Source organism: Saccostrea echinata, unplaced genomic scaffold, assembly GCF_033153115.1.
Source record: "Saccostrea echinata isolate AGI-Se365-2 ecotype Australia unplaced genomic scaffold, CSIRO_AGI_Sech_v1 ptg000001l, whole genome shotgun sequence".
NCBI lineage: Eukaryota > Metazoa > Mollusca > Bivalvia > Ostreida > Ostreidae > Saccostrea > Saccostrea echinata.
This window is the reverse complement of record NW_026889750.1, coordinates 4,972,389-5,036,146: the sequence shown is the minus strand read 5'-3', so window position 1 is coordinate 5,036,146 and position 63,758 is coordinate 4,972,389. Positions and strand designations below refer to the sequence as shown.

Here is a 63,758-nt window from a genome sequence, read left to right as displayed (position 1 = left end):
GACAATCTGTACCAGACAACTTCCGTCACAAATATTCGGCTTCCAGAGAGCGAAGATTTACATAAACAAATTGAGATGTAATTTTAACACTGTTAAACATCGGTTGAAATCCAAAAAATTGTAAAATTTAAATCTTTATTTCATCCTAATAATAAAATAACAAAGAATATGAAAACTGATTTAAATACTCCATGCAATGTTGATATTGTGATATAAATTAAATTGTTGCTCTTTTATATCTATGTGGGATTCGTTTTTTTTTTAAATAACAAAACATTTAGCTTTTTTAAAATATATATAGTTAATTATTTTCGAATTAAGTCTGTGCTGTTTCCGTGATAATGTCTTTGAAAATTCAGTTTTGGTGCTTTTACTCCATACCAGTTTTTTTTTTTAAAATATACTTGTAAATAAATTGTAAAAGTAAATAATAAAGATATTGTTAAAGATCTATAATATAATGATAAAATACTGTAATAAAACACTGACCCCTTATGTTTTCATACTCTAAATCAATCCTCTATGGGAAAAATATGATTGCACAAGTAAATAATTTTAAACTTTGCAGGTAATCAGTAACTAGATCCTTTCTAGACGTACATAATCGTTTCAAACTTGTTCAACTATCTTTTATGTGAAGTTAAAAAATGTCGGTAAATACAGTAAAAGTGCTTTTTCTGCGTATTTATTTACGCTGTGTGTATACGCGGAAATTAGTCACAACATATTTAAAGACATACAATGACAATTAAATATAAATACTAAGTTACTATTATTGCAATACACTTCTATTTAACCAAGTCAGATACTTAATTAGGTCAAGGCTATTCTATGAAAGACTTTTACAATGTAACAAATTCTCAGTACAATAAATATCAAAGCTTAGAAATTGGATATTTCTGGAGTGAATGAGTTTTACAGTGATTTTTTTTAAATGTGTTTTTTGACATTTCAGTTAACAAAGAAACTGACCAAATTTTGTAATATACTCTTAAAGCTGAAGATTTAATATTTACAAATACATATATACCATACTTTAATAACTACATATAGTTACCTTTAATAAGCATAATTTATTATACATAGTATACAAGTAATTAGGGGGAAAGAAATGAAAGAACATTCTAAAATGTAGTTTATTTAAAAATCTTTCCGTAATCACTAAAAACCAATGCTTTCAGAGAAAGGCATGTAAAGGTTAAGTTTTAATATAAGGTTGGTAATCATGGTGTTTTTGAGAAGAACATCGCAATTGTTAAAAATATCACGGCTTTAGCCATCGCGATTTATAAAATATACTGCATATCATTTTTTTTTAAGAAGTGGCTCACTAGTCAGGTTCAAAGTCAATGTTTGAAAATCCTACTATTGAATGTGCTTTTTGACCTCTATTTTAGCAATAAATTGCATGTGTCTAGTTTCTCCCTAAAGCGACAGGATCTGTCTTATGTTACCAGTGCGGGTGCCGGGCAAAGTTGCTATCTATGAAAATCATTGTGTAAATTGTATACTTTAATTAGATGAAGTGAGATAACAAATTCAAAAGTATTTTAATACAGGTAAATTTAACTACATAGTCACTGTTGTGAAAGCCTTTCAAAGAAATATAAAACTTGTTATTTTCAGAAAAGAGCGATATATCTTCCCGTTCAACACAAATAGTGAATTTGAATCATGCGTTTTATGCACACGGAACTTGATTTATTTTGTTAATATAATGATAATTGTTTACCTTGTTTTCAGCATGATGTTTTTATACCCGCACTTTCTAAAGAAAGTTCGGGTATATTGTTGTAATCCTGGTCCGTCTGTCCGTTCGTCTGTCACACTTTCTTCTTCCTAAAACTCCTCTTTTATTTTAAGCAGTAAATCCCTTTACATTTAACGCAGTAGCCTAATCATCTTTTGGAAGATGATTGGTGGTGTCCTGTAGATGTACAATAAGGTTGCGGAATTTCATTTTCACCCTAGGGGTCAAATGGGCATCGAAAACGATTGTTGCTATTTTTAGTATGATCTGGTTCCCAGAACTCCCTTTACATTTTAAGCAGTATTTTGCCATTTTGTGATGCTAGCCTTGGTATCTGAGGCAATAGCTTCTAAAGACAAACTTCAAAGTACACTATACACAAGAAAGCTTGTGTTGATTTGAATACACTGACTCTGCCTTATATTAGTCCAGATTTGGTAAAATTGTCCTAAAGAGGAGAAAAAGAAATTAAGAAAAGTGTCCAATCAGACGGACACAAGACAAATTTCGAAGGAAAAAAAGCTCAGATAAACCTTACACACAGATTACATAAAAGTTTCCTTTCGATAACCATTGTCCGTCAAGGTAGCTCAGTCGGTAGAGCGCTCGTCCCGTGATCGTAAGGTCATGTGTTGGAATCACAGCCACAACTGACCCAAGTCAATAAAAAATAGGTAGCAACTGTTCCTTCGCCAAACGCTCGGCACCTTGAAGTGAAAGTTGCGGGTCTTTCGGATGTGGCCTTAAAAACCAAGGCCCTGTGTCACGGTAGGCATGGCGCGATCACTGCTCAATGGCTCTGAGTGTCGAGTAAAGGTCTGAATTTGAAGCTCTTCACCGGTATATGGTGACGTCTCTATTTGAGTGAAAAATTCTCGAACAGGACGTAAAACAACATAATGTACTATCAATAAATAAATCGATAATCATTATTTCCCAAGTTGACCTCAAGATAAAAGCTGTGACAAACAGACGACTTCAATTAATAGTTCATCCACAAAATTAATGTTGCTCCAATAATTTTAATATTGTATCATTTCTACATAATCAATTAGAAAAGCAATATTATCGCCATGCCAAGTTGGAAGCCAAACATTTCTTTTCTCCCAGAAATCCCTCATGGGGTGTGGGGAGTCGTTGCGCCATGGTTTAGGTGTATCATAGTGTAAATTATCGGGGAAGTACTTTGTTCCACCCACAGCCACATTCAACAGGAGCTGGAACTAGGAATTTAATATTCAAAATAAATTTTTAAAAAAATCTGTGGAATATAAAAGCTTCTTAACATGCATGGTTTCTTTTAGACGATCAATACATCGAGCAAATTGATGTGAAATTACTTATTAACTGCTTCATTGTTCAAGAGAATATCTTGATTTTGCTTATTTTCTTTTTAAAATGAAAAATGTGTTTGTTAGAGATGTTAGATCCTGTGATATGTTAAAAATAAAAAAAAATATTACTGGTTGGTCAAAAGGGGCATTCAGAGAATTTCCCCAGATGTTTGTTCCATTAAAGTGTCCAAACTTCCAGAAACCTTCAGGAGGTGTGTTCACATGTAGTATTTCTTGGTCATCAACCAAGCAACTGTATAAATATATTAAATTAAGCATTCAATTATAGATATAGTCTGATTATTCCCATATTATTTCACAAAAGTAACTTATTCAATACACTATATTCATAACAGGTTCTCCATATTCCTTGTTCATGTAGTATTTTGCTAATTTTGTTATATATACCATATTCTTATAGATACTTTATTAATATGGACAATGACGGTAGATTATTTCTTAAGAAAACTTGAATGTTGTTATGCTCAATACTTTCAATTGGTAATTAAATACTATTAAATCATGATATTTGTATTTTAAATAACTCAATAAAAAATCAACCAGATTTACGCATTTACGCACGAATTTATTTTATAATTTCTTTTTTATAGGAAGTGTATTGCAGCTGGTTAAATATTTACTTACATGACATGTTGTTCTGTCCACTCAAGAGAGAAAACGTGCCATTTATGCCAGTCGCCATGGGTTGACTGTCTAGATAAAAAAGCAAGAGGAAGAATTAGCAAATTATCTAGGATTAATTAATATATAGTTTTATTTTGAGTTACCTATTTGTTGTTCAATAAACCTAAGCTAGAGACATTTCACTTTCTGTTTCTCCAAATTTCTGTTGGTATCTCAAACACTGAAAAGTTCGAAACCAAAGGATACACAGTCATGTATGTTGAATCTCCAGTAATGAGTCTCAATTTTCATATTTAAATTTTCTGATTTTTCGAAATTTTAGTAGTCAAATGTAGATCAAAATAACGAGATTAGATTGTGTCTGAGATTTCCTTACAGAAATAGTCCTTTAAGATCAATTTATAGAATAGACTGATAAGACACATTGATAATGACCGAATAATATTTACAATGGTTTATGAGTTAGTCTTCCCGCACTATGACGAGGGTCGGGTCCCCAATTCAGTGTTGAAGCAATTTGATGAATTCCCCGGTTGATTCCGGTATCTGTATTCATTAGCCTGTTTCCTAAAATAATTATACAAAGGAGAATGATCTTCCTAGAAAAAAATCTTGCAAAGTTCTTTGAAAATACTGGCAACTTTTTCAAAATGCGTCATTAAAAGGGATTAGCTTATGAAAAAAAATTGAAATGTCACGTAATCTTAACCAAACCTCTGGCTTCCATGACGTCAATTTCTCCAGATCGAGGCCAGCTTCCGTACACACTATTTGTTGGCATCAACCAAATGGCTGGAAAATAAGATATTTGTATATACGTCTATTTTGGCTAATTATAATTATATATTGTTAATACTTATAATAATAAACAAATTACAGCGACACCCCAGAGGCGTCGTTTCAATGATACCGGTATCTCTTGAATTAAGTGAATATAATTGGTATCATGTTTGGTAGTAGAGTTTCTTATTGTTGAACTACTACATTGCAGTAAAATTAGTATTACCTGGCCAAAGCCAGTCACCTCTGGGTATTCTAGCTCGAACATTGACCCGTCCATATTTGATTGCGGCATGGGTGTAAATTAGACCGGACATGACGGGATTAAGTATTTCTTGTCCATTACCATAGGCTGCTTTGTGACAACCATGGTGCATTGCTTTTGTACAAGCACCCCACACCGCTAAAAAAGAAGTGGTTATATCAAATGGTGTAATAATAAACCATGTAAGCATGTTGAGTTCAGTGATATTAAAGATTCTTCTTCAATAACATACATGGCCGTAGGAACCGGGGGGGGGGCGTGCCCCCCCCCCCAATAATTTTTCCAAAATATATATTACTATAGGTAACATAGAGCTATGTGCTCTAATAATAACGTCTGATGACCTTTTTTTTTTTTTTTTTTTTTTTTTTTTTTTTTTTGCTTGTCAAGGAATTTTTGAAGTTGATAGTGCCCCCTCAACTAGAAAATGTATGGTTGTGCCCCCTCAAAGTGAAATTGCTTCCTAAGGGCCTGATATAGAAAAATTTTGAACGGCTAATAAGTTAATGTAAATTCGTAGTAAATTGCCGTGTTGTGTTCAGCAAAATAAGAAGAATCAACTGACGCTTTAGTTCAAACAACTTTCCGTTTCCGGCGCTTTCTACAAACTTGTGTATGAAATTATTTCTTTATAGCTCATGTTGTATTTAATCTCGAATTTTCCTTGAAAATGAAACATGAATATAAAAGATATAATACAAACTGAACACGTGCTATCAATTTCATGAAATTTGGTTACATCGACTTTTATAATTAGAAACTAATGCAAATACTAGTACAATAAAATATAATTTTTGTCTCCACAGGATAGTGTTAGTCTATGTCAATACTTAATCTTTACCACTGTATTTATTCTTCATTATTTCTATATAAAAATGTACTATCCTTGCACATATTTTGCTTGGTTAATGTATGAAATATCATTTTTAAATGAACTCTGAATTACTTACCATCTAAGCTGTGGACTCTGATAAAATTTATTGATAAAATAAAATTCATTGATATGGTGTTTTTTTCTTTTTAGGACTCTTTTTCAGAGTACCTTCAATCATTTAGATGTAAGATCCAAGCTAGAAGGAAATGGTGTAAGAACAACCTAACACATAATTGTAAATCTTATTCATTTTTTATCTCTAAAAGTGAATTATGACGATACATACTTGGGACATCCATCTGTCCATTGTACAAGTCAGATTCCGTAAAGGATGGGTGATCTACTGTTAATGTCTAAACAAGAAACACAGAAATACTTAGAATCCTTTATAATGGTCTACGAGAAACTTATACGTGAACGAAAAATTGATCTCAAACAAATTGCAGACTTACCGGTTTAATGTAAAGAAAGCCGTGAGCAGCATATATGTTGCTTTGTTCTGGGGTGTAAACTTGGAATTCTCCATTCTGAAAATTATTAAAATCTTTATTTCATATGTATTATAATCTATTATAACAACGATTGCAATTTTGATATAAAAAAAAGTGACAGTTATTTGATGTCATTAACTATGTGGGATTGATAGTAAATCAAAAAATCAGTACAGAATTTTTTTATGTCTCGTAAACAAGTGGCAAAAACACAACCCTATAGCTAGATGCTTCCATCATATAACTGAATAATTTATGAATCCCTTAACACTCACCCCTCCACCAGCAGCGGTAATTTCTATCTTGTAGTGGCTTTTATCAAAAGTGTTAAAATCGTCACGAAATACGGTGACCTTGCGAAGACTTCTTACAGGAGCGACAGCATTCTCAGGCAGCAAGTTCACTATGACAGACAAATAAATATTATACACACCGAGTAGTCTTATTTGGATGGATACTAAAATTTATATTAGTTTACGGAATAGGTTTTTAATGTAGTTTAAGACAAATTCTGAAAACTTAAATTAGTCACTATGACCTAAAATATACTCAATTTGATTGACCTCCAGATGAGGGTTGTATTTAGTTATTTAGACAATATGTTGAAGTCATTTTGATGATTGGAGAAAAATCACACTGGCTAACGCAATAGTCTGTAGTGACTACATTAATAGGCATCCTGAGTAGACAAGTGAGTTAATTTTGACTGTATTATTGTCATTATGATAGATTCCGATACTCAATGTGACTATAATTTCTAATCAAAATGACTTTCCATCATATATATTTCTAGGCATTTTGACGATATCAAATATCATGTATGTGCATCAAATCATTTTGATTATCACGCATCGATGGCCTTCAGCGACCAAATATAACAATTATACAACTAATGTTGGAATAATTTACTATATAAATTCTATTTTTTAAGCATGATTAACTTATTTCACTTTATTGTCTAAATATACACAAACAAATAAAACCAATTACAATATGGCGATCATCTTAATTGAAAACATAAGATATATACACTGTACAAATGTAAAAGAGATCATATACACATTCATGTGCACATGTATATATTTCCAAACAAATTAATCTTACTGTTTGTGAGAAATTCTTTATCAATTAAAGAAATAGTTCAGATAACCGTCTCTCGTTGCATCCTTTCAGTGGTTACTTTGTTTTCCTACCTCTGACGTAGAACTGAAAGTTTTCTTCACCAAAGATTGAAATCCTTTTTTTTAACAAGTCTTGCAATGTAGAATAGTCTTTATAATTTATATAGTTGCTAGACGGGATAGAAAATTAAAGTACATGGAATAAAAATTACATCATCTGAGTATGAATGAAAACAATGTTATCAATCTTTAAAGGTAATATAAAAATATGCAATGTTCAGAAAAAATAATAGGTATCATGATACTAATAGTTTTATACATTAAATACAATTAAAAGCAGCAAAAAAGGTTACATTGTTTCATGAATGAACTTTTGAGTTTGATTACTGTTCGTTATCACCATATTTCATATATCTTGGCAATATGACACACGGGGATGCCATCATCATCCATTTTGTTTTATCCTGGTTTGGCTGTTCTTTCAAGAAATGGGTTAACCACAAAATATTATGATTTTATCAAAATGCCTAAATGCCTAAATGAAATATTATGAACAAAATATACGTTAGTCAAAAGCAGATACATGCGTGAATAATACTTGGAGATGTAGAGAACTCTACTAGGCCTATGGTCCGTAGAGAGTTAGTATAAACATTAGAGATTCGTTATAATCTATTTTCTTTCATAAAAAAATAATGTTAAAAATTTTTATAAATATCATTTATGATAATGTGATTTTCCTCATGCCAGTTGTATATTCTTAAGAATGTGTCTTCTGCTTTGTTTGTCCACTGGAAGTTGAGAGTCCATCCATGCCATACTGTGAGTTACAAAAAAAGAAAAAAGAAATGCGTGGTAAGTTAACTCTGGATTGTGAGCAAAAACCGAATTGAATTGTTTTGCAAAGCTCTATTTGAACACAACCACACCACCCCTACCCACATAACAACGTAAAATAGAATACTTGAAGCACAATTACTGATGAATTTGTTAATGACACCATTTATCTGTAGAACATTTTTTTTTAAATAACTTTGTTTTAAAATCATGGAAACAACAAAACATTACCTACCACCAGTTCGTGTTTCGTTTGGGAGGAAAATGGCGATTGACGCTATTATTTTTTCCCTCCAAACAATGTGAAACAAGATAACCGCGCATACAGTCAAAGGTAACGAAAGCTTGGTAATGTTGAGGAAACAGATAGTCAAAATATGTTTTGACTACCTAAGCAAAAGAAAATGACTTCAATTTTGGTCAAAGTGACTAATTCATGTTTTCAGTGATATATATTTAAACATATTATTATGTACTTTTATAAATTAAAAAAGTTTTCTTTTGATGAGTAGGCACAGCAAATTGTAGTTTTTTTTTCATTTTAAATGATTCACTTATAATCAAATAATACCAGATTTCCATTTCAATTCTTTTAGGACATTCTTCCTTCTAAGGATGGTCTGGTAATGAATGATGTCCCCCACTTTAACGTTGGCTTCAGAATCAATATGCTCCCAAACTCCGTTGTCTTCATTATTAAAATTAAAAGAAAATACAAAGAATGAATTTCAGTATATTCTTATGTTATCATTTTCTCTTGAACAGTTAAGTATTAGAAATAGATAACAGATTCTGCATAAACAAAAATAAATTCCATCCATAACAAATGAATGTGAAAAAAATTACAATACCGTTTTTCGACTTTAGTTTATACGTCTTGTCCTTTTGTCCTGACTGTTTTGTGCGAATACTGACAAAGGAAATGTCCTCATCCCCTAGAATATTTTGTCATTTTTTTTCAAAAAACTTTTTCAATCATATCGTGTTTTTTTTTTTCAAAATTTTATTCCCCATATCAAACGCTTTAACGACAACATACATCATACAGATTCACAACTTGCTTCACAATGTCTTGCATTGAATATATATGACATAAAGAAGTTTTATTGAACACTGAACTATAGGTATAAAAAAAGCTTTTGAGAGCAAATAATACAATTTATTTTTCAAAAATCACGAAAATTACAGCTAACGATATATTCATGAAAGTAAAAAAGTGAAAAACAAGTTTAAATGAATAAAGTGTTATTATTATCAAATTTTAACCATTTTTTACAATAATGTCCCATAAAGTGAAGTAAAATTGTATTCATTGATAAGGAAAATGGCAAAAAAGAAAGAAAATTTGAATATAGAAAGGCTCCAATCAATTTCTTAATATTTCTTAATATTTTAGAAATATTTTAAAAATTGTATATAAGCGTTAAGAATTACCCAAATACTAGTAAGTCCAAAAATATATACCAAGCAATGCGTACATGTTTTCCTTCGTAAACATGTGCCCTTTTGATATAAACACTCAAGGATATAAGACTTACCACATTTCGAAATCAATTAATTTCAAAAAAGTAAAAAAAAAAATTGAATATCCTCTCTATAGATTGTTAGATAGACTTACCAGTAAATTTTAATTTCAGTTGGGATTCCTTCACAATTGAAATATCTATGTTAGCATGCTTTGCACCTGTGACAATGACAGTAAAAACTGCCAAACATATCAAGCTGAATAGTTTCATAATGTACGCCATAAGTCTATTCTACGTAAATTTATAGGAATTTTTATCTCTCTCTGTTAAATTTAAGGACTCACCTAGGTCAGTGTTAGAAACCTTAAAAAGTAGTCCAATATATCTAAGTGACTCTGAAGGAACCATAATCTTGACAGTCACGAGAGAAATGTGAATCATATTGTCCTTTCTGACATACATGTACATGAAAGTTGTCATGTTGAAGACTTTATTTAAGAGATGAAATATGTTAGAAAGTACAATATTATCATCAGAGGTATGCAGAGTATTTATTTGTCTAATTAGAGTGTTTCAAAAGACACACTTGTCGACAGCAACAGCACCATCTCGGATATTATTTTCAAATTGTATTTTATTTTCCATGTTGAATGTAAAGGAAGTTCAAGGTTTATTTAAAAACGGTTTTTGCAGGGTTGCAGGGAATGTCAAACACTATGGTTAAGATTATAAAGTCGTCCTTTAATCTATTAGGTCTTGTATTATTAGTGAACACACTGAATAACGATAATCTTTGTGTTACTGTTAAAATTAAAGACAGTATGTAGCCACCCTCCAAAAATCAAGGTCAAAATCATTTTTTTTTCAAAAGTTATATTGATTTCTTTCTTATTAGGAAAAAATAAAGAATTCCCGTATATTTTTTGTTAAACAATCAACATTTTTCACACTATTTTTTATTTGTTACTAGTATTTGATATGATTGTGTATAATTAGTCTCAATAATGACTAAAATGTATAAAAATGCCTTATCTCATTTTTTCTTCTTCTTGCTTTTCATGGCTCAACAGATATAAAAAGAAATTCTTTTATACCCTTTGAAAAGTAAACATATTTTAGGCGGACTGTATTTCAAATCGGACTTTAATTTACACTTCCATACTCTGTGCCGTTTTCTGGTTCTAACAGGTCGAGACCACTAGATTTAATTTTCCGACGTCAGCATAAATTTGCATGTTTAATTAGTTATCTGTTTATTGCTAGCGCTCTCGAGCGCTAGCAACTACGTTAGTCTTTATTTCTGGAATACGCATGCTCGACTTCACGGTCGGGCATTCTGGGAAAACTACTGTAGATAGACTGTGCGATAACAATTTCGTTTTGTCATACAAATATAGATATGATCAGAATTTACACTAGCCTTTCCTGTCTGATATGTGCGATATACATTTCTTACGTTAGAGACAGGCAATACCAGTCTAGATCCGTATTCTGATTATTTTTTTAATTTATTGTCTAATCTACACATAAAAGTACAAGAAAAACTTAGGTCATATAATGCCGAGATTCTAGACATCTAGCTTTCCTCACAGTTATACCACCTTCCTGGATAATTTCGGCAAGCTCGGAAAAAATCTTTTCAGAGTATGTCGGAAAGACATGTCAGTTTAGTTTTTATCATCTGAAAATACATATGATCTGAAGTTTCGTGTTTTGTTGTCTATCCTGCACGTAAATAAACAAAAAGTAACAGTTACTCGGGTCTTATAAAACGAAGACTGTTATTTCTAAAATTGTAATGAATACCTAGCTTTTCTAATCTACCTTCATTGATTTTTCCGGCAAGTTCGGAAAACCGCCGCTACCTCGGATATGTTTACCGAGCTTGCCGGAAAGTTCCGAGAAGATGCGATTGCTAAAAAACAGTACCACATTGGAATATTTTAAACTAGTGCTCATTGGTTCTACTGACCTTTTTTTCACCTCCAAATTGAAATTACAGTAGAATACAGAATGCTTAAAGCACAGTTAGGAGTTATGCCATTGCCGACGTGAAGCCCACTCTTAGATTCACCATTCTGAATTATGACCCCCCCCCCCCCGACTCAACCCCTCAGTGCTCCAATTAATGTGCCTTCTTATTAATAATTAATCGATTCAGCAAATTTAACAAATGGTTCAGGTATCTTCTGTATTTTATTATGCTACAGCGCTAGCTCACCAATCTTTTTAAAAGATAAGCTTGTACTTCCTCGACTGACCAATCAGTCAGTGAATGAGTTGCAATGCATTATGGGCTACCACGAGTTTCAGTACGAACACAATGTATAGAAAATTTTAATTTGTCCCCTGGAAGCTCCTTTTTGATTCGTTTTCGATATTTTTGAAATATTTATTTAAAATGATTTATAATCTATCTTTTCTATGCTCACATTTACCAAGTCTGATTTATGAAGCCTTGCATTAACTTGTGTAAATACCCGCGTAAACTATTGTTCAAAGAGACGTTGGTGCTATTGTGTTGAACAAACAGTGACTTAAGTGTTTATATTTCACGTGATACCCCTGGTTTTGGAAAGCAAAGAAGAAAAACATTGATGACAGAATATATAGCTTTGAGGTAGTTGATGGTAATATGGATTGCTTAGACTAAAACTTTTTCCTGTCAGTGGTATTCTGTTCAAGTACTCCAATGCCATTTCAATATCGTGCTCATCTGCGACCCAAATGCTTTATTTTTATAGGAGTTTTAGGTGTGAAGGAAAAATTTGGATGCTTTTTTGTTGACAAACATCCAAAGCCTGTTTTTCTCCTTTTGGGTGCATTATATCTATTAATGCATGTCGAATATAATATCTTTTATTTAAGATGTTTTTTGATTCGTTTATCAATGTACATGCATACGTTTAAGCACTTAGACAGTATTTGAAATAACTGGGTGAATTCAAAAATAATGACAGGCAAATCGAATTTTTTCTTAGAAAAAATACAACTTACCGTAACATATTTTTCAATTACATCATCAAACTTTTCATAAACATAAACATTTGAGTTAAAATTAGAATGCATAAAAAAGTTCCAAAATTTTTATTAGTAGAGCTTCATTTGAAAAAAAAAATAATATTACTACATCCTAAAAGACTTTCTAGAATACTTAATGAAATGAAATTTTAGTTTTCTATCGTTCAGACTTATGTTAGGGATACAAATGATTAGATCTAAACCTTAATTTAGTTTTTAATCTCGTGTGTATATGAAAAAAAAATCGATTATTGTTTGTTATTTTACATAAATCGTCTCAATTCTGATTTAAAAAGTTTTAATATGGGAGAAATATGATACAAGCAATTCTCCCTAAAATTACTTTTTTTGTCAATTTAGGCAATTTTTCAAATCTGAACCAAAAAAAAAAAAAGAAAGAAGAAATTTGATATATAAATACAAGTTTTCTTACAAAAAATACTAGATTTTGAAGAGATGATCCTATTTTACCTTTTCTTGTTGCACTTCTGACATCTGTTATGTTTTTGTTTTTGTTTTTGTTTTTTTTAAATTCAGCATTCTTTTCAAAATTATAACACACAATGACTCATTCAAAGTTTGTAGAGCAGTTGTCACTTTGATATTTTTATCATTTATACAGCAAGATGTTCATATTTTCTTGACTTCGAAATATGATAATTTGCTCATATAATATATATTAAAAATATATGTTTAGTAATAAAAACTATTCTGTGAATTGACTTTAAAGTGGCCAAAAATGTCTGTAATTTTTTGGTAGACATAATAATTTCAACTACAAACAGTATAAACAGTAAACAGTAATTTGTTAGTAAAGAGAGATGTAGTTCATTGATAATTATAAAACAGTTTGTTGCACTCTTGATTGCAGTAAAATATAACATTAAAAGCATAGAACACAAAAATTCATTAAGTTTTGTTGATATCAAGTTGTAACGAAATTGTGAAATATTTATTTTCCTGATACTTCCTGGTTTAAAATGCATAAAATTGTTTAAACATGGGTTTGTATCACATATTATTCCCTTTTGATGTCACAAAACTAGCTAAAGATACATGTATATTTCACTTAAAAGAGGAGTCTATTTTACAGGAAATTTTACTTCATTTTACGGAAACACTGTAAGCAATTAAGTTCAAACAGAAACATTCTATATTTTTTTTCTTTTCATCTATTCCTACGTATTTCTAAATATGTTTAGCTCAGATAATATTAAGCAGTATGCATACTTTCAGTGCAATAACGCAGACAAAAACTAGTAGTACAGACGAAATAAAAACAATGTAAAACACTAAATTGATTAAATTCTAAGGAATATATAATCGAAATTCATCGCAGCTTTTCGCAGGCGAGAATATCTGTATCGAGCAACACAGAGTGAATAATTCTTGTCCTCGAAGAAGGTCTGCTATACTAAGGTATAGTTCGGCTTGACAGTGGAATTTACGATTTGCTTTCTCTTAAGTGTCTTTTATAAGAAGAATGAAAGATAGATAATTGAAAGAAAATACACAAGACCCTATGAAAAATTAAAGTAGTCTTTGAAAAGACAAGAATTTAAAAGTGTATAACAGTGTGGCACCAGGTAGATTCGAACTAGATAAGTATCTTCGGTGTATATACTCAGCTGTTTTACCAGTTTAGCTGTTCTGGCTTTGAAAATGAAATGCATTAATGAAAAGTAGGCTTTTAAAAACAGGTTTCCTCATTTGTTTTTTTTTTTTTTTTTTTTTTTAGGTTTTTGTAAGTTTCGACCCTAGGGCAGGGGTGCCCTAAAAATTCCTCTCTTAAATTATCTTAAATTATTCCTTTCATCACAACCTGTCAAAATATCATAATTTTATTTAGGGGCAGGCCTGCTCTGAAGGACATCTAGGCCAAAATTCATGCAAAAATCTCTGCTGTAATGGACAAAATGCTGTTTTGGCCAACTTTGGGGGATAATTTTTAATTTGTAAATAATAAATTCTAGGTTCAAAATACAAATTTGAAATTTTAGACATATATACGGTAATTTAACAATTAATGAACATTACTTTTTTTTAAACGTGACTTTTTTCTGGGAAATTGTTCTCTCCTATAGGTCATTTTTTTTTCAAGTAGTGGATATACCCTAACAAAAAATACTATAGTTAACTATAGTTTACCATAGTTAACTTTAGTTTACTATAGTTAACTATAGTTTACTATAGTTAACTATAGTTTACTATAGTTAACTATAGTTTACTATAGTTTACTATAGTTAACTTTAGCATATCAAAGTGTCGAAGTTATCACTATAGTAAATCAAAGTTTTCAAAGTGATCACTATAGTGTCATAGTTATCACTATAGTAAATCAAAGTTTTCAAAGTTATCACTGTAGAAAATCAAAGTTTTCAAAATAGTAAATCAAAGTTTTCTTAGTAATCACTATACATGTAGTAAATCAAAGTTTTCTTAGTAATCACTATTATAATAGTAACTCAAAGTTTTCATAGTTATCACTATAGTGTCATAGTGATCACTATAGTAAATCAAAGTTTTCAAAGTTATCACTATAGTAAGTTAAAGTGTCAAAGTTATCACTATAGTTAACTATAGTTTTCATAGTGTCAAAGTTATCACTATAATTAACTATAGTAAACTATACTTAACTTAAGTATTTTTTGTTAGGGTACACCCTTTCAAGAAAAAAATTAAAGGTAAGATAAGAACACACCTGGATTGATAGTATTGAAAAAGAGACAAATTTCACTTATAAAACTGTCAATTATTTAGTTATAAATTATTCAAATAGATACCTATTGATCAAATAACACTTTTTATTAGAATGAATAGAGGTCATTTCAGCATTGAACTTGGACCTTTAAAAATGTGACCGTAGAAATAATACGTTTTATTGTAACGTATTATTCTGGTGTTAGGGCGGAGCTCTATTGATTATATAATGAAAAGCATTAATTCTTAAAAAAATCTTCTCTTCTGCTCCTGTGTATTATTTAAACAAACTAAGTGCATAATTATGATAAGCAAGGGTGCCTCTTCCAAAATTGTGAAATTCATGGCCCCAGGGTCGAGGGGTTCTGGTAAAAGAAGGGGGATCTATTGATTATATGGTGAAAAAGCTTAATTTCTTTGAGAATATTCTTTTCTGCTCATGGTTATGAAGCAAAGAAACTAAGTGAATCGTTATGATGAGCAAGAGTGTTTCTTCCAGAATTGTGAGTTTCATGGCCCCTGGGTCAAATGTTCTGGTATAAGAGTGCGACTCTATTGAAAATACTCGTATAGTGAAAATGCATTAATTCTATTAAATAATCCTGTCTGTTCCTTGATGTTGAGCAGATACACCAAGTCTATAGTTATAATGAGCAAGGATGCTTCTTACAAAAGTTTTAAAACTTGTGATCCCAGGGTCAAGGATTCTGGTATTTCTCAGGGGTAGGTGTATTGATAATATAGTGAAAATATGTTAATTCTATGAAAATCTTCAACTAAGTGCATAGTTATGATGATGAAGGTACCTCTTCCAAATTTGTGAATTCCAGGACCCTGGGTCATGGGTTTTGGTGTTAAGGTAGGACTGTGTTGAATCTGTAGTAAAAATTGCATTATTTCTTCAAAAATCTTCTCTGCTCCATGGCATATCGGAGGCAAACAGTGTCAAAGTTTTAATAAGAAAGGGTATTTATACCAGATTTATGAAGATCTGGACATTTGGTCAAGTGATTTGGTCCCGGCCAGGGCTCTATTATTTTGTATTCTACTAAGAGAAGTTATTCCCCTTTGCCATTCACTTTTGATAATCAATCACTTTAAATAATGTTAATAAAATATAAAATATAAATATGAAAAAAAATACTAGAGCAAAACTCGTTGCTGGAGCAACAAGCAGGTCTTCCGTCCAATTGTGCGAAGAAAATAAAGAACAGAAATGCAAATTAATATGTAAAAAAAGAACACAGTTCTGAAGAGCAATCGACTTAAAATGAGACGTTTGCAGGGACTTTTATCATTCAGATACAAGGAGGTATTTGTAAAAAGAACCCATTGGTAACTTCTTCCGGTTAGACCGGAAGTGACGTCGATCGACAGAAAATAAAGTCGGACGTCTCCAATGACTTTAACCATTCAATTTCCTGCCAATAGCTACAAAAATAAGCCTTTTCTGTCTACTTCCGGTTTGACCGGACGTGACGTCGATCGGCGAAAGCTGAGTTTGGACGCTTCCGATGACTCAAAACATGCAACAACATGTACAAAACTTCGAAAATATGCATTTTCTGACTACTTCCTGTTTTACCGGAAGTGACGTCAATAGACGACTTTTGATGATCTCACCAGCTGCCACTTGTTATTTTAAACAACTTGGCTTCAATAATGTATCACAAATTTTCCCTCGTTTTTGAGATTTTGAGAAAAAACTTTCGGCCCCTCTAGGTCCCTTATTTTAAGGGACAGCCCCTTTTTGTTGATATTGAATGAAAGATCGTCTAGTTTTGAACAAATTTTGTTTTACATGTTTTAACAAATTATTAACAGGTAAAAAGAAATTGTAGGAAAAGCGTTGAAAATTTTGAAATTTTCGATATGCCTTTTTTCGGACCATAGCGAGCGCCGACGTGCGGCATCTCCGGTAAAAATGAAATGCGTTACGCATATCCGCAGACAATGGTCTATCATACCTGAAAGTTTCAGGATTCTATCTTAAGCTATTCATGAGAAAATTTCCGGACAACCCGACCCTTCAAAAATTATCTCCGGACCGGAAGTGACGTCATGAAAACAGAAAAAAACGCGTAAGGTTCAAGTGATGATACATAAGTCCTGAAAGTTTCACGGAAATCCATCGAGCTGTTTTCGAGAAATCGCGTGCACAAAATCGGTAAGAAAAAAAACAATAATAAAAGTGAAAAAAGAAACCTAAGAATAACAAGAAGGTCTTCCGCTGAAGGCGGAAGACCTTGATAAAAATATAAAATATTTATAAAATAAATAATAAAATATTATCGAAAAGGTTAATAGAATAAGTAAATTATGCAAGAATTTTTATTGTATAATGCAAAAAGTACTTTTATAGCCTTAATGATCAGTTTGACGTATAAATAATAGATAAATAAAAATGAGACAAAAATAACTTACAGTGTATCTTATTAATTGTTCTTTAAAGACCAAGAGAGGTCAATGTGAGAGGTTATGATATGGAGTTAAAATTAGTACAGAAGCACTAATAGTTTGTTAATAGTCTGCATGGTGATAGAGATAAATAGTTGACAGATTAGAACTTAATTGATGAGTTGTTACTGTATACTAGACTAATTATTTCGTTGATCCTGATCATCCTATTTCTCTTTCTTTTTGGCAACAAATCTTCATCTATCAGTTTATTTTAAACTCTATGGATCCTCTGAATTGTTGTATTATACTCAGGTGACCGTTAAGGCCCTTGAGCCTCTTTTAAAATTTTTTTTGGCAACATTACATTTTTTTCTGTTGCACTCCTGACATGGTATATCATTTTTTCAGCAGCAGCCATTACCATAACTTGGTCAAACACAAATTATATATAAGACACAATGTATTAAAAGTTTCTGGAAATACAAAAAATATCGTTTCTACATTTGAAAAACTTGTTTATTGATAGATTATCTAACATGAAAATGTAATTGTAAGATGTATAAATGACAGAAAATCGCTAATTCTCATAAATGAAGAGCTGGAATTGAGGCCTTTGTTATCTTTGCACTACAATCATTTTAACTTAAAAGTATAGAAATCATATGTCCAGTAGCAAAAAAAAGTATGTATAGAAGTTGAAGAATATCCAATTTAAGACTTTTATTGTAACTGAGAGCTAAATTTGAAAATATACAGAGGCAAAAAGTACCGACGTTTTTGATTACAAAAATAGTCTAATAATTCAAACCGTTTTGTATCTGATGTAAATTTTAAAAATTCTACCCACGCGAGAGTAATTAAAGAGGTGATACTGCTCCAGGGATTTGTGATGGGTAGCAACAATTGTTTTGTTCATTGATTTTCTTTTTCTCTGAAACAAATTTAACGATTTTAATTTTGATGAACAAACACCATTCGGCAAACCTCGGCTGATTCCGTCACCTTCATCAAACCTCGGCTGTACGAGGAAACTTGATATGCGTCTCCGCTTAACATTTGTGATAAGGCTGCCTGTTTACCGCTTAGGGAAAACGTAACGCTTTGGAAACGATAATAAACATGCATCTGATATACGATGAAAATTTTCAAAAGCATACAGGTTACACTAAGAATAACACTTACCAAGAAAAATGCACTTAGTATCTTTACATAATCACATGTTTGTTAACGGATCGAATTCAGCACACTGTGCACGTGTAAATGTAGGGCGCAGCCATATTGCGTATAAAGTAGCTCCGGCTCAATGGAGGTTTACATGATACAGCCGAGGTTTGATGAGGTACGAATCGGCCGAGGTGTGCCGAGTGGAACAAACACATTGCAAGGTAACAATATAATTGTTCATTATGATAAGTGTAGTCAAAACTTAAAACTTAAAATATAATTGATTAAAATCTTAAAACAAACGTTAGTAATTTTTTTTGGCCAAGAATTTTATCCTATATAGCCGGAAAAAACTTAATTATATTAACTTACGTAACTATTAACTTCCAAAACTATAACCCCCCCCCTTCCAAAATAAAATAAAATAATTAACTCAATACCAGATTTTTGTAAGATGCTACCGTTTTATACTCAGTATCAGAAGACAAATTTAGGTCAACTCGGGCTTATGTCAACAACAACAAATCATGCTTTATCAGCAACTTCTGTTGCATTGCCTTACGACCTTGGGTATATCAAAATTGTAGTAAAATGTAACCATACCGGATTTGTTGATAATTCTTATTTTTCAAGTGCGCTGCTTTGTCCTTTAGAAAATTATATTGTTATTCCCTCGCAATGTACATGTGTTGGGGGGGGGGGGTGGAGGGAGTTACTGTGTGTGTCACGGAAGTTACGCAAGTAATAATCTATATCGGCATCGGTGTCTCATTTGCGAGGGGAATGCTCCGCTTTGAGATGTCTTTGTTGCTTTTTGTGATCGGCTTCGGCTGATCACTGTTAATTCCATATGACGCATCTAGCAGATTTAACTAACTGCACACACATTGTACGCATTATACAACTTTGTTTACTATGCACTGACAGCTTCATGTAAATCTTTAATTCATAACATGTTAAGTACTAACGATCATTATTTTGATGCATTTACCTTAAGATATATTAAACTTTATTCAGTTACATGGTTAATAAACGTGCATTTTCTTTACATGTGTAAGAATTTCATTCAAAGTACGCTTCCTTTAAGGATGAAAATTCGTTCGTTGATGTTTCGGAAAGCAACAAATCGAATTAGGAAAGCGTGACTTATCCGATTCTGTCCATTTATAGCATTGTTGACTTTCAGATATTATTGTTTATAATAATCCTTCCAATTTCAGTTTAGATGTATTTTACCGTTATGATGATTTAAAAAAGTGCTTGACACATCACATAGCCATAGCACATTTCCCCTATCTACGTACCCACGATGACGCTTTCTCAGAGCTAATTATTAATAATAGCATGTATCGATTGATTTTTGCAAACGGCTCATAATTCATTTGGAGCTCATAGAAAAATATTAATCTAAGTCAATTAAAATAAAAAGAAATGTCTACAAACATTTTTCAAGACACTTTATTATGCTAACTTTATGATCCCATCATGCCTATCATTCCTTTAAAAGAAATACTTGTTATTTTCTACTCAGGGATTTCAGTGAGCTATTGGCATCTGTATGATTAACAGATTATTACGGAAAATATCGCAGACTTTGTTTTACATGTACATGTACATGAAGTTTTGTAAAGGTTAAAATGTAAAATCTGGAAGTGTAGGTGTAAATTTAAAAAAAATCAATTTTAAATATCAAGAATTTAGAGAAAAATGTTCATTTCGAACTCATTTTTTTTTTTTTTGGTGAACGCAATGAGCTAATTTTTTAAGTGCGTAAGTTCTGCCTTGTATACTTCCAAGACGATTACCTCATTTCTCAATGTCTTTCGAACAAATGTAGAGAATTGAAACTTTAAGGCAACAGTTATCATGCACTGAACTGATGTTACTTCCCACATGCCACACTCCACAATGTCTAGCTGCACAAGGTCTCATCAAGCGATCGTAATTGTTTAAGTAAAATGGAATGGAAAGATTTGGTGACAATTTAACTCCATTCGACCACTTCCATGTGTATTTTTCTGGTCCTTGGGTATTGTTAAGTCCTATCTGGAATTTTCTTTGTTGAGAACTTGAGTAGTCATCTTTGAAAATGAGGAAGCATTTATTTACATTGATAGTACAGTTGTTAAAAGACTAAACTTTTTAAATGTAAAATTAAAATTAAAATGTAAAGTTGTATTTTTACAAAAACTGCAAGGTACAAAAATAGTTCTATTTCGTTTCCCCTAAGTTCAAATTTGTTTTTTTTTTTCTCTCGGATTCCTTTTCAAATACATTATCTAAGCTCGTTTTTTTTGTCAACCTCTTTGAATCGTAACATTATACAATAATTGCTGTTTTTGAAGTCAATATGATGATTAAGCCACTTGAGGAGGACAATATTCACCGATCCCGAAGGGCGAGGTAAATATTGTCCTCCTCAGGTGGCTAAATCATCGTATTGACCTCAAAAACAGCAATAATTATTTTATTATATGATTCAATGATTAATTGATACAAATTAATTACGTAATCCATGTCTGCTTGATTACATTTGCTGGAGTCCTTGCCAAACTCTTTGAGAGAACCAGGGTTAAAATAAACATAACCTATGGCGGCATATTTATACCATCCAGATAAATTTTGTCAACATAAGATACCGCATCAAGTCAAGATAATTATCTCGTCAAGTCAAGAAAATTTTGCTGGTTTTGTCAAGATACACCAAATACTAACTCGTCTAGTATAAATAATCTATCAGAATTTCTTGTGTTAGCTATCTCGGCACGACAAGATAGTTCATCTTGTATCATGACTAAAATTGTTGCGTTGACAAGAACTGCCTCTTCATAATTGCTGTCACAATAACTGTACACTTTTATAGATGATGTGTTACGGGTGTCTCGTTCATTTTCCAGTTACCTGTAAGAATTTCTTTCTTTGACATCTTCCTCACATTCATCACTATATTGAATCAATTTATTTTTTGTATTTGTCTATTGGAGGAAATAATTTTTAGAGATGATGATTTTCATATAAACCGTTCCATACATTTCTCCATTAAATATGAAATAAAATAACCCATTGACCTAATTTAAAATTTGTATTATTGGTCTTTTTCTGAGTTACTGGCATTCGTGAAACCTTAATGCATAGAGTCATCATTTATTAAAAACTACCTGTAATAATATCATAGCCAAATATTGATTTCTGATAAACAAAAACAAAATATTTAATTAAATAGCAGACCTATTGAATTTATAAATGCAAATATTACATGTTATCAAGTAGAAACTCATTGATTTGGTTTTCACGCATTTGTATTTTATTTGATTGAAAACATATACACGGTTTGAACACACATTGGTTTCAACTGAATTCCCTTGAAATTATGTGCGCAATACTTATTACAGCAACAATACAACCCATACAACGCCATCTATATATATATATATATATATATATATATATATATATATATATATATATATATATATATATATATATATATATATTGTACGTGTACATACAGTTATCGTGACTGCATTAATTTTTATGAAGAGGCAGTACTTGTCAACGCAACATTTTAGTCATGATACATGATAAATTATTTAGTTACGACGATATTACTATCACAACAAAATGTGAAAGCTTATCTTGACTAGACGAGATAGAAGTTTTTGTATCTCGACAAGACCAGCAAGTTATCTTGACTTGACGCGATACCTTATGTTGACAAAAATTATGTGGATGGCATAAATATGCCACCATAATAGCCAGTTGTATTAATTTGGAATTTTAATTTCTTTTTTTAATCTATTTAAGGTGTGGCGTAGAAAAAATAAGTCAGGTTAAGGTAGAATGGATTTTGAAAGGGGGGAAGAGGAGCATTAGAGGGAAAAAAATGACAACTTACCTGAAAAAAATCTTTGACTACCCCCCCCCCCCCTTAAAAAAGGGAGAATCTACAACTCCAAATCGAATGGTGGGGAGTGTTTGGGTCCAATAAGGGGGGAGGGAGGCAACCAGCCTTTCAATGAATATTTTCATATTAAATTCATAGTAAAAATTTACATTCAGATAAAAGTGTGGTGAGGGGTTACAGACCCCCTTCATGCTCCCTCCCCAAATTCTATGAAAGTGAAAATGGCCTGAGTGGAAGTGACATGCAATTCATGAAATAAATTTCCAGAACTGTTTGTATCAATTTGAGAGTTCTCAATCAACGTACAAAAAATAAATCCTCGTTTTCACCTGAAAGGTCACATGCAGGTGAAGATAACGTAGTATAATTTTTACAATGTTGGACTTCAGCCAATTGGAGATCTAAGAATTATTCAATCATATAATAAAAATATTTTTAAACAAAGTTGAAGAGTGACCAACGATCATTTTTTAACTCATAAAGTGAGATTGGACAAAGTAGTAATTTATTTAACTCGAGCGTTAAAAAATAACTAGTTATCGATTCAACAATTGTCAACATAACATTAAAATTACTGGTCACATAAACTTTAAAGTTTTAGGTTTCAACTCTCGGTAAAAATACATGTCGTTGAAGGTCTTATTGAAAAAAAAGGTGTCTGATTTACTTCCGATCTGTATTCTTTTGTTTTAAAACCCTCTATTTATATCTCTATACTCACAATAATTCCGTATATAAGTAGTCACGAATCCTATTTTCTGGTCTGTATCTAAAGAAATCAATGATCCGCCAAACTGTTTACACGATGCAATTGCCCAGGTAGACCTCATGTTTTGAGCCACGAAACTCTGGAAACAGATCCCACCTGCCCGATTGTGCACGAAACCAAAAACAGGACAGGATGCTGAAAGTTGGAATAAAAATTATGAAAATCTTTAAAAGGCTTTGTAAGAAGAATTTCAAAAATTCCCTAACGTTACTTATGAAGAAAAGAAATTATGAAATATATTCCTCTTACTGACAGACCTGTGACATTCTAATTGCCTGTAAACGATTTTATTAAAATATCAAAATATTTAATTGGTGAATTTTAGTATTTCATAGGTAATTTTGTCTGGAAGGAAACTTACAGGCGATTTCGTACATGTCAACACCACTTTCTTGTTTACTTTGAGTATGCCGCCAGATGGAATACTTGTAAAGGAAACATTTCTTTTCCAGTGATTTGAAGAAAAAAGTTTGACACAAATCGTCCGAGGCGCACACGATTCCACAGGCGTTGAGTGTCCATTGACCTCCCATAGATATCAACCCAGATGCTGGCAAAACGTCCTTGTAGCGGGTGTTTATTACAAAATAAGTACTTCTTAGGTAGGTTTGCATAGTTCCTTAAAATTAACATAAAACAATAACTTATATACATGTAATGATTAATCTGCATTGAGAATAGTGGTCAGATTTATGCTCTATTTGAAAAAAAAATGTGATATCTAAGCAAGGTACGGGGTTGAGAGGTGGGGGTCATAAAGGAAGGCCTAGCAACTGGTATGGAACATATCATTATCAGTCAAATTTGACGTATTTGCAAACACAAAATCATTGTAACAACCTGGAATTTGCAAAATGTTAACTTTACCAAAACTGCCGAAATTCATATATCAACATTACAAGGTATTTGTCAGTAGCCTGTCTCGGTTAAAACTGATCGATCGTACACAGAACATTAATATTCTCTTAAATTGCGAATCGAACCAGAAGGTAAATACAAACACAAAATGAAGGTTATAATTTTACATTGCTATGTTAATAGGAGAAGTTCACTATGAAGAACTAGAAAAAACCGTAAAGTCCATTCCCAGACGTGAAAAAAGCCCTATTTCGTAGAGGTGGTGGTGGGTTCCACGTTTTCTAGGGAAGGGGGGTGAACGGGTCCAAAGTCATATTTTATTTGCTTCAGTATATACTTTTAGTAACTCTGCAAAAGCCATGGGGAGGTACGGACCTCCCCCCCTCTAGATCCATGCATGAGATTGATTGATTGATTGTATGTTGTTTAACGTCCCATTCGAGATTTTCTACTTTCTACTCATATAGAGACGTCACCATATACCGGTGAAGGGCTTCACATTTAGACCTTTACTCGGCACTCAGGGCCATTGAGCAGTGAGGGTTCTTTATCGACCAACGCCTACCGTGACACGGGGCCTCGGTGTTTAAGGTTTCATCCGGAGGACCCGCAACTTTCACTTCAAAGTGCCGAGCGCAGTAGCGGGCGAAGGAACATTTTTATCGACTTCGGTCAGTCGCGCCGTGATTTGAACACATGACCTTCCTATCACGGAGCGAGCGCTCTACCGACTGAGCTACCGTGACGGTGCATGAGATTAATAAGGATGTTTACAGAAAAGTAAAAGTTTGAACATCATAGAAAGTTTACAATTTCGTAATATTTTAGAAATTTATTATTTGCATCATTTACATCTAAAATATTTCCAAAAATATATACCAATCCAGGCATCCATTTATCTGTCCTTAGTGTCTATATTAATTATCTTCTACAGTTACTACTGATGTTAATTGATATAACGTCTTCAGTTCATCTACAGTTCAGGCAACTAATTTTGTTACTGAAATCAGCAAAATAAGCATAAGCATCCTGAGCTAGCATCAGTATCAGAATTGAAAAAAAAAAACCAGCATTCCCATGATCAGCACCATTAAGCAAATAATAGAACTAGGATAAGTAGAACTGACCTACTTAAAATCAGCATGTGCAAATCAGTTTTGTTTTCAGTAGAAAAATCTAAAACAAAGAAAACTGGTTTAATAATTTAAAATATTAATATATAATGAAATTAAATGATAAAATAAAGCGTGTTTACTGCTTTACACTGCAATGCTGAAATTCAATTAACTGCTTCCGATAGCATATAATGCAACTTCCGGTAGAATTTACCTATTTTTTAAAACAGCAAAATAGCATCAGGATAGGGATACCTAGCATTAAATCAGCAAGCAAGCGAAGCATTCAAATCAGAAATAAGGATTTAAGGATAAAAAAATCAACATAGTTGCTATAACAAAATTAGTTCACTGCACTGTATAAGTCGAACTGAATGCCATATAGGAACTTTTTTTCTTCCTGTGTAAAGTTCTGTTTTCATTAACTTTCGGTACATGTAATACAAAAACAGGTTGACTTATAGATGGGTACAATTTTTTACCATTGGAATTTCAACACTTTGTTGGATTCCTTTGTTCAAATGATTACAATTCTTGACCATCATATAGTTACAACAAGAGGTCCAAGGACCTTAACGATCACCTGAGTATAATACAACAATTTAAAGGATCCATAGAAGTCTAAATAATAAACTTATAGATGAAGCTTTGGTGCCCCAAAGCAAGAAAAATAGGATGATCAGGATTAGCAAAATAATTAGTCTAGTACTCAGTAGCAACTCATGAAGTAAATTCTTTTAACCTCCATTTATCACTAGCACCATGCTATGAACAAGTGCTTTTATAGAATTAGTACTTTTTGTAATCCCACATTATTACCTCTTACATTGACCTCTCTTAGTCTCTGAAGAACATGTTATAAGATAAGTTATTTTGTATCATTTTTATTTATCAAATTTTATTTACAAGTATACCTGATCATTAAAACTATGAAAGTACTTTTTGTATTATACAATAAAAAGTCTTCCATAATTCTTTTATTCTATTACCCTTTCAGATACATTACTTACAGTGATTATTTATCAAAGGTGAATTGCAAAGTGGAATAACTTCTCTCAGTAGAAAACAAATTAATAGAGCCCTGGACAGCATCAGAACATTTGACCAAATGGTCGCGAATTTAAAAAAAAAAATCTGGTAAAATATCCTTGCTTATTAAAATTTTTACTCTGCTTGCCTCCAAGATGCCCAGGAGCAGAGAAGATTTTTTAAGAAATACGCATTTTCACAATAGATTTAACACAGCCCCGCCCTAACACCAGAGCCCATTACCCAGGGTCATGAAATGCTAAAAATTGGATTATTTACCCTCGTTCATCATAACTATGCACTTAGTTGAAGATGTTCAAAGAATTAAAGAATTAACATATTTTCACTTTATTTTAAGTACACACCCCTTCCCCCTTAGAAACACCAGAACCTCTTACCCTGGGACCGCAAATTTTAAAAATTTGGAAGAAGCACCCTTGCTCATTTTAACTCTGCACTTTGTTTATCTGCTTAATACATAAGAGCAGACAAGATTATGTAATAGGATTAATGCCTTATGACAAAAACAGTGAAAAAAAATTAACTATTTAATACCAGCAAATTATAAAACTGGGGGGAAAACCAAACATGTTTTCTTCGAATGGGTTTTTACACAAAGGAGGGAGGCTTAGCCCTGGAGTACATGGAATAGTAATAACAAGCAGGTGCAATTTCTTGGAAACGGAGTAAACGGATAATTTGAAAACTCTTCCAATTCCCAATTGGTGGTATATTCATAGTTTGGGATTTTCAGTACTGGCGCTCAACGCCAGGCCACCGATTTGCCCGTTATACTTAACATTGCTAGGTTGGTATATACTGGATATTCCTTCGGGCCCCTGGGGTAATACAATACAGCCACTTTCTTCCATTATATCTTTTTGAAATTTTTTAATTGACATATTGTGTGATGTGTTTGACTACTTGATTTATTAAAAAAGTAAAATGAATTTAGTGTTGTAACTGTTGTTACGGTACATTGTAACAGATTAAAAACTGATGATATAACGAATTGTCGGATTTGTTATAACGAATTTAATTCGTTATAACAATTTCATTGAATTCGTTATAACGAATTCAATCTGTTATAACAAATTTGATGAATTCGTTATAACGAATTCAAAAATTTGTTATAACGAATTGAATTTGTTATAACAAATTCTAAAACTTGTTACAACGAATTAAATTCGTTAAAACGAATTCGACAAATCGTCATATCAAATTCATATATATTTTTCCATAGGCCCCAATTTCTAAATTTAATTAAATTAAACGAATTTAATTCGTTATAACAAATTTTAGAATTTGTTTAAACGAATTTCATTTGTTATAACAAATTTTAGAAGACGTTTAAACGAATTTAATTCGTTATAACAAATCTTAGATTTTGTTTAAACGAATTTAATTTGTTATAACAAATTTTAGAAGTCGTTTAAACGAATTTAATTCGTTATAACAAATTTTAGAATTTGTTATAACGAATTCAACAAATTTGCTATAACATATAACATATACAAAGAAATCGTTATAACGAATGAAATTCGTTATAACAAATTTGACAATTCGTTATATCGAATTCAAAAATATTTTTTGATAGGTCCTAAATGGGCTTCCGTAGATTTTAGACATCATATCAGGCTAAATTAAAAAAGTTGAAAATACATGTCTCCTTTAAGGAAGCAAATTCATTTTTTTTAATTCGTTATAACGAATTGTTGAATTTGTTAAAACGAATTCGATTCGTTACAACAAGTTTTTGAATTCGTAATACGTTAATCTGTTAAAACAAATTTTTTAATTTCTTAATTTTGTTATAACGAATTCAAAAATTTGTTATTACAGATTACATCCGTTTAAACTTATTCCAAAATTTGCTCGAATTTAATTCGTTTTAAGAAATTCTTAAATTTGCTATACGAATTAAATTAGTGAAATCAAATTCGACATTAAGGACATATATATATTTTTTTTTGGACTAATTATCGAAAAGGTTTAAATGAATTTAATTCGATACAACGAATTGCCAAATTTGTTTTAACAAATTTATTTCGTTATAATTAATTGTAAAATCCTTTTGAATTCGTAATAACAATTCGTAATAACAATTTTTCGAATTCATTTTAACGAATTCAACAAATCTGTCATATTAGAATTATTTGGTTACAACAAAGTAAAATTCATAATACGGATTAAATTCATTTTAACAAATTCAGAATTCAAAAATATATTTTGTCCTAAATGGGCTTTCGTAAAAATCTTAACGTTATTTAAAAAAAAAGAAAAAGAAACACCCCCCTCCCCCTTCCAACTTGTGTTCTAGAAGACAAAGTATGCTCTTGATGTATTTTATCGTAAAGCCTAAAAATAATTAAGTACTTACCAAAAATATGAAATATCCATAATGAAAATGTCCAAAGTTTCATATTAGGTGTTATGTGAGCGCATTGAATTTTTTTTGCAGGCGAGTTAGGTCGTCAGAGGTTTTGCTAATAGGAATGAGGACCGTTTTCGAAGTGGAAGTTAATAATACTGAATAAACACCTATAAGTTCACAGTTCCGGAATGCAATTTAATGGGTTTATTAATCTATGAATATGTTTTAAAAATCATCTAATATTAATATTTATTCGTTGTTCCAAGAAATTCACCCAACCGAGGATAACTATTTATAACTATATTTGTCTTTAGCTAAGCTCATAAATGACTTCCTATATATCGCAATGAATAATGTGAAATAAAAAGAATTTTTTCTCGGGTTATGATAACCAAGGGGAGAAATATGGCAATGGTGAATATTGCTAAATAAGAATGATATAATTGTTGTTGGAACGTTTCTGAATTGGTAGTTACTAGTTGGATTAACACATAGAGGTTCAGATTTGTTCCGGAATGGCTTGCATAAAAAAAGAAGCATTTCCTTCAAACGGGTAATGTTAAAGGAAGCGAAAGATATATGGCATAGCTGACCTTTTGAGGGTAAAAACATATTATAAAAGTAATAATTTCTCCAAATTGCAATGTATTACAGATACATGATAAAATACATGTCCCATACATATCATGATATAATAATATTGATGATAGACCCGAGAGAACAGACAACCCCCAATAAAAACGCCAACATATACACAAGCTTACTGTTGTACCCCTTCAATAAAAGCTTTAGGTGACCTCTTTTTAAACTTTTTATGTCACCTGCATGGCTCATTCAGGTGACCAATTGCTATCTGTTTTTTTCTGTCGCCGGTCGTCGTTCGGCGAGCGTTAACATTTGATCATTTTCAGTTTCTTCTCTAGAATCGCTGAACCATTTACAACCAATTTCAGCAGATAGCATGCATCTTTGGTAAAAGGGGAACAAAAATTGAAAATGTCATGGTTCCTGCAACCCAAAGGCCTGAGGGGTAGGGCTAAAACCATCAAAATTTATGCAACCTTTAAAAATCTTCTTCTTTACTCCTGGACAACAAGCAGTCAAACTGTTGGAAAGATTTTAATACGCATTAAGCTTTCTACAAAAATGTGAAATTCAGGCCCCAGGATAGGTGGTTCTGGTGCCAGGGTGGTGCTCTTTAGATCATATAGGGAAAATGCATTAATTCTTTGAAATATCTTCTTCTCTAGCTGCTCCTGGATATTAAGCAAACTAAATTCATAGTTATGATAAACAAGGGTGCCTCTTTCAAAATTGTGAATTTCATAATCCATGAGTCATGGGTTCTGGCGTTAGGAATGGGCTCTATACATTATATAGTGAAAATGCATTTATTCTTTGAAAAATCTTTTTTGCTCTTGGGTATTTAACAGATAAATTTAGTGCTAGTTATAATAAGCAATGGTCTCTCTTCCAATTGCAAAATTGTGGCAAAGGGTTTCAAGACTCTGCTCTGGGGTAACAGATAAATTCAATACCCCAGAGCAGAGAATAAGATGGTTATGATGAGTAGGGGTGCCTTTTCCAAAATAGTGGAAATTGTGACCCTAGTGTTAAGGTGCTATTGATTATACACAGTGATATAGTGAAAATGCATAATTTATTTGAAAATCTTATTTGGTAAAGCAACATTATGGTTTTAATATTGTCGCCCGAGTGGCGCAATGGTTATAGCGTCTGCTCTAGAGTCGGAAGTAAGGAGTTGATCCTTAAGTCGCGGGTTCGAATCCCACTGTGGGACGTTGAGACCTGTCTTTCGGATCGGACCGTATAAACCGAGGTCCCGTGTTGCAGTAGGTGCTCACTGCTCAATGGCCGTAAGTGCCGAGTATAGGACAGAAAGGATGACTGCACTTACGCCTGTTTTTGGGTCTTTTTCGGTTGCTTCTGTTGCTTTTATATCTAAACCTTATTTCACATTTGTATGTTTATGAAAGAATCCTATTAATTTGAAACCAAATCTAAATCTTAAAATGATTTTAGACTGTGATACAATAAAATGATTCAATGTTTTTTCGCCTTACTGCTTTCCAAATATAGTGAATTTACACTTACCTGCCCTTGACTGAACATTAGCATGAGAGGTGGAGCTAACATTGTAAGAATGGCTCTAAAATTAGACTTGATAAATAACAATGACATGTTTGGAAAAAAAGAACGTGATCAATCTTTCCAATCTCCCTCTGCATTCTGTATGGCACAAATACACTTCTGACAAAGGTTTCAAAACGAAATTAATAATATGAGCACGTCAATGTAATTAAAGCAGATTTTATATCCATGCCAGATGACCTAACGTGTTCGAACACATTGTCCTAGTTAGCACAAAACATGCTACCTTACAAGTCACAAGAGGTAAGAATTCACGTGGTTAATTATAATATTCAACATGTCACAATCCTTGGTTACAACACAGAGAGCGAATGTGAGAAGAAGCAGTTTTTTTCTCTTTTTAACTATGAGCGCATGTTTGTCTATTAATCTCCTTTTGACACATTATTATTTATGCAAATATACAACTACTGTTAAACGTAGAACAATAGACAAACATGCGCTGACTATGTATAAAGTCAGTAAAAAAGTGGGCGTCCTCATTATCGAACGGAGATTCAAGAAATTGTTATGACCCCTGCCTTTGAAAACAGATTCAAACTTCGTAAATACACACTTTTATTAAACATAATTACATGAAGTTGTAGATTGGGTGTTGACCATTCTTGCAATGAAAAGAAAAATGCTTGTTTTGAAAGTTTATTTTGTCGCAAATTTCGCATGTCCTTAAGTGCAGTCATCCTTTGCAGCTCTCCACCGGCAAGTGGTGGCATCTCCATATGAGTGAAAAATTCTCGAGAAGGACGTTAAACACCATACAAACAAACAAGCAAAAAAATGGCTGGGATATTGGAAACATGTAATTTACACAATAATTTCTTTTGATCTTGTAATTATTTTTAAACTTTGGTTAAAAAAAGTAACTGATCTATTAAACATGATGAATGGTGTATGAATAAAGGTTGACCGTTGGGAATGGAAAACTTTGTGTTACCCGTGATATTTGAGTAAGCACATTCAAGAACACTGCAAACACCCACAAATCAACACCCTTTCCTTTCGGGACACCACATTGTACAATTATTTGTTTGCTGTTTTACGTCAGTACGAATGATTACTAGTAAGTTACCTGAGGAATACAATACATGTATTCACCAAGCCCAAAGATTAAGGTTCATCGTTAAGTTCATCGACCCTCTGATAAGAGAGATAACTCCCAATAGGATAAATGATTTTAATTCTTAATAAATGTGTCAAGTTTAAAGACAATTTATATCAAATCTTACCCCGTGGTATATGCTGAATAAGTTTACAATTCAATTACTCATTAGTTTTTTTTCGAAACTCATTAGCGTTAAAGCAAAATTTTAAATGAGTGGACAGAGAGACGATGAACCTTAAAGAAACTTTGTTATCTTTGTTGGATCTTAATCAACTTCTGCTGAAGTTCTCGCCGAATGCAGTGAGAAGGGCGAAATTTCACTAGATAACAAATAAACATATCTAATTGTATAATTTTGGAAGTTCCCGATCTATTTATGATCCAATACAAAAAAAAATATTACATTCACCTGGAAGATCTGCTGTAGGTAAATTTTATACAGTAAATAAGATCAATACGATTATTTAACTAAGGAGTACTTCAAGGTTTGCTAAATCGTCGTATTGATCCCCACCCCCTCCAAACTGCTTGATTGCATGAATCAATGATTAATCAACCATTGTTGTCCCATCCGACCCTAGAGCCATGAGATGAACAAACTTGAATCTACATTATGTTAGGAAGCTTTCACGTAAATTTCATCTTTTCTGGCCGAGTGCTTCTTGAGAGGAATAAATCTAGATCTGACCACTCTGACAAAACCGGTCCCTTCATATACCCGTAACAAAACAACCTTAACAGTATGGAAACCCGTTATAACAAAATTTTAATAAAATTTACTCTAGATTAAAACAGTCAACTTCTACACAGATTGTTTATGTTCGGAATTGTTCAGACGACTTAAATATTTGTTTGGACCACTCAGCGAATCATGTAATTGTTCAAACAGATTCGGTTTCTTCTTAGGACAAAACTTTTTTATGATAAAGAACATCCAGGAAATCAAAGATGATACATGTAAAAAGCACCTGGATCAAGTGCATGTTTGGGGACATAAATGAATATCTGTTCAAGTTTTTAATGACTCTATGCCTTTGCTGTTTTCTGGAGTTTCATGGAATATTTACTTGCAGGTAAGGTTAAACTTGCTTTAATGAGACCAACATATCTTTGCAGTATCTTCAATTTATCTCAGGTGAGCATTTTGTGACACGGGTCTCTAATTTTAAATTTTTAAAATCTTTTTAAGCCAAAAAAAAGAAAAAGAAAATGTATACCAAATAAAATCTACCGGGGTCGATTTACTTCACGTAGGGTATGCAGATGTTAAGGTTGATGCCACTTTTTTAGACAGGTAAAAGGTCAAATAAAGACCAAAAGTTATTAATTATTTTCAACGGCGAAAAACTACTTCTGGGTTACACCCCCCAAATATATATATATATATATATATATATATATATATATATATATATATATATATATATATATATATATATATATATATATATATATATATATATATATATATATATATTACAACAACTCTTAAACTAACATAACTGCCCTAAGTGAAGAAATATTAATACAGAAAGCACAAAGAAATTCACTTTTATAAGGATACCCACTTCCGCCCCAGCCCGGGGTTGAACTCTCGACCTACGGAATCTGTCTCCTATCAGTACAGGAACAGCACGCTAGACCGCTCGGCTTTCTAGGTAAGTCAAAAAAACTTGCTTTCGATGCCGATGGAATTCTCGCGGCGCTGCCCTACACTACACGGTCATTGAGAATTCCGCGAGAATTCCATTGGCATCGAAAGCAAGTTTTTTGACTTGCTAACGCGCTTCATGAAATATGCCGGCGTGAAGCGTTGTAGTTCATGTCCTCATGAATCTTCAAAAATTTAATTCATTTCTTATATTTACATTATTTTTTCCACAATTTACGCAATTCAACTGTCATTTTTAAAGCAAACAGTTTGCACTATAGTTTTGACGTCAAGTACGGTATTCTGATGTAACAATGGAGATATTCATGCTCCTCCATTGTAGTTCATGAGAAAATGAACAGTCTTCTAATTTGCAAAGAATCTTAAGGAAAGATATTTGGAAATGTAAGTATATATATATATATATATATATATATATATATATATATATATATATATATATATATATATATATATATATATATATATATATATATATATATATATATATATATATAGGTTTAATATAAGAAAGACAACTCTTAAGCGATATATATTACATTTTTTATTATTGATACCGAAAATCTTTAAATTCACAAACTGACGTTCATTGCACACAAAGCATATCATACAAAAAAATCAATCTAAACTCTGATATTCTGCCTTTTCAATATTCCAATCATGGACCATGGGAACAGGAACAAATTTCACCTATATTCTTTAAGTATCATAAATTATACAGACCTATGAAGATACCCGTATCTTTCCTCACCTGTATATAGAACGTTGCAACTGCGTGATAGTTTGAGGTCTGTCACCTAGGAGCTTATCTTGGAACCCCCAAAAAATTGCCTTCTAAAATTATCCTACCCACGGTCTCCTTTGACCTCTCTTTTGATGAAATCAACCACTAATGTTTCCTCATTCCTCTAACAATACGTTAAAGTCGGGGATGTTAGATATTACCTTAACACTTTAGCGTAGATTATCTGCACTGAAGTGGAAAATGTAGCTGCAGTACTGTAGCTCTCTGGTTGAGAAAATTCGGACAGAAAACCCAGAGAGCTACAGATCCAAACATAGTAAAACCCTTCGATTTAAGGCGCCACTTTTTTTCGGGTATTTTTTGCTTTATATGCATTCCTCCGCCAAAAGCATGGTATTCTTTGAGCAACCATTTTGCATTTTGCTCCTTATCTATGTTGCTTTATGTACCTTTTAATGTTTCCAAATAGCCCTATATGGCCTTTGAATGGTAGTTTTAAAAATTTGCATTTCGACGACCATGTTTGAGTCATGCTAAAATAACACGATTTTAATGTCTATTTTTTTTTAAACATAAATATTGTCTTCTTTTAAAGACGATGGATATATATTTAGTAGATGCTATTTGACCCTATCCCCTCCTCCCCATCCCCCACCCGGCAAAAAGTGTATGTTCTTTAACAGACGTAATTTAGCACGACCTCAACATGGACGTTGAAATGCGTGTTTTCAAAACTGACATTCCCAAGTCACATAGGACTGTTTGAACCCGTTGGAAGGTAAATAAAGCATTATGAATAAGAGTAAAATATATGGTTAAAGCTGAACACAACTCGTAAATAAGCATAAGCATATCAGATTTCCTATATCCGATATCAGTACTGGGGTATATCCTTCGCATTCGTTACACCTGAATGCTTTCTTATCACGCGTACCTGCGTGAAATGGACGACATGTGTTCGTGTTTGTTATTTTACATTACCTTTGCTTACATTTTATTGCAGTTCTTCTTTAAATCCATTCATTACTTTCAAATAAAAGCAGAATAAACAACAACATTCTATTCAGACATTGTAACGACATGCACCAGCTTTATTATTTTGTACAACGTACATATAACATGTCAAATATGAAAATCCATAATCATATAAATATATATTATACAGTTATTTTGAATATATAATATAAATAAAATTTACACATTTTTGTGCTCTACGTGTCGTCCTAAACTGTTAAACACTTCAGGAAATTCTTAAAAACCATACGTCAGTTTTAAATATTTTTAATATTCCCAACAATCAAAATGAATTTGAATTACCATAACTATACTTGATTCCAAAACTCCATAAAAATCCTTACAAACAAATATACATAGCGGGTTCCTGTAAATGTTATACCAAGTTTCTTTCTTTACTCCTCACTAAAATATTTACAGAAATAAAGAAGAAACTCTAGAAAACTGAACAACAGTATATTCGAGAAGTGGTGTAAATCAGATGTGGGTACTTAAAAACTCCAAGGAACTTTTAGAGCATAAATATACATACCTTGTCAGTGGTCATTTGCAAAAGTACTCTGAAGTTGATATTAAAAAGATGCTTGAGTTTCTGATTGACAATATCTATGTAGTTTTTGGATATCAGGTCTTCCAACAACCTGTTGGAATTTCCATGGATACCAATTGCGCCCCCTTATTAGCAGACCTATTTTTGTATTCATATGAAGCAGAACTTATTCAAAAAATTCTACATGAGAAGAAAAAAAAAACACTTGCTGTGGCTTTATATATCGACGACGTATTATCAATAAATAATACTTACTTCCATTCATATGTCGACTCGATATATCTCGGTGAGCTTAAAATAAAAGATACCTCAGAGTCTGATACATCTGTTTCATATTTGGATATTATAAGAGAAAAAGACTTTAATGGTAATCTAACAACAAAGCTTTATGATAAACGTGATGACTTCAATTTTTCAATGTCAACTTCCCTTACTTATGTAGCAGCAATATACCCTTATCACCTGCATATGAGGTTGATTCAATAAGCCAGAGCATGCTCTACGTATGAACAATTTCTAAAAAGAGGCAAGATACTGACAAACAAGTTGATGACACAAGATATCAACAGTCCCGTTAAGTCATCATTTTGCAAGTTTTATGGTCGATACAATGACCTTGTCAGCAAATACACCTATCATTTAGTCAAATGCTGACTGACGTTTTTCATAGTAATTGTTAGGCCATAATTTACACACTGAATTGTCTGCGGATTTTTCTTTCCTCCGGATCATGACCAGGAGCACACGGCAGCTGTGCCAGATCGAAAGGGGGATGCTCACTCCTCTATGGCACCTGATCCCACCTCTGATTTTTTTTTTGGAGGTCCGTGTTTGCTCTGCTCCCGAATTGTATTGTTTAAATTGACTTTTAGCTTGATTGCTGTTTGTTTTCTCCATATTTCTTTCACCTCTTATACGAGGGTTGTTTGATATGTAATGTGTATTGTACGATACAACAAAAGCATTCAACTCAAATAGGGTAATGCGGTACGCTGAACTAGTTAGACTTCTGAGGCACTGACTGATGGCTGAGCCAAGGTTTTGTCGATACTTGTAACGACGACCAGATAAGAACTTTTTAAGTTTTGGAAAAAAGTAAAAGTGGCATGGGGCTAGATCTGGAGAATATGGTGGGGGTAGCAAGACGGTAACCTTCTCCGACTTCAAAAATTGCTTAACAAGCTCAGATGTATGCGATTGGGCATTATCTTGGAGTAGACGAACATGCCTAAATTCTGACACAGGGCGTCGGTTATGATAATAATAATGAGCTTTTTTAGTGTAGTGTGTTTTTAGTGTAGTGTACCGACCTGTAACACTTTTGCTCTTCAGCACCTGAGTTTGTACGGCTATACCATCATATGAGAAGAATATCAATAAATGATCTTCTTTGTGCTTATGGTACTTTTGACAACTACATACATGTACCTTCTACCGTGTTAAGTTAGTCGTATTTTGTTTCCAATTTTTCTTACTGGTTCTAAATAGTGAATCCATGTTTCGTCAAGAGTAATGATGTTTGCAATTTTTTTTTGATTACATTTGGGATACACTTCGAGCAATTGCTTAGCGGTTTGTACTCGCACCCGCTTTTGGTGATCTGTCAATATATGCGGTATCCATCTGGCAGAAATCTTTCGTACTTTCAAAATACACTTCAAAAAGAAATACACATGCGATAGTGATATGCCAACAGCTTTGGCAATAATACGAATCGTGAATCCGCCATCACTTTCATTATTTTCCTGATTTTTGAGACATTTGCCTTGCCTGTTACAGTCACAGGTCGGCCTGTATTTGCTGCATCTTTGACGGACTCTGTGACAGTCAGAAATTTCTTTCTCCACCTACAAACTGTCTCATAAGAAACATTATCAGACTTATAAACGTCCCCCAATACAGTTAAAATCTGTAATACTAAGAGTGCCTGAGCGGCTTATAAGTATAGGGCCTCAGCTATAATGCCAGGATGAGAAATATGGCAAACAAATTCCTTTGACGAATCGTGTTCAGTCTTCATTAACGTACACCATGCTTTAAGTGGGGGAACGTAGATAATACAGGAAATAATCGAAGCGATTCATAAAACAGAGAAGCCGTAAATCGAAGGATTTTACAATGTTTGGATCAGTAGCTCTTTGGATTGTCTGCCCGAATTTTCTCAACTAAGAGAGCTACAGTTCTACAACTAGGGTCACAATAGAGTTTAGAGTTTTGTTGTACAAGTTTATTTCAAGTCAAAATGTTATAAAATTGATGGTGAATAGGAAGACATATAGTTTAAAGATTTTAATTTTTAATGCTAGACAGGCATTCAATACAGCAAAAATTTTTATGCGATATGCTCATTTCTACAAAAGCATAGCATTTTAATTATGTTATCTAGAGGCATGTGATAGTAAATCTTAACACTATAGTTGACCATTAAGTGATCCAGGATATGACTCAACTTACATGAACAAACGATAAGGGGACTTTGAGACCTCAATGTAAGAGGGTCGTTCAAAAATATAAATGGTCATATAATTATCCCCCTTCCCCCCAATAATACATTTGCTATTAGTTGAATAACTGACACAAAGTTGGTAAACAAATACAGCAAAGTACATTAATGTATGGAACAGATTTCTTTAATGGGCACAAGTCCTCGATATCCGCATCTTTTGTATCTCTTGTCCTCTTTGCTTTTCGGATGATCCACTGAGTCCATCATCCTAGGAGATAAATGCAAAAATTTTCAGGACTACAAAGATAAATTATCAACAAAACATTACATAGACACACAGAAGGATTTTTGCATTTTTCTGCACTCACTCCTCCCTCCATCACTCCATCTCTTGTAGCGGTTGGAAACTCATCTTTTGCGTTTAAGTAACGCTCAGATTAAAATTTGAACTTAAATTCATTTTTGAGCCGAATAGTTCTAGTTAAAGTGATATAAAAGTAAAGAAATATATCAATGTTTCAATAAATGCATAATTGTAAATAAATATACCTCTTTGTTGTGATGCATACATTTACATCTATTTTAAAATTAACAAAAACAGCTGAGAGCTACAAAATTTTGTTGAATCTTCTATTATAGCTATAAATAGTATGAACAAAACAATGCCTGATTATCTACCAGTACTGAAACAGATGCTATGACAAAATGTAACGATTTATCTAATTAAATTATCAGAATTAAGGGTAAGATATATTTAAGAATATTTTCCATAAATATATCATATAATTAAATTCACCTTCTAGTTACTCCTGTTTATCTATATATTTATAGACACACAGTGTGTTGCTGCAGTATGATCCGATCCAGAGAAGGTTATTTTTCTCGTCATAACTCAGGCTGTGCGGTTCGATCATGTTCTTTTCATTCCTCAGTAGATATGACAGAAAGTGGCCATCCTTGTCGATTATGTGTACTGATTTGGTCTTCATATCACAGACAAGGATATTTGACAGAGTGTCTGTACAGTTTCCACGTGGAGAAATCCGTGGCCCTGAATGTCCTGTGTAGGTAAAGCGAAGTGTACCATCACGGTCTGTTACCACCACACGGCGCCAATCGGACACGATGATATCCCCATTACGGTTTTCGGAAAGATATCCAGGAAACCTGTACAACATCTCGCCATTGTTGTCGTACTGGATGGTCTGGGGTGGTTGTCCATCGCTGTTGTATCGAGTTATCTTTCCTTTGGATTTACTTTTATCCCTATCATGAGATATATGTGTCCCGACTAGTATATCTCCACTTGATGGGGAACAGAAGACAGAAAGAGGTTCCCATGATTCTTCTAGTGATATCAATGTATTTCCTTGCTGGTCGTTACTCAATTTATTGATGTGAAAGTCTTCAGCTATATAAAAGAGTGTCCCATCATTCGCCATCGTGTGTACTTGATAGCTTTGTTGTGATATATCTTTCAGGTGAAAAGAAATAGCACCTTTTGTGTCTGCTAAGACGAGGTTAGAGCCATCGCTGATCCAGAGTTGGTCTGCCACAAAGGAAAGGTAATAACAGCATGTAACATCTCCTACTTTCAAAGATGTGTTCAATATAGGATGAGGCATTAGTTTCAGGTGTTGCTCACTTTTTGCACCGCCTCTTCCGGTCCTTGTGTGAAGCAGTACAGCCTTGTTATCAGTTTCTTTGTCTTCATCCATTATCTTGTATTGATACCTTATCCTAATTTTTCCAAGAAACTGAAAAAAAAATTCCAGTTTCATTGTTTAGAGTTTGTTAGCAAATTTGTTATTTAAAATAATGACGATCTATGTACATATATATTTTTCACATCAACTTTAGACTGATTAGGACCAGAATAAAGACACGAAGTATTTGTTTGTCGGGTACAATTCATAGCTAGAATTTTCGGTCAGATTGCATGTTGTTTTACGTCCCATTCGAGAATTTTTCACTCACATAGAAACGTCACCATATACCGGTGAAGGGCTTCAAATTTTGACCTTTACTCGGCACTCAGGGCCATTGAGCAGTGAGGGATCTTATCATGACAACGCCTGCCGTGACATGGGGCCTCGGTTTTCAAGGTCTCATGCAAGGACCCGCAACTTTCACTTCAAAATGCTGAGCGCATGGTGAAGGAACAGTTGCTACCCATTTTTTATCGACTTAGGTCAGTCGCGGTCGAAATTCGAACTCACGACCTCCCGATCACGGAGCGAGCGCTCTACCGACTGAGCTACCGTGATCGGTAATTTTCGGTCAGTAAGACTCTATAGAATGAAGTTATTTTTCAAAAATCTCCAATAAACTTAGTTTGCCAGTTAAATATTTTTTATGTACAATTGACAATTCCAACTTATTATTATCCAATTATGGAATTTCTATTTCTATTTTCTGCAATTATAGTAATATTATGAAACTACAAGACATCACCTTAACCCTCAATCTTTTCTGTACTAAATTAAACCATACAAACACTTGCACTTTGCCAAGTACTACTATGAGTTTAATTATTGATGGAGATAATTGTTTTTAAGTAGGCAGTAATTAGTCTTCAAAATAATAAAATTTTGAATTTGGTACAATTATATGCCTAATAGAAATAGAACCAAATGAAGCCAAATTATGAATATAACTTATAATGAATATAACTTAAATATCTTATTTGAAGTGCAGATTCAAATCGGATTACTAATATTAAGACTTTCTATTGCTTGAATAATGAGTACTTTTAAATGCAGAATAGTTGTATTATACTATACAGTTGTAATATGTAGGCCATATGCAAAATCGGAAACAAGATTGTTTGTTTGTATCCATCAACTTGACTTGTAATCACTTCTGAATAGGCTTTTCTGAAAAATAAATCGCAAAACTCGTGTCAAAAATCTAGGTCATATACAGCGTCCGAATTGTCATTACTAGTACGAATCCTCACATGCAATGACTATGCAAGCTTGATCAACATCGAATTTTTTTACTGATTTTTAAATATATCGGTTAATGCAACATCCGAAGGAAAGAAGTTTACTATATAGTATCAAAGTTTTTACTAAAGTAAATCAAAGTTATTACTATAATAAGTCAATGTATTTTTACTCTGGATTTCAGATTTTTATATATTTTTTGTTCTCCCCTTTATATATGCACATTTTTGATACTGAATGGAAATATTACTTGCATATTCACATATTATTTCCAAATTGAACATCATGGTTATCAAATTTAAGAGATTATAAGCTTCTAATTCCCTAAAAAGTTCTAATGTAAAATATCATAGTAAATCAAAGTATTTGTTTTATTTAATATAGTAAACTATATAGTTAACTATGATAATATTTTTAGGATTGCAGAGTCAGAAATCTAATGAACATTTGTAACTTATTCGATGATAGATAAAATTCTTAAAAACTCAAAATCTAATAACAGCTTTTATGTCAAACCTTAATTAAAAAAAAAAAACACTGTTAGACTCTTGGAAGTATAATTCCTTTTAAAGGAATGATCGGCATGGGATCATAAAGTCAGCATTATGAAATGTCTTGAATTAAGGTTGTAGACTTTTCCTTTTATTTTAATTAACTTAAATTAATATTTTTTTTTATGAGTATGTATATACATATATTTAATTTCACATTTCTCAACTGGGTATGACGTGTAAAGGATAGCCATATTAACATGCTTTTCATAACATACCAAATTTAAATTGAAGAACAAAATTTAAAAGAGCATTGTTGTTATATAAAACTAGTATGACCAATATGTTTCCTTTAAAAATATTTGTATTTGGCAAAACATTAAAAATGTAATGTGGACATTTTCTTAAAGGGATGAGAGACATGAAATCAAATAGGCTAAATCTTTGAAAAGAAAAATAACTTTGCAGATAAATTAACTATCAATTTTTTAAAGAGTCTTTAATGAAAGTTGCAAGGAAATATAACCTAAGTATTCATGCATGTACGTAGTCAATCTTGTAAACGATTTTTTTTTTCTTTTTTAACGGGATTAGTAATTATCCCTAGTAAAGAAATAGTTTGAACGACCTTGTACGTAATGTTTCCCACTAAACTCCAAACGAATTATGAGACGTGTGCAAAATCAATCAATAATTCTATAATTAGACATAGTGTCATCGTAGGTACATGTAGATGGTGGCAACGTGATTTCATGTAATGCTATGGCTCAGTGATGTGTCAAGCACTTTCTTAAAATCATCATAACGGTAATATTCAAAATACATCTAAACTGAAATCGGTGAAATTTGAAATTTCTTTATAAACAATAATATGTTGAAAGTCCACAAGGCTACAAATAGAATAGGACACATGTGCGCCGAGCTTTCTTAATTCGATTTGACTTGAATATTTTTGTTGCCTTCCGAAACACCAATGAACGAATAAACTTTGGCCTTAAGGGAAGTGTACTTCCGAATGAAATTCTTACGCATGTGAAGTAAAATGTGTTTATGTACATGTAACTGAATAAACGTCTGCATCTCAAGGAAAATTAATGTATGAAAGTAATGCTCGTTTGTACTTAAAGAAGAATGTCCTGAAAGATTTAAATGAAGCTGTGAGTGCAAAGTAAACAAAGTAGTGCAGAGCGTAATGTGTGCGCAGATAGTTATATCTGCCGGATGCCTCATATGGAATCAACTGTGATCGGCCGAAGCCGATCACAATAAAAAAAACCTACATCTACTTGTCATGATCGACCCTATGCAAAAGATTTGCTTTTACTACCATTTAATTTCCAGAATTTTACCTAGAAATTCATCAATGACATGAATGGATCTTGATTATATTACACGTACATTGATTGAAAAATAAATCCTTCCTCAATCTTACGGCAAATGTAACATTGAAAATTGATTTAATGATAAGGATTTACATCGAGTTGGTATTAGTTAAAGCATTTGAAATGCCAGATATACATGTAAGGGCCATATGTTTTAAAGAAAAATATTTCTGTTGCTACAAGCTTTCAAAACGGACGATTTCATAAGACTGTCCTTGAACATTTTTATTCGGTGGCTGCTATCGGACATATGCTTGAGATTTTTTTTTTTTAAATCGTTCCCATGAAATAAAATTCGTTCCCACGAAATAAAATTCGTTCCCACGAAATAAAAAAAATCTTTCCCACGAAATGAAAATTCGTTCCCAAGAAATTAAATTCGTTCCCATGAAATAAAATTCGTTCCCATGAAAATTTAACGATTTAAAAAAAAATCTCAAGCATATGTCCTATAGCAGCCATCGTATTTTTTCTTATTAAATTGTGTTGATCTCCAATTCCACATCAGCGAAAAAACAAAATTGAAATTATACTAAAAGAGTTACTTACGAAAGCCCTGAAGGCTCAAATCTCGAATGAGCCCTCTGGGCTTTCGTAGTTACTTCCCAAACTGATTGTTTAAAATCTGTTATGTACCGGTCAGGGATCTTACAATTTAAGGATACACAAACAAAATTTTGATGACTGGATTGATACAAATTTTTTGACTGATTTTGATGAGAAATGACATAAATAATAAATCCCTAAAATATAAAGAAATCGTAAGTTTTCTTTGGTGCTTAAATATGCGACTTTGTTTTGTTTTTTTTTTTTTTTTGTAATTCTATACAAAATTTTGCTTAAACTTTTAACATTGTGACAAAATCTTACAGAGTTCTCCGACTTTTACTGGTAAACATTATTCAGGTTACTTATCTGAATATAAATCTTTGAGAAATATTGCTGATTTCTAAAAAAAAAAAAAAAAAAAAAAAAAAAAAAAAAAAAAAAAAAAAAAAAAAAGTTTGGATTATTTATCCTTAAGAATACAATTTAGATGATATACGGATAAGTTAAATAGACAAAAATACAGCAAATCAGCATTGTTTTTTTTTTTACTTAACTTAAGGGACAAAAGTTTTTTTTAAAAATCTTTATTTTGCTTTTTAACAAATTTGATGCAAAGCACATCACAGATGTGTTTTTGTTTTTTGAAAAGAGTTCCCAGAAAAAAAAACAACACATACATCGCCTGTAGGTGATTTTTTTCGTGAAAGATCTCGCACGCAGTCTATGAGGGACCTCTATTTGTCTTTCTTGTTACACAGAGATTACAAAAAGGGATTTTATAATTATGGAAAAAATTATGTGATTTTCATTATAATACTCACCCAGCCAGATTTCCTGAACACTGTAATTTGCAAATTTGAGAAAATTATACACTTCTTATCTACGACCTCTAGCAAGATTTTTAAAATTACGAGACTTAAACAAGGTCGGCTTTAGAAAAACACCTTGTATATTGATTTTATTGTGCACTATCGATTTAATAATGGTTTTTGTTACGTAATCTCAGCATGTGCCTTTTGAAAAGATATCTCCCTTAAACTTAGGACAATCTCCAGTCATCTTCGCAAAGATATCTCCCTTAAACTTAGGACAATCTCTAATCATCTTCGCAAGCCAAGGGATTTCGGTCCGCTTCCCACAAACCGTTTCCACATTACGCCACTAAAACTGAGGCTGATACGTTGAATCTTCGAAGCTAGACCCCTGGAACCAATGAGAAAACTTATTTTATGTCGCATTATAAAAATGTCATGTCATTTATAAAAACAACAGAAGAACTATCATCTATATAAATGTTTTGCTACTTCGTGTTCTTTTAAACACGTATAGATTATGTTCTCACGTCATGTCTGTCTTCGTACGTTGATAAATCTTTAATTACCTCCTGTAGTTCTTTAATCTCTGCTTTCGTGTAAATCTTTCATTTATTGTTTGCAATGGATACCGAACTACAATTTATAAACTGTTACCTGATTGGCTGGAATCTAGAGTTAAAATTCATTGCGTCTAGATGTCCGTTATTTCGGCCACAGTTTTAGTGGTGAAATCTGCCAAGGGTTTGTGGGAAGCAAAGAATGTTGAATCGGGACGAATTTATTAAACTCTACTCTCCTTAATCATTTTTACATATTATATTATGTTATCTCCATTTCTACGTACACGTCTGAAAAAAAATCAATGGTGAACATATAATATAGAACTAAAATAATATTTAAAAGAGATTTTACAGACTGATTATTCAGAGTTTTAATGTATTTTGTCAAGCTTAAGGTTGCCACAATTAAGGCATACAATAGCTGACATATAGACAAACAGCAGATCAGAAGACGAGGGATTCATTTACTATTCTACAAAATTAAGCCTTCAGAAGACTTAAGTTTAAATGTTATTTTTGTTCAATTTGATGTCTAGTATATCACAAGCACTGTTATGAATAAAATACCAATAGTGAGGGAACAAATGCATTGCCTTTATTTTTTTATGAAGACTGTCCATAAAGACTAATAAATGGCCGGAACGACGGGCAAAGCGACCTCTATTTGTTTGTCATATTACCCATTTGATGCAAAAAAGCATTGTATAGCTTTGAATAATTCATTTCTTACATAATGTACTCACCTGTCCAGATTCTTGAATGCTGTAATTTGCAAAATGAAAATATGCTTCTTATAACAACAAATTTCAGAGGCTTTAGAAACGCACCTTGATTGGAGGTATTGATTGCATAGTACAATATCGGATTTTGTCTGGTAACTTAAAATGTTTTTGGCGATCTCCCTTACACTCCAGACACTCTTTAACAAATTGATTCCTCTTGTTGAAGAAGAAAACTTTCAACTTATGAAAAACTACCTATTGGAAATTAATTTTAATAGGTTTTACAAGAAGTATTATTGTTCACTTCATACATCATTTTTCAGGCTACGAGCCACTTAGCCCTGTATAGAACTAACACTATGGACCCATGTGGCACTGTTTTTACAATTTGGTGGAAGGTTTATTCTTTTTTATCACACTTCTTTGAGCCTGCCTCATTGAAGCATAGCAAAATATTACTTTTTTTTTTACATGACCAAATAAGATCCACCGTCGGGACATAAATTTCACATTCTGAAAAAATGTTTATGGCATATTTTCATTATGCATACTATTTGCCTTTTAAATGTTAGGTAAAAAAGAAAAAGTCGAAGATAATGAACAGTGATTGACCTAAAAAGACTAAAAACAATACCCTGGAGATTTCAGAGGTGCGATCAGGTGCCTAGGAGGAGTAAACCTTGACGACCTCTCACACCCGCCATGAGCCCTTTTTATTGATCAGGTAAACAGAATAACCCTTAGTTAAATTTAGTAACGGATATGGTCTAAAAAAAGGTATGAAAAATATCAGTCTAAATACGACCTAATGATAGGTTGTATTTGCTAACAAGGTCATTATATCGACCATAGGATTTATGAAATGCTGACTTTAAACGAGATTGTTGAATTTCCTAACACCAACATATTTGTCAGTACCTGTCCTTGGTGTAAAATTTGATCGTACTCATAGCATGCTCTTGAGAATCGAGTAAGTTGGAAGACATAAACAATATATGCAGGTGATTATATTACCACATAAATCAGAAAAGTTGACGATAGCAGAGCTGAAGTCATCTAGTTTGTCATACAGATTAGTTATAAGATGGCTCTTACCGTCTATAGTCAATAAAGTATCCAAATATGAAACAAATGGCAGATATGGCAGACTCTGTGGTGTCTTTTATTTCGAGTTCACTTGGATAAAAAGAGTCGACATATGAACTGAAGTAACTATTGTTAATTAATAAATCTGAATGTCATGTAAGAACTGATGATATTTAAAGATTAGAGATCTATAGCCCTTTTGGCAAAATATATCACAATTAATTTTCATCGTGAGTAAAAACTTAGATATTGTTCCCTTTCGAAAGAATTCTTACGAGATTCTTACATGTAAAAATGTTCGTAACGTTGACATAGTTCTGCCCCTTTTAAGTATTTTTAAGCTGTGTATTGTGTAAATTATATCAGAATATTTACATTTCCAATGTCTTTCTCTGAGAAAAATCTACAAATAAGGTAATGGCTTTATAATCCCATAAATCGATTTGCTCAGCACGTGACAGAACTGCATGCTTTTTTGCTGCGTGTTGCATAGTAATACACCTGGTGGGGATGCTGAGATTTCTTATTGTTGATTTTTTTAATTGAATCAAGGATCAGGTAAAAATGTTAATATAAGGAATAATTGTCTGGTTTTTTGTTTTTATGATGATAATCAATCAATTTGCTCGCGTGATAATTTTACGCATAAACGCCTTCGGCGTTTATGCAAATTATCACGCGAGCAAATTGATTGATCACATCATAAAACCGAAAAACTAGACAGTTATTCCTTAAATAAAAAAAAAATACATGTACATATTTAATTGAACTTTTAAACCCTTTAATTCAACAAAACCGAAACGAAGAGGCAAACACGCATTCTCAGAAAAAGTAATTGCTCTCGAAAAGTCTATCAAAGTTATCGTTCTTCACCCGACACGAAATCATATATATATATATATATATATATATATATATATATATATATATATATATATATATATATAAACTATTGATTTTCAAATGTATAGACTTCATACAAAAGCATACACATACATGTACTTTATTGTTTACTGTTCTCTCGTTCTAAAGATGACTTTTAAGTGCTTTTATGATTTTTTATATGATGAAGGAAGTTCTTTTCTGGAACAAATTATTCCTTTTTACCGAGAAATACACTATAGCATACAGTATACTCTATTTTTGAAATACAGAGTTGATAGAAAAAATACAATAGATGATGGACAATTTATGATCAGAAACATATAATTAAAGTGTGCTTAAGGTTTTGAGTCCGTTCTAAGGAAAAACATGAGCCTTGTGAACATTTAAAATGAAAACATGATATTTACATGATAGCAATTATAACAGCCAAAGTACATAGCTATTTTCAGAGCTTTTGAGTTTGCATTTTAAGTCGTCATATTTATAACAATCATGAACAAAAGTTGTTTTTGGTAAAGACATATGCTTTTTGTAAGTAATTCAAATTTATTCGTGTACTTGAAAGATATATTAAAATCTTTTTAATGTACTGAAAAGAAAAAAAAATTTCATATAAAAAAAATAAAGTGTTCCTGATCGATATAATTAGTCTCCCTTCAGAAAAGATAAATTACATGATTAATAAAAGGAAAAAAGACAAATAAGCTTCAGACATATACTCAGATTAGAAGTTCTAAATACGTTGATTTTAAATTTTTTCTTGATTAGTAAATTTACATTTTTCAGGAATAACAAATAATTTGCTCATGAATATTGAATTCTGTACAGTATATCTTGTATTCTGTAATAGGTTGCTTCCTGAATCTCATGAAAGGGAAACTGTACAAGAGAATTCTGATAAGATGAAAGGGCTCCATCGTGGTCTCCACAAATCTGTTGACAGATTCCAAGAATTCGCCAAGATATATCTCCTAATGGTTCAGCAAAATAATTTACCTGGTTATAATGCAGGAGGTTATACAGTTCATCAAGATATTTTTGCTGTTCATGGAGATTACCACGGTAACACAATACTAATAACATGAGTGTCATGACATACGGAGGTACATTGATGAAATTTCTTCTTGTCACTCTGTATTCTAATTCTAATTCTTCTTCTAACATAATCCGCTGTAATTTGATATGCATAGCGAAGGCTCTAGCCATTTTATCACTAAGTGTTTGTCCCCCTACTTCCTCGGTATATCTCTCTTCATTCACAAAGTCGGGAAACATGAGATAAGGTTGTGCAATAATTCCTCTTGTAATGTTAAGACATGATACTGCATCCATATACTTACCGATTGAATATAGGAATAATGGTAAATAAATTCTATCAGATGCAAACCCCATGTTTTGACTAACTTTCAACAAATTTAAACATGTGTACATAACTTTCAATCTTCTTTTGTTATAAATGTAGATAGAAGTATTGGATAAGTCATACACAATGTATCTGATAATTGATGATATAAATTTCCTGGAACCAGCACGTTCCCATTGACTGACGTGTGGTGAATTTAAGATCCTGACTGCAGAACACAAAGAAGTAAAAATATTTTGTGTATTAGAATATGTCCTATCAAACAAATCAAGCATATGGATTTCGTAGCAGAACCCTTGATCAATTTGAAATTCTGATATAATATCAGATTCATCTGTACTTAACACATACTGCCTGTTAAAAATAGCTTGAGTTAGGCAATCCCTGAGTGAATGGCAATGCAATAAGCATGCAGTTCCTAGCTTGTACATCTCAAACAGGCGATCATACACTTACTGTTGTGAATATCCATATATTTTTGAAATGAACATATTATTTTCTGCAATAAAAAAGTTTGGAAGATGACCACGATACACACTTGACAATAAAACCTTGAAGCACAACCAGAATCCTGACAATAGACTTGATGGATTCCAGTCAATGACGGTATTTCTCTGAATCACCCAGAATAAAACTGTTTTCATAAAATACGAACAAAGGAGAGGCTGTCCATTTGTATCCTCAATAGTCAAGACTTCTTTTAAAAATATTTTTAACAATCCATAGCACATGAACTGTGTGTGATTCATACAGTATACAAGTTTTTGTTCAGCTAAGGAAAATGAAATCCTCCATTCACAATCTTCCTGTGGTGATCCCTTGAATCCTATTGGTACAACATGACAACCTGAGTTGATAATCTCTCTTAAGACATGATCCGGTGGCCATGCTTGAGACTGGCATCTCAAAGTAAAAGAAGTGGCAACAGGTGGCCAGTGTTTACATGCAAAACAATGTGCATAATCGTATTCCAAATTAAGCATCTTTCCACTTGCACACGGTCCATGCTGAATAGAATCTTTTATTAAAACGGGTAGGGTTTCTTCTCTGTATCGTGAGCTTGATATATATAGTCCATTATTTATTCTAACACACGATTGTTGAGCATGAATATTGTTTGTAGGAGTCAGAAGCTGTAGCATGGTAAACCCAGGGTGGTCTTCAGAGTACTCCATAATAATCAGAGAAGAACGTTCTTTGTTGTATCTATTTGGATGATTTAAATCACATATAACGTGATGATCAGTCGGCCAGAACATAAAGTCCACGTCCGATACCCCCACACCAAACCCATCTCCAGTACTTCCACCCAACACAGATTTCATAAAACAACATATTATATTTGGTGCACGTAAAATTTCAGAAATATTCAACAACGCTCGTCGTATGTGTACTTGAGTAGGTGTGCCTAGTAATCTGCATATGTCCACGTAGACTTTCTTCGATATCTTGGGCATCTCGTCCATCCTAAGACGAACATAACTGCAAGTAACAAAAAGCAATCGTTTGACAAAAAATCCAAAGATATCGTCTTTTCTTACATATTTCATAATGTTAAAAAATCTGCTACATGAAAATAGTGATGTAGCAAATTTTTATTTGCCAAATGAACTAGGTCAGAATGGACAATATGCTACCATATAAAATTTTAAATTTGAAATGATTTCTTTCCTTTTTTTGATAATTTTTCAAATAAAACTTATTTTAAAATTTAATATTAGAGGTGAGAAGAACATAGTTTGTGCAACACTTACCTCCAAATCAGAGATGCATTAAGTGATCAAGACGTATCCACAATATCCCAGACGATAACTATATCAACAATACAATCGCCCTGTATAGGATTATCTCTCTTTTACATGAAATCAATCTAACATTTCCGTCATAAGGAAATAACTATAGTTGCGAAAATATCCGGTTCATATTTATAAAAGCCATAGAATCATTTTATTCAATGTAAACCAATAATATTTTAAACCTGGAAAATCCACTTTCGATTCAGAAGTAATACATTGATATGGAAACTTACTAGTGGCCGAATTTTGAACCGATGTCAAACTTAATTACTATTAATTGCTATTTCGATGTTATAAGCTGTTCTCCTTTAGATTTTATTTTTTATTAGAAAAAAAAAGACTGGCAGCATGGGGTATTTCTTGACACACACACGGGTAAATTCGGGCAGGTCAATCTTGCTATTTTGAATTAGTAGAAAAAGTTAAAATAAATAGTTTATACGATTTAGTGAGTTCACTAAGATTTCATTCATATTTGGTACATTAAGATGCTTTACCTAGTTTTTTTCCTCTGATATCTGAAGAAAAATAATTGCAGAATCTGTGTTCCCACAATACCTGAAACTAGAAGTCTCTGATGCGACTGTAGCTCTACAGGTTTATACGTTTAATAAAGAGAAAAGTAGTAAATGGAGTTGAATCTCTTCTTTTTAGTTTAACATTTACAGAATGATATATCCTGATGTTTTCTAATTTTTGCCAAGTGTTGCTAAAATCAAAACAAAGCTCAACTCGGGCGTCAAACCCTGACTACTGTTTAACATAATTCATGCAAAACACAACACATTAGAAATCTTTTAATACTGAATCATTTCGATATAATCAATTAACATTGCAACATTATCACCATGCCATGTTGGTAACCACACATTCTTTTTCTCCCAGAAATCTCTTTTCGGATGAGGAGAGTCATTGCGCCAGGGCTTAGGAGTGTCGTATTGATAGTGGTCAGAGAAAAAACCCAGACCACCGACCGCAACGTTCAACAAAACCTGAAACTAAATCCAAAAAGGCCGAAGAAAGTGCATCAAGCTTAACGATATAAAGTTATAAACAAAATTGTTTATAGACACTAGTATATTTTTCCATTTTTTACCACTTAATCCTGAAAACTTCCCAATAATATTTAAAATGTGAAATATAAATACTAACAGGTTGGTCAAATGGTGCATTTTTGTTGTTTCCCCATATATTTGTGCCAGAAAAATGTCCAGCGTTCCAGAAGCCATGAGAAGGCGTATTGACTCGTAATATTTCGTGATTATCCACCAAACACCTTGTTCACCATTTAAAAAAATAAAGAAAAATTAAAACATTACTCATTTAACCACATGATTTATTATGAACCAGGATAATTGGTTAAATTTCTTTTTTTAAGAAATGTATTAATCAAAATTCCACGTACACGATGTGCTGAGCTGTCCATTCTAAGGAATATGTGTGCCAACTATGCCAGTCACCCCCAGTAGAATGTCTGTTTCAGAACAAAGGTGGTTTAGAGTAGAACAGATTAAAGCATTAATCATTGAAATGTACAAAATATTTTCCACACAAAACTTCCCAAAACAAAAGATTTGTTCACCTGCATGTGAGCAAGACTTTTATAATCAGTTTTATTTAAACAATAAATTGCTTTCTTTGGTTGTTAGAATTGCGGGAATTACATACATGTATGTAATGTCGCAGCTGTTGCAGAAAAAAATACTTAACCCGCGTAAGCGGGTTATATAATTTTTTCTGCAATAGCTGCGACGTTAATTCCCGTACTAACAAAGAAAGTTATTTTATTGTATATATTTATTTTAACAATAAAATGCTTTCTTTGATTGTTAGTACGGGAATTAATGTCGCAGCTGTTGCAGAAAAAATACATAACCCGCTTTAGTGGGTTATGTGATTTTTTTTCTGCGACATTAATTCCCGTACTAACAGACAAAGAAAAACATTTTATTGTTTATATTTATATCTTTATAAAAAAAACATTCAAAGTAAATTAGATATGTTAAATATTGTATTATAGGTGTGTATGTCATTGTATGCATAATTGATGGAACAGCCTTTGCTTAAGAAATCTGTGCATGTGGCTTGCTTAAATGTTGTTTACTGACTGATTAACGGCAATTGTTTTCATAAGTAATAAAGGAAATAATATTCATGGATGTAAATATGTCTGAATAAAACATTTATAGTAAAATTAAATATGTTAAATATTGTATTATAGATGTGTATGTCATTGTATGCATACATGTAATTGGAAGAGCCGTTGCTCAAGAAATCTATGCAAGTGGCTTGCTTAGTGGCATTTACTGACTGATAAACGACAATGGTTTTCATAAGAAATAAAGGAAATAATATTCAGTGGATGTAAAATTGTAAATATTACAAATTTTATTGCTCTTTATATGTAGAAAAAATACGTTGTATAAAAACCTTGTGACGGTACATATTGTCGTTTTGTACATATTGTCGTCGGCGACAGTATGTACCTAGCCTCACTGCACATATTGTCGTTCATCGGTACATATTGTCGCGGGCGACAATATGTACCGAGACGAGCCTTATTTTCCTCCTGCATAATGGACGACAAAATGTACAGTCAAGCACCAGCACATACTGTCGTCGGCGACAATATGTACAGTCAAGGTCGGCATATATTGTCGTCAATATATTGTTTTGACGAATATTTACTTGAGAAAAGAAAGAGAGATTGACAAACACATACACGCACGGAGGGAGACAGACAGCATTACGCACAATACTGTAGGGAGAAGTCGCCCGCGTGGCGCAGTGGTTAGAGCGTTCGCTCTAGAGTCGCTGAGTTGATCCTTGCGTCGCGGGTTCGAATCCCACTGTGGGACGTGGAGACCGGTCCTTCGGATGAGACCGTATAAACCGAGGTCCCGTGTCGCAGTAGGTGCTGGCACGAAAAAGATCCCTCACTGCTTAATGACCCTAAGTCGAGCATAGGTCAAAATTTGCAGCTCTTCACCCGCAAATGGTGGCGTCTCCATATGAGTGAAAAATTCTCGAGACGGACGTTAAACAACAAACAAACTGTAGGGAGAAAACTTTTTGGTCAGAAAATTGTGTCCAAGATTGATGTACACCTCACTGCTTAATGGCCCTAAGTCGAGCATAGGTCAAAATTTGCAGTTCTCCACCCGCAAATGGTGGCGTCTCCATATGAGTGAAAAATTCTCGAGACGGACGTTAAACAACAAACAAACTGTAGGGAGAAAACTTTTTGGTCAGAAAATTGTGTCCAAGATTGATGTACATCACTATGACATATCAAGATTACCGTAATTCTTGAGATATCTGATAAATCAGCTATGTACCATCACAATCACGCTGCATGAAATAGCATACAAGACAGGTCAGTGTGATTTTCACACCAATTACATTCACAAAATTACTAAAAAACAACAAAAGACATCTTTAAACAACAATTTCTGTGGGGCGACAATATGTACAGTGAGGGTGAGGCACATAATGTCGCCAGCGACAATATGTACATATGTAACTTTTCAGTCGGCGACAATATGTACCAATGGACGACAATATGTGCAGTGAGGGTAGGTACATATTGTCGCCGACGACAATATGTACAAAACGACAATATGTACAGACACGTGCAAAAAGTATTCGATCAAAATGGCGGCGTGTTTACAGTGACAATGGTAGTATGAAGAAATCTACGAGCTAAAATTTTAAATTAAAATACTTTGAAAATAAAAAAAATCAATTACTTACGATTTAATACTTCGTAAGGTGTCCTTTAAGTCTGATTACATGTAAAATGCGCTTAGGGATGGAGCCATACAAGCTTTTAATGTAAGCAGGCGTGATACTTGTCCATATACGCCGAATTTCCTCGATCAAATTGTCTTTAGATTTTATTGCTGCAGTGCGTGACTGAAGTTTTCTTTTGATGTGTAACCAAACATTTTCAATAATATTTAAGTCTGGTGATTGAGCAGGCCAGCTTAAACAGTTAATTTGATTTCTAGCTACATACTCGGTGGACGGGTGCATTGTCATCCTGAAAATAGTAACCATTTTGAGGGAAATGTCTTACGAGAACAGGCCAAAGGTTTTCCTCTAAGATATCTTGGTATTTAGTAGCATTGATATTTCCTTCTACTGGCGACATAGTTCCAACACCCTCCCTGCAGATGCACCCCCATATCATAACTTCGTGTTTGGCTTGAGAAGTTCTCTGCTGAACAAGGTCAGGCCTCCATCCTTCGTCCTTTTTTCTCCAAATCCTAATCCTTTCATCATGCCCCATTATAATTTTACACTCATCTGAAAAAATCACCCGCTTCCAGTCCTCTACTGTCCATTGTCTTTTCCCCCGACACCAAGCAAGCCGCTTCTTACGATTTATTTCTTTTATAACCAGTTTCTTCTTGGCAACACTTCTCCTGTAATTATTTTTGTGCAAATTATGCTGTACTGTCCTTTTACTTACTGGTTCTGGTCTTTCCTCGTTAAATTTTGCCGTTATGTCAGAAAGCGAACATCTACGATTTGTTTTCACAATCCTCTCTAACTTTCGATAGTCACGGGGCCCGATTTTCGGAGGTCGGCCGCTTCTGGGTTTGTTTTCAACAGATCCCGTATCAGAAAATTTTCGACAAACGTCAATAACAGTTGATTTAGGTAATTGTAACATTTCACTTATCTTTCTCCGAGAATAACCTTTATGCATTAACTCCACAATGATGTTTTTGACATCCGACCCCATCTCTTTTCCTTTACGACCCATTTTTTTAGTTTTGCTATATTTTCTTTTAATTTGTAAACAGCAGACGAAAATATTGTCACGTGATTTATCATGTGACTAAATTTTCTAAATTTATACAAATCTACTTCCTGTGATGTGATCATAAGAGGGCAAGGTCATTTTCGTTTTTAGTTTCGTTTTCAAGTGTAAACACGCCGCCATATTTGACCGAATACTTTTTGCACGTGTCTGTACCGTCACAAACCTCCTTCCAAAGCATGACAAGATTAGAAAATTTTTACATAAATTATCATTTTTGCACCCTTTTCGACACATCTTAGTTACATTAATTTGAATTTACTTAAAACAAGACATTTTTACAATGGAGAAAGATTGTATAAATTGAGGTTTAAAAACCAACAATACAATCGAACTCTTGACGTACATAAATCTTTTCCCTGTCGTCAGAACTATAACTGTAACACAACAAAATGCCCAAAGGGCCACAACGCTAATCTGATGCATTTTTCTCCTCATCCTTCACTTAACCAGCTCCAATGGGCCATTTCAGCAACTTAGCGTTTCCATTTGTAACCTTCTACATATTGTACTTTTCTTTAGCTGGACTGTAAAAGAACTTTTGATTATACCCAAAGTAAAATCCTGACTTCCAAATTGAGATCTAGTCAATAAATGCTAATGACTATGATTTGAAAAGAAATTACACACAACACGAGCATACTGCATTCGTTTGTAAAACTTATATTTTGATTTTACCATCACCTATTTTGGCCCTTCTTTATAACATAAAATTGATTCTAGACAACGCAGACACATTTTACATATTGATATGAGTCATTATGGTCCTAATTTTGAGATTTCCACATGTTTCCCTGTACAATTATTTTTTCAGTTTCTAATTTGCCCTTATAACCCCATCCCCTCCGACGAGTTATGATGTTACCAAAGTAAAGTACAATTTATAAAGAAACTTTCAAAAACCCTCTTATCATATTTGGTCAAATGGTTTAGATAAAAGGATTTTTATGACCACTCCCTATTTATCTAATTTACCGATAGTCTCAATTTTTGGGATAGTCGTTTATTAAGCAAATTTGAGTCTTACTTCACCTTTGCACAAAAATATTGTTGACAAGCATCTCGCTGTACATATGTCAACTGTTCTTGAGAAGAAGGCAAAATTTAAAAAAAAAAAGGGGGGGGGATTGAAAGACAATAGACACAAACATACCTTGATCTGAAAAACTAATCTAAGTTTTAAGCTTTGGTAAGCTGAAGTAAATTTTAAATATGTCAAGCTTGAAGTAAGGTAGAGATAACAAAACATTTCTACAGATTCGGAGAAAAGATTATTCGAGATAAAGTGGGAAAGGTAAAATGTAGATACCTCTCGTTATGAGTGCTGCGGTGGGCATCTTGATCTCGATCCGGTCCCCAATGTAGAGTGGAGGCTACCTGAGTTATACCATGGTTAACTCCGTGTGACATAGCTTTAGCATTTCCTGATTAAACAGTTAGTTAGAAATTTTAAAATTGAGTTTTTTGATCAAGAAATTTTGCAGTTATTACATTTTAAACATACTGAAATCAAACTTTTTATGATATAGTTTTCATATAGTCATTGAAGGTCTTGAACATATATGAGTGTAAGGGCAACATCTGATTTGCTGGACGTAAAGACAAATATTGCCCATAGTCAAAGGCTGATGCATGGCAATATTTGTGTCCCAGAGCCCAATAAATCATATGTCGTCCCCATACTCTGCCGATAGCAGTTTTACTATACCCTCCACTTGCATGTGAACAATAACGACTGGGACGTAATCTTTATATGAACAACTCGCGAGCGTTCATTTAGGACACTTAATGACTTCTAATTTGACATAAGCGGTGCAATAATTTTGATGTTGGACCAATGTCGGTGTCATACTCGGTCCAGTATCAAAATTGTTGAATCTCTACTACTATATACTATAAAATAAGTACTAGTAATTGACTTTTTATCTGTAGTCGGTGCTGTGAATATTAAAGAGGGTATAAACTAAACCATTTATAGAAGCATAAGAATGATTTGTCTACTTTGTTCAAACATGTTATCCACTTTATAGTTTATGAAATTCAAGTCTTGTGTTAATGAAAATACGTCTAATCTCATTGCAAAAACGTCAGTCCCCTAAGTGATGGCATTGTTTTCTACCTCTTGCCTCCATAACATCAATTTCTCCGGAACGAGGCCAAGTACCGTATACACTATGACGTGGAATCAACCAAATAGCTGTTAAATAAAACCATAAAATTCAAGGGTGATACTGTATTTTAATACAGTATAATTAAACAGGGTTTGTTAATTCAAAACAAAATAAGGGGTTTAATATATCTTTATAGAGGGCTACCTGGCCAGAGCCAATCGCCTTTGGGAAGTCTGGCTCGCACGTCGATTCGTCCATATTTTATGGCAGCGTTGGTGTAAACTTTGCCAGACATAACTGGTGGAAGAATCTCCTGTCCATACCCGGACTTATGGCATCCCGAATTAAAGGATCTAGTGCAGGTACCCCATAAATCTTCATTCAAAAAAATATTATATAACTGATAATTTTCTACGCGTATGATTGAAACATTGTGTGAATAAGATCATTGTCGTTAAAATGGGTTATTCAGAGAAGAACAAATGAAAACAAAATGTATATAAAATTTCGAGCATTGTCTTGAGTGAGGGTCAACAAAAATGGATTCATCTTAAATAAAGTCTTTCTCAAAGTTTCAAAGTGTGTGCAATTTATTGAAAACAGAAATTAACTCAATAGTTGTAAGAAGTCTTATACTAAACTTACTTTTGACATCCAGTTGTCCATTGTATAATTTAGAACTGTCAAAAGCAGGATGGTCGATAGTCAATGTCTAATTAAGAAATATTAAACAAGTTTAAATCAATGTCCATATTGCTCATAAAAATGCTATTACAAAGGTTGTTTTTTTCTGTGTGTTTTTTTTAAATGTATATGTACATGGATATCTATAAATATGTACATCTTTTATTGTATATTAATATCTTCATATAAAGAAATACAGGGTCAGATAATGTTGTTCACTTACTGGTTTAATATACAGATATCCATTAGCAGTGTACAGATTCCGGTGTTCCGGGGTGTATATTTGGAATTCGCCATTCTAAAATGCATAGAGTTTCAAAATCGATATCGTAACCACGTCTTGGATTCGAAGTGCTTGTGTACCTTTAAAAATAACTACATGTATATCATAAAATAACCTGATATAGAATTCAAACATATGCAGAAAATGGTATTGACCTTCCATATAATAGAAAGAGAACAAATCGTATGATATTACATACACTTCACAAGTTGATTATGAAGTTTTGTTAATCTTACTCCGCCTCCGGTGGCATCAACCTCTATCTTGTAATGGCTTTTGTCAAAATGGTTGAAATCATCTCGGAAAACTGTAACTCTCCTGATACTACGCAAAGGTACCAAAGAATTTTTAGAGGACAGCATAACTGCACAAACGATGGAAATGATGAATTTAGCAAAGTTGTTCATACATTAATGATTATAATTATGAAAAATGATCATGAAGTAATACATTGTTCATGCTTGTTATAAACTACTTTTCTTTTTTACTCAGTGATGCAAGTTCATCATCCATTGTTTCAATCGTAAACTAACAATAATTGACAAATTCTGAAGAGTTTTTCTTGTAAATTATTCAAATTAACTCAAAGCAAACCAAGTACATGTAATTAACTTTTTATATGTTGAAGTATGTTTGAGAAAAGATTCGATTCTTAACATTTCAAAACTTCTAGAATTATTTACAGGAAAAAATCACCATGTACCTGTATTCGAAATGGATTCTATAGAATATCCTCTTTTCCATACCGTGATGTGGTAATGAATCATCTCACCCAGTCTGACTTGAGGGTGTCTGTCCATGCAACTCCATTTGGTCACATCTTTAAACAAACCATTACTTTACAAACTATTCAGGGTTTTACCTTATAAAATAACACAAAGTACCCGAAATTCATACAGCTGGAATAAGATTGCAATTTAGGAAAAAAGAAAAAAAGAGAGAAAAAGTCACCAGAAATCTGATACAAATCTTCTGAAAAATGGATCTTAAATAAGATCTCTTCAGTTAGTTTTTAGCTCAACAATTAAATACATTTACTTGCCAATATTTCTTTTAAATAATTTGCAATGAATGATATCTTAGCTATTTCAAGGGTTTCCTGGTGCAGCATAATAGGAGAAATCTAGACATTTTACCCCCAAATAATCATGGATATGCAATTAATAATAATAGCAAGAAACGTCTTTTTTGTTTTATTTACATACCATGTTCTTGTTCCAAGTCATAAATCTTAGATGTGTTTTCTCCTTTAATATGCACTGTCACTCGAGAAACTTCTTTAGTTCCTAAAAAAAAATAGAAAGCTAAAGGATTTCAATATTGCACTATTTTATCAGCTTAGATTATAATCATAAAAATATACTAAGGACATAATTTTTGGTCTACTGTCCTTCTTGATAATGCTTGACTTACCTTCATTAACCGATCTTACGAGACAGGCAATGATACTGAAAATCGGACGGAAGACGTACTGGTTGCTTTGCAACGAGCTTTTCTCTAATTTAATATTACTTTCTTATCGAATGATAATATTAGTACTCCCTTCTTTCTTATAAAACATACAGTTTTCATTGATATAATCTTCCTTTTACTGTATTTACTTAATGCTGTCTGCTGTTGTTCAAAATTAGTGATTTAAGAACAGAAAGCCTAAGACTTGTATTATCAAGGGATTGTAAAACCTGGTGATATTTCTGAAACATCGAGTATTTCACTGTTTACTTTGTATTGTTGGGTACAAATTACTGAAAAAGAAGAGGAATTCATGTCAGGGAAAACGTTAATAGGCCTATATTACTAACACTTTTAGATCAAAGAAGACTTGGATGTCTGCTCAGTAAAAACACGACTGAGAATAGAAAAATGGCATTAGTTTCTTATGCCTACTATCTCTTTTCCTTTTCTAAATTCCTTTCCCTTTTTCAATATTTTGTCTCAAGTGAAACAAATGTAGACTGTGGAATATTTAATGTACTAGTTTTACGTGATAATACAAATCTACAATAGGCTCTCTGTTTTCAAAATCAGTCACTTTGAACATCATCAATCGACAGGAAGTATTCAATGTAAAAGGCATGTAATTTATGAAAACTGTACATAACATAAGAAAGTAGGAAGTGTTGTCCTTTGACTAAAAAAATGGTATCAAACCATAAATATTTCATTTTTAAAATATTTTCAAAAACATAAATCACGAAAAAATTCTGAATAATTTCTGGGAACATTACATTTTCATACTAACTTATGTTTTTAATAACTTTATAGTGTTGGGAACACTTATTTTAATTGCTAAGTTGACATTATTTTTACTGTTTACGTTATCCTTTTGTCTGTGATGTTTAAGTTTATTTTTCTTAAATTATGGGTATTGAATTGAACGAGTTCAATTTGCTAAATGTTAATTAAGGACCCTCTATGCACTTCTACTAAGAGTTCTAATTATATTCCGTGGCATTTTATGCAATAAGAGTTATCTGCCCTTAAACCTAAAGTAAAATAAATTGAAAAGTACAATTTATTACTGAATTGTAATCAATTCAAACATTCTAAACATTATATTGTTCCTAGATAAAATAATTGAACATAAAGTATTTGTATATATATAAGCAACAGTGATTTATATTAAACAGTACTTCGATGTCTTTGAACAATTTTCCTGAGGTTGATACCCTATGTAGAAAATAAGATAGATAAGCTCAATATTTACACCTCTATATGATATAATTTTCTTAATGTCAAAAAAATTATTTTCATAAGTTTATAGAAGGTACATGTAAATGGTTGTACAATTACAGTATGCATAGTCATGAAATATGAAGACAACGAACAGTATTCAATCTCGAAAGTCCAATGAAACGGTACAGATTTGGAGCAGAGCAAATACGGACCTCAAAATTTAGAAATGGGATCAGGTGCCATGGAGGAGTAAGCATCCCCTGCCGACCGGTCACATCCGCTGTGTGCTCCTTGTCATGAACGAAAAAATCCGTAGACAGTTCAGTGTTTACATGTAGATAATGGTCTAACAATTAGTATGAAAAACGTCAGTCAGCGTGTTATTTATTTTTGAATTTATTATATTTGTATTTCTATAAGATATCCAAGGAAAAATTAAACAACTTAGTATTCAGATGTATACGAATATATCGTATATCTGTACTTCAGCAGCAAAACGTCATTATTCTAAAACGGACAGTTAGAAATACATTGAAGTTACAAGATAAAAGGTAAAAAAAAAATTCTTACCTTTAAACTCAATTTTAAGTTCCACGCCCCCTGACATAAAGATTTCAAGAGAATTAAGCTTTGCATGTAAGAGAACAATTATTGTCAACACAGTAAAGACACTATATATCCCAATCATTCTGCTTTCTTTATGAATCGTTCACTTCAAGTTGCTTATCTACATGTATCAAAATTGTCCTGCACTCTATCAGTAATAATCTTTGTATGAATATTACAATCTTCAGGGCTTAAACCAGCTTATCAAAGAAAGTATGTTTGATTAAATTTTACTCGAGACGAGAGGTTCCTAGGTCTTGGTGGAAAACTGAGTTTCTCAACATACCGTATAAGCAGAATTTTTAGCGAGGATTTAATTTTGGCATTATTAGCGAGGGTGCTGAGATCGCTAAAAGTGAATTGAATTGAATATGGCTAAAAATTGCGTTTTATTTGTAATGGCTTCCTTAGTGAACATTTTAAAATCGCTAAAATTACTTCTCGCTAAAAATAAAATACAAATTTTTAAGGACAAATCGCTAAATTTGCGTCTCGCTTAAATTTCAATTATACGGTATTCCAGACAAGAGGTTCCTAGGTCTTGGCAGTAAGCTGAGTATCATGAGTTTCTCAACATATTCCAGACAAGATTCCTAGGTCTTGGCGATAAACTGAGTATCATGAGTTTCTCAACATATGATCGTCTAATAACAATTCCTTGACTCAAGTGACGCCAATACAGTTGAGGACTTTTTGACTATTATCATTTTATAGCGTCTGTCTATTTCATATTTTCGATATCACTTGGGGATAATTTATATACGATAAGAAATCCTTTGCGTAATTATCCTTCCGTATTACAATCTAATTATAAACAATTTATTCATTATCCAAAATACATAATTCTGGTATTCCTGAAATACTTTGAAATAAACGTACTTCTTGTGATCCAATTGTCGGAGATTGCTAGAAATTAATATAGTTCTTTTGAGGGGGGATTCCATGGGCTAATCCCTCCTTTTGAAGGGTACCATCTGCTTATCAGTATTCATGGAGGTTGTAAATGGAAACCCCAAGGAAATATATTGATTCCTCACCCAGAGGCCTCAACCCTCAACAAGTTAAGGGGGTATGAAATTTCACAAATTTTGGAAGATGGCCTTCTTGTAATAACGGTTAGCCTCTTACATGTCCAGGAGTAAACAGTAACGAATAATTTAACATGCATTTCAATATATGACTAACCAGGCCCTACACATGGGACCTCAACTCTGGAACTGGGGAAATGAATTTCAAATTTCAAATCAAGGGTAAATTGTCAACTTGAACAAAGTTTGTCTGCCAAAGGAAGATTTTCAAAGATCAAACGAATTTTCAATACATCTGTTTGTATGATCAGCATATCCGAAACCTCACAAGGAGTCATGAATCTTAA

General features: G+C 32.7%; 2 protein-coding genes and 1 long non-coding RNA gene across 4 annotated transcripts; 1 reads left to right on the top strand and 2 right to left on the bottom strand.

Annotated features, from left to right (window-relative positions):
• Window positions 1-2,733: 2,733 nt before the first annotated feature.
• LOC133180955 (beta-1,3-glucan-binding protein-like) lies at window positions 2,734-8,918 on the bottom strand. Its single transcript, XM_061315428.1, has 11 exons — window positions 8,900-8,918; window positions 8,669-8,785; window positions 6,415-6,542; window positions 6,101-6,175; window positions 5,935-6,001; window positions 4,736-4,912; window positions 4,444-4,521; window positions 4,179-4,296; window positions 3,730-3,798; window positions 3,214-3,337; window positions 2,734-2,973 (listed from the first exon to the last, which is right to left on the bottom strand). The coding sequence occupies exons 1-11, from the start codon at window positions 8,916-8,918 to the stop codon at window positions 2,773-2,775; spliced, it is 1,173 nt and encodes a 390-aa protein (XP_061171412.1). The 3' UTR covers window positions 2,734-2,772.
• A 10,090-nt stretch (window positions 8,919-19,008) lies between these two features.
• On the top strand, window positions 19,009-50,166 carry LOC133183847 (uncharacterized). 2 transcript variants are annotated; one of them, XR_009720748.1, is made up of 4 exons: window positions 19,009-19,069; window positions 23,974-24,123; window positions 40,080-40,163; window positions 48,887-50,166. It is a non-coding gene; the product is annotated as an uncharacterized LOC133183847 (long non-coding RNA). The 2 variants fall into 2 exon arrangements; XR_009720746.1 differs by having other exon boundaries at window positions 39,430-40,163.
• Window positions 50,167-51,992: 1,826 nt separating this feature from the next.
• On the bottom strand, window positions 51,993-59,463 carry LOC133183835 (beta-1,3-glucan-binding protein-like). The gene is made up of 9 exons (XM_061318740.1): window positions 59,338-59,463; window positions 59,042-59,116; window positions 58,780-58,846; window positions 58,339-58,509; window positions 58,143-58,220; window positions 57,333-57,447; window positions 52,601-52,669; window positions 52,348-52,471; window positions 51,993-52,193 (listed from the first exon to the last, which is right to left on the bottom strand). The coding sequence occupies exons 1-9, from the start codon at window positions 59,461-59,463 to the stop codon at window positions 51,993-51,995; spliced, it is 1,026 nt and encodes a 341-aa protein (XP_061174724.1).
• Between the last annotated feature and the right edge of the window lie 4,295 nt (window positions 59,464-63,758).

What these genes read in the sequence shown, in the direction of transcription:
- LOC133180955 (XM_061315428.1), bottom strand. An exon ending in TTACCGCTGCTGGTGGAGGG is followed by an intron (nt 6,176 to 6,414) that starts GTGAGTGTTAAG and finishes AATAATTTTCAG; the next exon opens with AATGGAGAATTCCAAGTTTA. An exon ending in TGGACAGAACAACATGTCAT is followed by an intron (nt 3,338 to 3,729) that starts GTAAGTAAATAT and finishes ATATTTATACAG; the next exon opens with TTGCTTGGTTGATGACCAAG.
- LOC133183835 (XM_061318740.1), bottom strand. Translation starts at nt 59,463, where the DNA reads ATGCTGTCCTCTAAAAATTCTTTGGTACCTTTGCGTAGTATCAGGAGA. An exon ending in TGATGTTATGGAGGCAAGAG is followed by an intron (nt 57,448 to 58,142) that starts GTAGAAAACAAT and finishes CTGTTTAATCAG; the next exon opens with GAAATGCTAAAGCTATGTCA. An exon ending in TGGACAGCTCAGCACATCGT is followed by an intron (nt 52,472 to 52,600) that starts GTACGTGGAATT and finishes ATGGTGAACAAG; the next exon opens with GTGTTTGGTGGATAATCACG.